This window comes from Phalacrocorax aristotelis, chromosome 2, assembly GCF_949628215.1.
Source record: "Phalacrocorax aristotelis chromosome 2, bGulAri2.1, whole genome shotgun sequence".
Lineage (NCBI taxonomy): Eukaryota > Metazoa > Chordata > Aves > Suliformes > Phalacrocoracidae > Phalacrocorax > Phalacrocorax aristotelis.
Window position 1 is genome coordinate 135,433,793 of NC_134277.1, and position 72,089 is coordinate 135,505,881.

At 39.5% G+C, this 72,089-nt stretch overlaps 1 protein-coding gene across 3 annotated transcripts; it reads left to right on the forward strand.

The window, feature by feature from the left end:
- The first annotated feature begins 1,350 nt into the window (after window positions 1–1,350).
- Window positions 1,351–46,379, forward strand: PKIA (cAMP-dependent protein kinase inhibitor alpha). Of its 3 annotated transcripts, none has more exons than XM_075085283.1 (3): window positions 1,351–1,512; window positions 38,504–38,681; window positions 43,825–46,379. In XM_075085283.1, the coding sequence occupies exons 2-3, from the start codon at window positions 38,531–38,533 to the stop codon at window positions 43,902–43,904; spliced, it is 231 nt and encodes a 76-aa protein (XP_074941384.1). In that variant the 5' UTR covers window positions 1,351–1,512; window positions 38,504–38,530; the 3' UTR covers window positions 43,905–46,379. The 3 variants fall into 3 exon arrangements, with proteins under 3 accessions (XP_074941384.1, XP_074941386.1, XP_074941385.1); XM_075085285.1 differs by lacking the exon at window positions 1,351–1,512 and adding an exon at window positions 1,630–1,742; XM_075085284.1 differs by lacking the exon at window positions 1,351–1,512 and adding an exon at window positions 1,811–2,105.
- Window positions 46,380–72,089: the final 25,710 nt, after the last annotated feature.

A 72,089-nucleotide genomic window follows, 5' to 3' on the forward strand; every position in this document is an offset into this window, starting at 1 on the left:
CAGACAAGCGTACTGACCAGCAGCCTAAACACAGGGCTTGACCTATTTACCTCCTCATCCCACTATTTTCCCACACTTGCCCATTCCCATACCACCTTAATCCCTTCCTTTCCCCTAAATGTCCCATAATAAGCTTTGTACAATCCCAAAATGCTCTTCCTATTATGCGTCCCATAATGTGTCCTGTACCCCCAGGCAGTAACTCCCTCAATTCATGAGGTGACACACTTAGCTTTTTGGTTGACTCTGGGGTGCCCCTGTCAGCCCCGTGGGGCTGAGGCTCTCCTGGGACGGTTTTTGGGGCTCCCCCACCTGCCCACGCACCCCTGAGTTCCTCTGTGCACGTGGAGGTGAGCCACCTAACCTAACACACTGTAAACAGAGATTAAATATCACTGCTGAAAGGGTGCCAGTGCTGCACATTCAGGCCTGCAGTGCCAACGCCAATCCATAGAAGAGGTTCAAGGAGGGGAGCAAACAGGAGCAGCCCAGTTAGGGCAACTGCAGAACTGCACAGGCACGGGAAATCAAACCAAAGACATGGACACCGTTAAAAGCCTTACCATAACCACTATAAAAATAAGCACGATGAATTTCCAAACGGGAACTTCGGCTCAAAGTTTTTGTATGTCATCTGAAAGGCAGAGATCCAGATCCTTACCTTATTGAGATTAATCTCCCCTTTTCTGCTTTCCTCTACCACTACAGCCAGCCTTCCCAGGCCGCTGAAGCAGCCCTTCTCCCATTTCAGACCTCGCCACCATGGAAAACATCGATGTTTCCAACTCAGGTCTACTCCAAAACCTTGCTGAGGCACCGCTTGGCTACCAGGTCAACAGAGCAGGCACAGTGCCATGGAAACACCCGTGCTCACAACATTGCTGTTTGCCTGGGAGCTCGTCCAGCGGGACTTTTCCTGACCAGACACAACCCTGCCTTGCTCGTGAAATACAGAGAGCTCTCAGACTATGATTTGGCACCAGGCGTATCCACCTGAACCGCTGTTATTTATGCGGCAACACAGCCGTGCTCGTCCTGCGCATGGGACGGGTATGCGAGATTGTAACCTGTGACAGGAATCCAGCCTTCTTTATGAGCCTGCCGGTTACTCAGTACATGCACAGCGCTCTGTAACAAAAATAGACATGCTGCCTACTGGTGGATCTTAAAAATATCAGGACACCCTTGGCGAGGGAGAAGTGTGTCCTGATGACCTTGAACGCAGTGCTCTCCCCTCCCAGGCACGGACCAACAGCCACCGGCAAAGAAACTCCCCTCCACCCCAGAAACAGCTGCATTTTTAGGGGCACAGGCTGCGGAGCGCTTGCGCGCCCTCAGGCCGGGCGGGGAGGGGGAGAGCTGGGCGCCCACACACGAGCACGAGGGATTACAGCGGATCTTCCTTCAAAACAGAGGCACGCACAACGCTCTCCCGGGGGGAGGCTGTCCCTCGGCTCCGGCCTTGCAGCGCTGCGGGAGCCTGCCGTCCCCCGCTCCTCAAGGCGTGGCCCGGTACGGCCGGTTGGGCAGGGCGGCGAGGCCTCAGCGCCGGGGCTGGGCCGGCGGGCGGGCGGGAGCGCCGCGCTCCCCGCGGCCCGCGGAGGGGACTCTCGGGACGGGAAGGCCGGCGCGGCGGGGGGCGGAGCGGCCCATCCTGCCGCCGAGCCCGGGGAGGGACCCCCGGCCCGCAGCCGCGCCGCCGGCGGACGGCGACCACCCTCGCAGCTTCCCGGGCAGCCAGGGTGGGTGTAGGACGGCGGGAGCGCCGGCCCCCGGGTGGAGGCGGAGCGCCAGGGCCCCGCAGGGACCGGGCGGAGGGGCCGTCTCCCCCTCCGCGGCGGGAGCGGAGTGCGGTGGCCCGGGGAGGGGGCGGGGAGGATGACTTCATGCCGCCGGAGCGCCGTGAATTTAGGAGCAGCAGCTGCCGCCGGCAGCGGCGGCGGGATGTGGGGGTGAAGCCGCAGCGGGAGCTGCCGCCGGCTGAGGGAGGGGCAGCGCCGAGCACCCCGTCCGCCGAGCCCAGCGGCTCCGGGCCAACGCTGCGGGAGGAACAGAAGGAAGGAGGGAGGGAGGAAGGAAGATGCGCTGAGCCGGTCGCTGGAAAGGTGAGCGGGGGCGGGCGGCGGGTTCTGCGGCGTTGCCCGCCCGCCCGCCCGCCCGCCCGGGGAGCGCGGGAAAGGCCGGGCCGGCGTCCCGGGAAACAGCCGCCGTGCCGCCTGCGCGCAGGCACGGTCTGGAGGGGCGCTCAGGCGCGTAGCTTGCTTTTCCTCCCGCGGTTCCCTCCAAAAGCAGCAAGGCGTCCCCCTCCGAAGTGCCACAGGGTTGCATTTTAGCTGTTGCTGCCGGGATGTGCGGCGGCTCCGCGCTCTGCTGAGCCGCCCGGGCTGCTTGCTTTCCCCTCGTCGGAAGAGATCCGCTGGCGTGGAGGGGGCATGCCGGCGGCGGCGCGGGGCGGGCGCGGAAGCGGGAAGGGCCGTGGGGCGCTGCGACAGGTGCAGCGCCGCGGTCCCCAGCCCGGCGGGCGCTCCTCGGGTGCCGGGGAAGACATCTTAGGGCAGAAGGGCTTCAGGGGAACAGAAGCAAAAGAGGATGTAATCTCGTTTACATGCCTGGATTTGGAAGTCGCCTCACAGGAAACTAAAGGGAGTGTAGAAGTTGGGAGTACTAGCCCTTGTACCAAAATGGATTCTCTTGACTTTTTCGGGGATTTCTGTTTGTCGAGGGTTTGTTTTTTTTTTTCCCCTTTTCCATTTTTTATCATTTAGCACAAGGTTTGGGACAAACAAAATAGCAGCAAAATTCAAATGCCTTTGTATGCTAAATGGAAGAATTAGTGAGTTGCTCTTCCACCACATCACTTTCAGAAGTGGGAGAACAAGAGTACGTGTAGCACTGTAGCTTGGCCATTGACACTGCACGTTGCTTTTGGTACGTGCACAGGTCTTCACATTATATATATGTGGCTTTTTGGAATTGAGTAGGAAGGGGAAATCTACCCAGCCTATGTCTCTGTCTGATACATTGGTGATTTTTGTTTTTCTTCGTTCTGCTCTAAAAAAGGTTGCTCTAAAGCAGGCATATCAATACAGGAGGCTAGGGTTGGCGTGCAGAGGCAGATCATTAAAATAGCACTATCTGTGTGTAGTAACGGTTAATGGCTCTATGTGGTTTGGTTTGGAAGCGAAAACAATGATTATGCCTCTGGGAAGGAAAGGAGAGGGTATTAATTGTCCTTAATGAAAAAAGGAAGCAGGTTATTGGAAGCTGAAGGTTATTTTATTCAATGTCTATTTACTTGTATGCTTATCTTAAAGGATCCTGTTATCCTATGCGTTTGCAGAGCAGCTCATGCGGTTGTGGGATCTCCAGTTGTGGTTGAAGCCTCTGGTCATGGTGCTAGAGTGATAAAAGTACTACTTAGGGAGGTAACAGGTAGTTGCTTGGTCTATTGTCATTATTTCTGGGAAGGTGTTTAAATATGTGTATCTGCCTCAGTACTGTTGCTGGATACAGAGAAGGCAAGTGATGGCTACAGAGACAAGAAATGGTTATAAAAGACAACTGAGGCATCACAAGGTTGAAACAGAGAGCGATGGGTGAATTGCAATGTCAGAAATTGGTTCAACAGCTAAATTTTTGCTCTGGAAAACAGTCATTAACTGTGGCCCCGTATAAACTTGTTCCTTTTAAGCATTTCGTGACACATTCAATGTATGCATTTCAAGCTAGAAAAAAATTCTTATGCCATCAAACCTGTATCTTTCATCTACCAAACATTTAGTTTGTTCCTGTAAAACACTTGGGACTCTTGAGTTAGGACATCTCTACTGTCTTTCCTTTCCTAGAAAAGAGCATGGCTGGCTGTGTTAGAGGCTGCAATGTTGTAGTTATTTGCTGATTTCTCTTCTAATTACCTTTGGCTGGAAAAAGAACCATGTAGCTGAATTCAGATACTTCTGGTGTTAGTCCACCCATTCTATATAAAGTCAACCTCCTCACTGAAGAGCGCAGCAAGTAATGGTTCCCCATTGTGGTGTTGTAAATACAGGGTAGTGTGAGTACTCGCTAATGCCGGCACAACATTATCACTGTAAATTTAGCTGCTTGTGCTTCCTGGCAAACCTAAATGTTTCAAAAGGCTGTTAGTTAACACTTCTTAAAGCTATGTGGTGGTGGGGATGAAGAGTAGTTGACCAAGAGCCGTACGTTATCATAGACATGAATGTACGTCTGATGGGTTTGACACTGAAAACTTGAATTGCTTTTGGCTTTATCTTGCATGTACTCCAAAGACAGGTGGTGTAATCATGTAAAATGCAAGTGTACATGTGTCCATAGAAAAAATGTGTATATATCAGTGTGAATTTAGTTCAGTGAATTTTAGTTCCAGAACTCCTTTTCCTCGTTCCCCTTACAGTAGCTTCCATACCTCTGCCAAGCAAAGGAAAGTATCTTTCTTGTGGCTGATCTGGGGCAATAGCTCCTCTGACTGGAAGAACAGTGTAGTTGGCCAGCTGGTTGGTGCCAGGCAGACTGGGTAGCAGCTGAGAGTTAGCTGCCTTTTCCTCAGAGAGTCTGCTATTTTGGAACTCTTCATCTGGGTTAGTTCTTCAAATTTGTAATAGCTTAATTATCTTTGAGATTTCTAGGCCACAGTCAGCCTTTGAACCAGCAGGTTTGTTTGACCAAATTTATGAGTAGGGGCCAGATGGGTGTGTTTGCATAAGGCTTATTTCCTTGGGAGAATAAACTGGAAAAGCCGGTGACCTTGAATGCACTTGAAGTTGCAGAGGTTTGATTTTACTTGTGGCCCTTTCCAAGGGCTGAAATGAAACAGTTCATTTAAACATTCTCATAATAAGAGAAAGTTATGTTAAAGCTGATGTTTCTAAGTGCTGTTTGAACTAACTGAAATAACCACATTCCAGAGCAAGCATGTAATTTTCCGGTTATGTTGTTGCTAGGCTTTGAGTTGGTTTATCTTCCCCAAATTAAGAATTCCTTAAAGGAAATCTCAAGCAGGGTGTGAGTGGACAGATATTATACAGTGAACTTAAGACCATGTACTGTAGCGTGTGCAAATAGTCAAAAGTATTCTACAAGTAATACCATCTTTTCTTTGGAAGAACAAAAGTATTGACACTTTCCAAATGCATGCCCTTGATGTGCAGTAGCTAACATTTCTAGGTGAGAGAAAATATCCATCTGAGAAACAAATGCCAGGCATAAACTTAAACTTTGCCTCCTACTATGCAGATGGATTTCATGTTGGACTCTTTAATTATTACCAATAGAAGGTCTTTACGTGAGTGGTCAGTAATTGCAAAGGTAGCAACTGTTAAGGAGAACTAAGAGTTTTATCTAATTACAATTTAATAGTGGTGGGAACAAGACAGATACTTGATTAGTAAGTCTTGAATACCAGATATGAAGGTAAGTCAGCACTTCACAACTCAGGTAGTGGGCCCCTAAGTTTATTATCTGAAGTAAGGAGGTAGAATTGCAGGCTTCATGTATGCTTCTTGCACAAACAAGCTGATTCAAGCCTTTCTTCTGATGAGGACTGCATGTGATGGCAACACAAACATGAATCCGTTTATATGTATTAATTTCATGATGCATTGAGAGACTAGTTTCAAGAAAGTCTTCATGTTGTATATTCTTACAAACTGACTCTATTAAAACAACATGATAAAAGAAAGGATCTCATTGTACAAGAACTCTATGCTTGTGGCATATATCCCTGTCTTTAAATTTAAACATGTTGGAGGAGAAAGTAACACAAAGTGGACTCTTTTGTAGGAAAGTTGGTGCAAATGTCCTGGCCAAATGCCAGATCAAATAATTTCATTTTTCTTCCTCTAATTCATACCATAGAACCAATAAGATATGAGAGTGTCCTTTGTCCTCCCTAACATACTGAAGATACGCTGCATTTCTGAGCTGGTTGAATTTCTGTGGTGGTAAAATGATTCCAGGGTATCTGTGCCCTTCTTCCTGAGTAAACCATGTATAAAACAGGAACTCTGCAGAAGAGCTGCAGTAGAAGAATTTCCATGTCAGCCAGGGTGTAGTTCTTCTAGTAGAATTTGTTTTACACTCTAAATTTTATTAAAGTGAATTTTAAAATTGGCTACATTGCTGTTCTTTGGCTTTACAGGATTTACGGGCAATTTAACCTGCCCTGTGTTCAGAAGTACTTTACAGCAACTGGCTGGTCTCTGCACAGTTATGCATCCCTTTCTGCACAGTGTCCCAGTGATTCATCAGACGTGATAGGCAAATGGTTCTAACTCCAACGTACAGTTTGTTTCTGTGACTTTTTTTTCCATCGTATCTTTGTTCTAGCAACTTTTCCAAAAGACACAAAAGTACATCAAAGTTATCTTGGCAGCTGTTAGCTAGCCTGTTAAATGTGCTGCAACTTTAATGAGATCATATACATCTTAATATATCTATATAATTATGTATATTATATAATATATATATATTTGCTAACTATTCACTCATTTGCCTTCTACCTCCTACAGAATTTCTACTTACACATATGGTGAGCACATAACTGTGGTGAAACGATCTCACCACCTGTTGTTTTAAAATAGCACAGATGCTTATTAATGGTCCTTCCATGACACTATTTATAGTACATGTTAAACCTCACTTAAAATACTGTGGATCATATTGGTAAAGGATATTATTACTTCAGCAGCAGTCTTAAATGGGTTCCTCTTCAGCATCTCTACTTGTTGATTGTTCATAGGTAGGACAGAGGCAAACGTCACAGAAGAGTCAAAGCTAGGATGCTTAATGAGAAACCTGTCAGTGAGTCCTGTACAAGGTGTTCTGTGAAGATGAGTGCTGCTATTTGGATAGCTGATCAACCCAAAGAACTGCAAAAAGTACGAATGCACTGATTCTCTACACTCAGTCTTGAGCTCAGCTGATGTGAACTCCTTCAGGCCAGCGCTCCAAAGCAGAGTAGGACAAGCAAATAATAGTAGAACTTGAGCCTTGATCAAAAGTGTCTCCTAATATTTTTTTTTTCATGGAAAAGTCTGTTCTAAACTAAATTTATGTAAACAAATATTTTATTTGTTCCCTGTTTTCTTTGTCCAATCTAATGAGTGATTTGGATTCTGAACTTTGCTTTTAGAAGAATTTCTAGAGTTCCACCTAAGATTTCTGGTCTTTACCAGAGATTAGAAGAGATAAGTGTCTAGATTTGTCTTTGATTTTTTTTTTTTTTTTGTCTAACCGAGTCACAGTAGAAATGAAAAATCCATTTCTACCTTGAAATCATATCCACAAGTGGACCAAGAAAAAATCTTGTGCTTAAGTAGCAGTTCACTATCATTCTCACTTCACTGAGGTGTAAATTTAAAAGGATGGTCTGGATAATCAGACTCTGCTACTTTCAAACTTCCCAAGGTGCTCGCTTTGAGGCACAAAAAGTTCTTGATATCTGCATGTTGTTAGTGAATTCCAAGAAGACAGTATTATACACTGCAAAGAATATATATTTTTTTTAAAAAAATAATTAATATTGTATCTTATTTAAGTTTAGCAAAAGGTCTTAGGAACTATTAGGATAAGTGTCTTTTTTTAAGTGACTTTTTAAAATGAGATACATATGGAGACATTTTTGTTTTCATGTGATGCATGACATTTGGCAATAATAGATTGAGTTTTGTGTAGCTAGTAAATTAAATAGTTGTTCACACTAGAATGGTGAGTGTCAGATGCTTGTTCAAACTATATAGATGGACAAAAACCTCTTATTCAGAAAAGCTGTGTGGCATATCTTTTATAGATCTAGCCTGTAAGAATATAAATCCGCTATTGAAATAAGACCACGGGCAAAATTTCAGTAAAGGATGTTTAGAGAAGAAATGCATAAATTAAATGGGGTAATGATCTTTGGATAGTCTCCCAGAGTTCAGTGCTCATCATTGATTACGAGTTCTGTGAGCTCAAAGAAACGCTTGCACTATTACGTGTAATCACAGGGGGTATCGTGTTCTCGCTGAATGTGTTCGGTTGATCTGATTTATATTCTCAGCCTCCACAGTATCCTTTAGCAGTTATATGATTCAGTGCATGTGGAGTGTAAGGAAGTCTCTTTGTTTTGCCTTAAAATTTGTTGCCTAATGATTTAATTGGGGACCCTTTTAATTGTCATGATGTGAGAAATGTTAAACAACTGTTTCCTTTTCAGTTTCTCACTAGTCATGATTTCACATATCATGTTTTCTTTTCCCTCAAGAACAGAGTCTTAGTCTATTTACTCTTTCTCCATATGTAGACTCTTCTATATCTGATTGATTCCTTCTCTTTTTTATATACTTCTGCAAATTTATTTCTCATGTGCAATGGTCAGAACTTAGGAACTCTGCTTAGTGGCATGATAACTTCTGTTTCTGTTCCATTCCTTTCCTAGTTTTTTTACTGTGCATATTTTTCCCAGTTATTAATTACATGTTTCATTTGGGCTGATCTCTTGTGTTCCTGTTAGGTTCATTTTCACTGTAGGATCAGTACAATAATGTGCTTGCAGTGAGACTGGAAAGAATTGGTGCCATTAGCAGGAGACGTAAAAGTTGATAGCTGGATATCAAAAATGTGCATTTTAAATGTAAGAAAGGACAAACTGTAGTGTGTAGCCTTATAGACCAAGAGAGCTTCAGTCATAAACCCTTCCTTTGTTTTGTGTTATTCTTGTTTTTAAAATAGTGGGATGATGGCAGCTTTACTGATCTGGGCTAATGTTTGTGAGCTCAGACATGGCAAGCAGAAAATAAAAGAGAATAGGATTTGTTAATGCATATAAGAATTGGAGCATATGAAAAAATTTCAGACTAAAAGGCAGGCACAACGTGAAGCACTTTTTTTTTTTTTTAATAGAAGCCTAAAAATAGACTGCTGCATTTTAAGTAACTGTTATTTGTAAGGTCTCATGGAGTTAAAGCGTGATAGCAGATGTGAATGGAGTATGCATGAATGTAGAAGCTGTATGACTTGAGAAAGACAGAGCTTATCAAAAGTGATTACAGCATGCCTTAAAAGCTGAAGGACACTGCAGCTTTTTGTCAATGAAGTAAGTCTATTTTATCATATATTTGTTCATACACAGGCTACTAAAGTTTACGTTCAGTTCTTAGACAAACACCAAAACCTTTTCCAAGCAGAATATTTACCCTGAATAGGGAGCGCTCTAAATTATTCTGGATAGCTAGAGGCCTTGTTGAACATTGCTTTGATGTGTTTATTTGCCTGCAGGGAGTTCAGGTGTTGATCTTCTGAATGGCAGCTACAATATTCTAAGGTAGTAAAGAATTGTTTAATGCCAGTGTCATTCACTCTGAGTGACAATGTGCAAAAATAATGCCACCACTGCTACAGTGTCCTTATAGAGTGTGATCGTTGTATCGATACCTAATGTGGTACTACTCGGACCTGACTGGGGCAATGGCAATATCATATTGAATTTTACAAAAGCAAACCCACCGATAAATGGAGAAAAACAGGTGCACAGCCTTCACCCATCCCCAACACACGCACAGAGCATCTCCAGAGCAAATGAAGTTTGAATGGGTATTTATAGAAGATGAACATGATAGCTATGCACCCGGAGGAATACAGATACTGTATAAGAAATCTAAGCATGTAACATCACTTCCTCACTGATCCTTTAGTATTCATTATATGTTCATGTAACAATAGGCTTTTAATATACAGAAAGCTAATAGTGGGGAATGATTTCATTAGCACATAAGGAAGGAACTGCACGAAGATATTTTGCATGGTATGGTGCATTAGCTAATTGTCACTCTAGAAGAAGATACTTTTCAGTTGTACCCCGCACGTTTAAGCAACTGCTGTACAGACCGAAGAGCAAGAAGAAACATTTCTGTTATCCTTTTTTTCTCAGATACTGGGGAAATATATTATTTATGTAGCACCTTTCATCATGGAAGACCTCAAAACACTTTACAGCGCTTCCGCTTTCATTGACAACATTTGCAAGTCAGAGATGAAAGCTGTTATTTCAACATTGTTTTCCCACAGTTGTAGAGCTGATAAGACTGCAGATCAGGGTGTTATTTATGCTAATCTCCAGAAAGGGGTACTGATTTCTGATGACTGCTGCAGCACACTAAACCATGCTATTTCCTTCCAGGCAGAAAATTCTTTCCTATCACTTTTGTGCCTTATAGAAGCAATTTTTGAAGGCCATTGATCCGTTACAGACTGCAGCTCTCCTTCTTAAGCAGTGTTTCTGGTGGGACAACACACTACGCAAATGTATTTTATGTAGGTTTACTAGGTTCTCCAAGTCCAGCCTTCGTTAGCATTTCTGTTCTTCCATCCTCTTCTAGCCTTTGTGGCCTGTCTAAGCCAGGCACTGCTACTCCTTTTGCAAGCTTTGCAAGTTGCTTTTTTTTTTTTCTTTTACTGAATTTTGTCAGTAAGTAAAATTTTTGAGCTTATAGTTGAGTCTCTCTTGGTAGCACAGTATTTTATAAATATGTATTCTTAACTATTCTCATACATTTGTTTGGAGACCAACAGATTGCATGCTTTAAACAAGTGCATATGATTTCTTTAAGCAAACTACAAGGCAGAATTCTAGAAAGAAGAAAATTTTAGCACTGTTCTAGCATCAGCAACCAAATGACTGTATCTTCCTGTGGTGGTATGTTGCATTAATTTCCTCCTGCAGTGGGAAGAAAAAGAGCCAAAAGCGTTCCAAGTTGCCCCTGCTTTCCAGCCTGTGTGATCTGAGCCAATTACTGAATGTTGTCTGTTCTTTGAGCCTTGAGCAGCACCTGAGCACCTCGTTTTGGTGTCTAGGCATGCTTTTGGCAAGTAAGCTCTTCTGTCCAGCTCCTCCTGAGAGGAGCAGTTGTCCATGTCTCCGCACTTAGTAGCAACTCATTACACTCTCAGGGCTGCTCCTTCAGCATCTTCTTTCTTAATTCTATTGTATGAACTTTGATGACAAGTATGGAGTTTTTGAGGGTGTTTTGTTTGTATGGAACAGGTATCAGCAGGATCATAGTTGCAGTCTTTGCTTAAGTTAAACAGTGTCTGGGAATACTGATGAGCACTGGAACAGTTTCATATATGACTATTGTACCAAAATCCTTGGCAACCGTTTTTGGCTTGTGTCAGCTTGTTATCCCAAACAAGTCCAAAACTTGGTCTGGGAATTGGTGTGGGTTAGGTGGCACTTCCACTAGGTAATCTGAATGTTGTTTAGAAAATAAATTCTCTTGCTAGAAGCCTTTTTACTTTACCTGACTTTCCTTTGGTGTGGTTGCTGCTGAGGCAGGCCTGGTTTTCAGCTAATTTGTCTGGCTTTTCTCTGAACTGATGAAAACAGTGGAAGCTTTCTGTGCATCCTATGAGGTCTGTCTTTCAACTGATGTTCCTTCTGTGACACTATTCTTGAACACTTACTTATCCAATTCTGCCATTTGTCCTGTTGAAGAGATTTCAACTTCCCACCCCCCTTTCTGAAGTATTTCTGTTCTGCTCAGAGAGCAGTAATTCCAGTGGAGTGTTCTAATTTTATTACTCTCTGAGCATATATGAAGGCCTTGTCAAGAAAGGCAGATACAAAGAAATAATTTGGAGTATCATGGCTTTCATAGTAACAGTAGTAGAGGCTTTCAATAGTTTTACTCTCTAGTGTGTTTATTCTGTGTTACAGTGTGATGTGAAATTCAAGAAAAGTTGTGGTTTAGCACCTCAGTTTTGTTGATTCTTGCTATATAATGGTAATTTATAAAAGTAATTAACGTTCTGATAACAGTGGCCAAAATACTAGGCTTTTATTATAAGGGTTGTCTCCCTTAAGAGGTTCTTGTGTTAAGTAAGGACATAGGTGCGGACAGGTTGGAAATGATAAAATAAATAGGAGTTAACTGTCAGCAGAAGAATGGGAGGGTGGATCTAGTGGGGTCTTTTAGTGTAAGTCAAATAAATATAGGACTTTAAAACTTCTTATTTGTATGTGCATACTGATGTTGATATATCAGTTGTTTGTGCAGTAGGTGGTTTTTTCCGTCCTCTTTCACACAAAGTGCCTTCTCCGTGGAACTAGTGAGTGTGAGACCAGTATAAGGGAAGTAGTTCCTTTTGTAAAGAGTAGTAATGGTGAAATTTGAGTAATCAAAAGGAAAGGTAGCTGTGATCTCTACTCTGAACTTTCCCTCTCCTTTCTCTTTTCTGCATGTGTATGTATGTGGGTGGTAGTCAGGTGCTCCTGTCTTATAGTTTGGGCATAAAGACTTCTTACAAACTAAGGAGCAAAGGCATCTATGGGTTTTTTGTTTTGTTTTTCTTTTAGGTTCCTACTTTTATACCCAACTAACCAGCTCATTTAAAGCTAAAATCCTACACTTGGCATGGAGGCTGTTTATATTCAACCCAGCTGATATATCACTAAATGAAAAAGTATTCAGGGAAGCATGAAAAGATTCAGTAGGATTAAATAGCAAAACATAAGGGTTTATTCCATGCCAGAGCAGCCTTTGAAAGTTAAAAGCAAGCTAAAGAAAGAGGCATTGATTATGGGAAGTTAACATGTAAAATGGGAATCCGAAGAGAAGATTCTTCAAATCCTTTCAGCTACTGAAAGCATTGAATCAGAGGTCTTCAGTTTACAAGTGGTCAAGTATAAAAAGAGAGAGAAAAGAAGCCTATTAAGGATGGAGTAAAGAAAAATTGTTGAAGTGGCTGTTATGTACCTTCCCATAATCAGATGTCTGTGAAAGGGGTCTCTTCTCTCCTACCCTTGAGTGTGGTGTTAGACATATTTGATTAGAATTGTTGGTTATTTAAGGTGGCATGGATGACATCTGAGAGTGAGACATAGACGAAGTCAGTATCCATGTGCTTCTATAAATAAAGAAGACTGCATGCAAGGCCTTGCTGAATGCTGGCTTGTCTGTTAACTGAAAGGGCTAACTATTCACAAGTTTAATCCAAGTCTTCTTCCTTCAAGCCCTTTATTGTTCAAAACCTAACCAAAGCAGAACACAGGCTACGTTCTCTTTGTGTCTCTCCTTCCTTATTTACTGACTGATCAAGAGCTTCATATAGAACTTAATGAAAACACATTCTGGCGTTTGTAGTCACTTGCATGGTTTCACCTGTGAAATCAGCACACGACTGTACCCGACAATAACCAGATACTCCTGAAGGACCCTTTGTTGTCCTCTGAAAATCCTTTTGTCTCTGAACACAAGAGGAATAAACCAAGACTGGAGAAGCTCTGAAATGCCAAGCCAAGTGCCTCACCATCTGCACTTGGATCATCCACAGTGCACCTACTTGGACTGTGCACAAGTACACGTCCTTTCCATGGAAACTGGAATGGTGATGCAGAGAATGGGAATGCCTAGGTCTTATCCTGACATTTAATCATGACAAGTCTGCAAAGTACTCGTGAAACATGCGACTTCAATGCAACCAGGGTCTCCTTTTTGGTCTCACTGACTGGCATGTTTCCCTGCTTTTTTTGGAGTTTCTTCTCATCTCAAAATGACAGAAGCTACTCTACTACCTGCACTGAGCAATATTCCAGCCCCTTTATTTGCTGGAGCAGCTCCAGCAGGATCTATCAGACAGTGTGGCTTAGCCCTAGTCTTCTGAGGAAAATATCTATTTTGGCAAGTAATTTCTATTTCCACAATTGGTTGGAAGAGAATGTGCTTTGTTCTTTCGCGTATATCTGAAGCAGAAGGAAAAGTACATTATTAACACATGAGCCTTGTCTCAACATGCAAACGTTCTGCCAGGTGCTTTGAGGGAGCTAAAATGGCTTTACTTCAAGTAACCCATTTCAGAAAGTAAGTTGTTTACCAACTTAACATTTGTAGTCTTCACTATTTGAAGTGCCTTTGTGACAAGATACTTCATATAATAACAAATAATTTTGACTCCTTCCTCAAGCTTCTTAAGACTTAAGCAAGAAAGAATTTTTGTCTTCACAGGAAACTTTTCTGCAAGCCTTTGAGTAAGTCCATTTATTTCTGAGGAACTTGTATGGCATCCTTCTCATCTTCTAATGACATCTGTGATCAATTTACTAGTCTGTTTCTGTAACTATGCTTATATAAGCTACCAAAAAGAGTGTTATTTGTTTGTCCCACATTGTTGGGTACAACTTGCTCAAAAAAACCCAATAGTGCCACCCAAATTTAAATTAAACTGTCTACCATTCCTTCTTCCACGCTCCTGTGCTCTTCACTTGAATATTTTGGAATAGCAAGGAAATTACAGCAGTCAAAAGAAAGCTAATATGTCTTTTATCAAAAAGGATAAATATAATGACTTAGTTACCAAGGTCTATTGATCTGATATGAATCCTGGGCAAAACAGTAGAAAAAGCGATATACTTTTCACTTACAGATTTGAAGGACAGGATTATAATTAGTGCAGATCACTGATGGTTAATGAAAAAAGATCCTGTCAAAGAGACCTTGACGTGCTGGCTTTATATATTTCGGAGGTTACACACTCGGCTTAATAGTATATTTTATTCTGTAAAAAATGAAGTTAATGCTATTTTGTGCCTGCCAACTCAAACCTCTTGTATGTTACCTGTAGGTTTCCTAGTTAGTTCTAGATGCCAGGCAGCATGGTGGTAGATAGTTACAGCAGAACTGATGATGTATTAAGTTCACACCTATGTCTTACCCATTGGAACTAATTTGTACCTGTCTCACAGGTGTGATGAATGTCTTCCCAGCAAGATCATGGTGGTGTTTAGATCAGTACTGGCCCAGACTGTAAGCAGCTGCTTCTGGATTCACTGTGATAAGATTTCTAAAAGATGGAGTAGTTAAGAGTTTTACCTGCTCAGAAAATACTGATGAGTATCTCGGTCTGTCATCAGATAGATACCTGTTGTCAAATATCTGGTTTTTCCTTTCTTGGTCAGTTTCTGTAATGATCTGCAATATTTGTGGGCGTTGCCTTATCTTTCTCCTCCCTGACCTCCCCCCACACCAGGAAAGAAAAGCAAGGGGAAAGTTTTTCTGAAAGTAGAAACAGAATTTAGAAGCGATCTAACAAGTTGTGAATATCTGGAGAGCTACATGATTTCATACAGCTTCCGTATTTTACCAATAGAAAAATTTGTTTTCCTATTGATACCTTACGTTGACACACAAACGTTCAATCTTTCTCTTAAAATAAAACTTTGAAACCGAAGAAATGCAAATTAAGTTTACTTGTTCAGAAGTGTTGGTAGTCAGAATGTTTAAATATAGCAACTTTGTCTACAGTACCCTAAAATACCCCTTCATAAGGCTAAGCGTGTTTGTTAGATGAATTCAAAGACAGCACGAAGAGGAATAAGAGTTCTTGCAGGTCATCTTAAAAACCTGTATAACTAGTGCTGTTTTGGCTGTTTGTAGATAATGCATCTGTCTTTATTCATTGCAAATTTATGTATTAAATCCACCAGAATAATCACCTTCGTGCTGGAAAACTATGAAACTGTTGAAACACTGGAACTGGGCATTTCTGTTTCTTTCCACATGACTCATCACTTTGTTTGCCTCGTTTAAATGTTTTACACTTCATTAATTCCTTGTGATTACATTGTGTTGTCTTGGTTCTTTCTACTTTGTTTGTACTGGACAATACAAACTTTGTTTTGTCTTGTCTTTTTACATTTTGAATTTTGCCACAGAATCTTCTCCATTACAGCTCCTTGTTCCATCTGCAGCAGGGTAAGATTCTTCCAGACATCAGCATGTTGCCTAAAAATCAAGAGGGGGGCTTAATGTCACATTATCTTCCTACTTCTCTTGTAGTAGATATAATGAAGACTTGACTGCTGTGAAAACAGAAGACTGCCAGCTGTGCCATACACATGTTATCTAGTAGGATGAAAAGAACCTCTTGTATAAGTTGCTGCCAGAGGATGCTGTCTGGATCATCCAAATTAATTATTGAAAATGGCATGTGAAGCACAAGATGAAGAAATGTGAAAAAAGGTCACCAATTATAATGAATAAGGTCTTCTGAGGAGTCTCTGAGAACCAGCTTTTAAAAAATACAAAACAACAACAAAAAAAACACCCTAATTTCTAAACTACTTGTTTTTCAGTGCTGTGGTCAGAACTCCATATGACAGTTGCCTTTGTTAGAACCCTTTGTCTTCAGCCTCTAGCAGTTCCAGCTCCCTCTGTTCTTCTACCACTCCCCTTTCTTTTTGTTTTCACTCAAAGGACAGATGAAGGTCAGCTCTGTGCTCTGGACCATATGTCTGAGTGATTGCTTCATACTATACATCTATTGCTTTTTTCCCAGCTTCTTTTACAAATTCATAGTTCAAAAACAACTCAAAGGCTTTAAAAGTTCATAAATGCAATATATTAATGAGGAAACCTCACTGCAAAAATGCATTATGATGTCATTTTTTCCAGATGCTAACAGATGAAATGTCTTACTACTTCTTTATTTTACTCCTTCAAAAACTGATTTTTAAATATGATCCTATTTCAATGCCTGCTTGCTGTGGGTATTCCTAAGGCTTTCTCTTGTGTGCCATTTTATAACAGAAATCATCATCCTGCCTTCTGTACCATGCTACCCGGCCTGTAGATAAGATGTACCTGTAAGACTTTATTAGATAGAATATGTGTATGTGTTAGTAGGAAAATAGATAGCAGTGCTTCGCTTTCAGCTATCACCAAGCTCAAGGCCAAAGAATGTGTGTTCTTGCAAATTTAGGAGTTAAATATGCAAATCTTTATCTTCTCTTGAGAAATTAAATATTTTGAACTGTATGGGTAGAATCTGATGAGAATTCAACCAGTGAAATTCTCCAGTAAAGTTAATTAAAGCTGGTATCCTGAGAATGCTTTGCATTAATTTTGTATCAGATTATAATTCTACTTTCTCTAACCTTAATTAATAAAATTTTTAATGGTTACTAAATCTGTAGCACTGTCTTGGGCTTAAAGAATATCAAGAGGAATGTTTCTAATTGAATACTGGGATCTGGGGAGGGGAGGAGTAGATATCGGTCCCTTTTTCCAAAGGGGAAATAGACTCTGAAGTCTGAGCAGGGGGAAGAGAAAGAGGTAAAGGGCAGGTTGTCCTTCAGGACAAGAAACGGCAGCAGACGGCAAACAGCTAAGTAATTAACAGGTCTCTCCAGAAGAGAAGGTGGCCTTTACTGTGCCTAATTACACAGACTGTAATTTAAAACACCGTCTTGATCTCACAGTTGGATCTTTCAGTGCCTGGTTCATTCAGGCAGTCTGCTTAAGTTTTAGGCCTGTGAGCAGATATCTAGGTAGTTTTTGCCTGAGGCCACAAGCTGAGAGGACAGATTGTGTTATGAAGAGTTAGCACTCTCATCCTTTGTGGATTAGTGTTGTAGATTAATCCTTTGTAGATTAATGGCTTTGGCCCGTAATGTTAACATTTTGAATTGTACCACGATACAAAGGAGTATCAACTTTAGACTAAACCTGGGCTGTTATCCTCCAGAAAATAGAGACCTAAAATCTGATTTTATAAACTCCATGCAGATGTGTGATTAAAAAGAAAATAGTTAATTGTGTTATATATCGGGAACAAGCAGGTCTAGAATAAGCCAAACTAATGTCAGGGAATCATCTTGCCAAGACTCAGTTGTGTGTCTGAAGTTGAGGGCTATATTTCACCTATGATATGGTGATAGTGACAACTTTTTAAACTCATTAATCATGGATTAAACAATGTCTCTGTCAACCAGTACCCTTTGCTTCTACAGTGCTTTTAATGAGACTGGGCTCTTGAGCCAAGAAAATAACTGGGAACTACATGTACCTTTTAGGAGACTGAATTCAAGACTGTAATCTTTCCTATTTTACTTAAAAACTGTGAGCATCTAGAATGGCTGGCCAGACTTTTTCTGCATGTGTACCATCTTGTCTCTCACCTAAGACTGTTTATGATCTGGTAACTAGGATTTGTAGTGAGTTTAGGATCAGAGAGTGAGGCAGCAGTGTGCTATTGCAGTCATTTGGACCCCTGGGTGCAAAATGGATACTGACGTACCAACTCAAGTTCAGTGGAGGCTACCAAAACCATTATGAGGCTGGAGCATATGATGTGGTATGATATGATGAACTCTGTTCTACACAGAGAAGACACTGCAGGAGGTTTCACTGCACTACCCAAGGAAGGGTTATGGAGATGACGTAGGCTTTTCTTAGAATCATAGAATGGTTTAGGTTGGAAGGGACCTTTACAGGTCATCTAGCCCAGCCTGTCTGCAGTAAGCAGGGACAGCTTCAACTAGATCAGGTTGCTCAGAGCCCTGTCCAACCTGACCTTGAAAGTTTCCAGGGATGGGGCATCCACAACCTCTCCGGTGAAACAGTGGAACAGGTTGCCCACCCTCATCATAAAAATTTTTTTCCTTATATCCAGTCTAAATCTACCCTCCTTTAGTTTAAAACTATTATCCCTTGTCCTGTCACAATAGACTTGCTAAAGAGACTGCCCCCATCCTTCCTGTAGTCCCCTTTTAAGTACTGGAAGGCTGCAGTAAGGTCTCCCCGTAGCCTTCTCTTATCCAGGCTGAACAACCCCAATGCTCTCAGCCTGTCCTCATTGGAGAGGTGCTCCATTCCTTGGATCATTTTTATGGGCCTCTTTTGGACCCACTCCAACAGGTCCATGTCCTTCCTGTACTGATGGCTCCAGAGCTGGACGCAGCACTCCAGATGGGGCCTCACCAGAGCGGAGTAGAGGGGCAGAATCACCTCCCTCGACCTGCTGGCCACACGTCTTTTGATGCAGCCCAGGATATGGTTGACCTGGGCTGCAAGTGCACATTGTTGGCTCATGTCCAGCTTTTCATTCACCAGTACCCCGCAGTCCTCCTCTGCAGGGCTGCTCTCAATCCCTTCATTCCCAAGCCTGTATTGATACCAGGGATTGCCCTGACCCAGGTGCAAGACCTTGCACTTGGAGGTGTAAAACAGAAGAGTAGGAAGCAATGGTCACAAGTTGCAATGAGAGAAATTCCAACTGCGTGAAAGAGAAATCTTTCACTGCAACAATGGTTTAGCACTGGTACGGGTTGTCAAAAGTGCCTGGGGGATCTCCATCCTCAGAGATACTCAGTATTTCTTTGAAGTCCCTGAGCAACCAGGCTGAAGTTGAAGATGGCCTAGCTTTGAGCAAGCGGTTATTGGACTTGATGGCCTCCAGGTGTCCCTTTCAGCCAAAGTTTTTTCTGTGATTCAAAGAGATCTGTTGATTAAGTAGGCATGCCTGTACAGACCTAACAGTCCTGACACAGGGTCTGAGTTTAACTTAATATCTCTGTGTGGAGGTAGGGAAGAAGAGACTCTTGTTGCTCATCTTCCATATAATGGTCTCATGTCAAGGAAGGAGGAGACCTGGACTCAGCCTCAAGGAACCTGAAGTTATGTCCAAGCAGAGGACAGAATCACCAGTGTAATGGGTAGGTTGAAACTGGTTTATTGTGTACAAGCATAATTGCTTTCCTTCTTGTCCTGTGCCTTTTCACAGACAAATGATGCCTGACTCTGTAAACTTATGATTTGTACGCTGAAAAACAGGAAGCTTCCACTTCTGGATTGTGCTCCTTAGATTATTTTTTGTTGTTTTTAATTGGCTCTGGAGTAAAATATATGAACAGTTCTGGAATTCCTTCTAGCTCTAGCTATTATGCACGAGACTAGCTTTTCTGTCATTCAACGCTTATTTCACAGGAATAAGCTGATCTAAGATCATGCAAAAGACAGCTTCAGTTAGACCTGCCTCACAGAAAGTGTGCAGATGCAGCAGAACAGTACTGAAGTGCCAAGACGATATGGTTCTCAAACTTCCAGATGAGGAGCAGAGCTATGGCAAGCTGGTATTCAGAACCTGTAAGACATGACCACAGTGTTCTTTGTAAAGAGATTGCTTCTCTTATGCTGCCACGCGAACTGAAATCTCACTAAGACAATGAGAAGCAAACCAAATAAGCAGTTCCATATTTAGTTGTTGAGTTTGTCATTGTTTAATGTACCTTAATCTGGTGCAGAAGAACACAGATATGTGACAACAGGCATTGCAAACTAAACTTATCCTTCTATCAAACCCACCCACATAGAAGATATTCAAGAAAAGCTCCATCACATGCTGAAATCTGTGAAATCTCAGGCAGCCCTGGGAAGTAAATGAATTTAAATTAGTAAATGTATATCATTCAGACTGTATTTGTGTGGGACAAGAAACAACAGCAATGAAGCAAAGAGTGTAGAAGTTCATGACTCTTGGTTTTTTTTTTTGTGGTGGGTTATTTTTTTATTGTGAATGTTGCTAACACTGTTCTAGGAGGCTTTGTAGCTTTGTCTCCTGATGTGTATTCACTTCCAACAACTGCCAAAGTCTTTTTGCACGGGCTTGTTAAGGAAAGCTAGTGAATAAATACGTGTTCTGGATAGAAAAAGCACCTCCCCCTCCCCCCCCTTCAGAATCAGAAGAGATAGTATCTTTTCCAGCATTGTTCCTAGTGGCTTAACAGAAAGTAATCACTTTACACAGAGTACTGTTTTTTTGTCTAATCATCCTGCACTGTTATAGTTTATACTTCACTTTTACCTATTTATAATTCATGCTTTCTTATAACACAACTAGCATAGGATTATAGCTACTAAATTCTGTACTGGGCTATTAGGTGTTAACCATGATCAACACACTATTTTTGAGACTTCTTCACAGTAAATAGAAATAGCCTTGCAACATAGCATGTTTTTGCCTCTGTTTTAAGGAAAAAGATATTTAGCCTTATAATAGTATACTGAGAGTAATTTTTCTTAATGAAGCACATGAGCTGACTTAAAGCTATTTATTCTTCTAGATGTACCTAATCAGCCCTTTGTTTCTAAGAATGAACCTTCTTTTTATCTAATATCAGGCATGGCTCTGTCTCTGGAGCTCTTCTACCCTGTTATTGTTGTTTTAGCGTGACCAAGATTAATAGGAAGAATGCAGAAGAACGAACTCAATATGAAGCTGAAAGAGCAAAAATTTTCTGAGTCGTAAGGTTTAGCTCTGAAATACTTGATGATTACTGTTGTAGTATCTGAAAGACATAATGCTGCTTCGTAAAAACTTTATGTGGTAACATTAGAGCTCACTGGAGTATTTGATTACGTGCTTAATAATCAGACTAAAACAGTTTGCCTTTGGCAATGTAATCACCATCTCTATTTAATCAAATTAGAAGTGGTGGTGTGGTTTGTTTTGTCTAGCTTATCTGGGGGCTTTTTGTGTGGTGGTATTTTTGGTTTTGTTTCTTTTTTCTTCAAGTTACCATTTAACTGGAAAGCTGACTGAAAAAATGTTTCAAATAAGCTTCACTGGGTAAGAAGCATTTGTTTGGTGTTGTGTGTGATGAGTGGGAGAGGTGCAGTTGTGTTTTCCCTGGGAGTGTGGGCATTTTGTTTGTTTGTTTTTTAAAAATTAACAAACCCCTCCTCTTTCTGCTTATATTACTAAGGTGAATATGATGTCTGCTTTTCTCTGTGCTACTGTTGCTGTCACGAGGATGGCATAGCCCTTCATTTTAATCCTGTCTTCAAATAATATCCTCTTTCAGTTGTCAGGCGTGGAGAATCTGAACACCTTTACATACTTTCTGCAGTCCAGTTGCATGTTTTTTAAGAAAAAGTTGTTTGGGTTTTTTTAATCCTTTTGTGTTTATTTTTTGTGGGGCAAATTTGATAAAGTTTCTTTTTACTTTCTGTTGAGCCCATTAGCTTTGGTAGTCCCTTCAGCAGTATACCAAGGTATGGCAAACAGGAGAATAACTCACTTAAAAATAGCTTTAATGGACCTAAGAATCATCATGTTATATAATGCAATGTATGTGGGGTTTCAGGCAAATAGCCAAATTCTCTTTGACTTTACAGATAAGTTTGGCATACAAGTCAAATGGCTAAAAGATTTGTAGTGATTCCCAAAAAGTACCTTGGCACATATAGATCACTGCTGTCTGGATACAAGTGTGTTATTCCAGTAATGACATCATGCAAAATAGCTCTGTGGAAAGGAGGGGACACGTGTCAAGACATGTGGATTCAGCAGTGCTTCACACAGAAGTGAAGTGCCTAGAGTGTGTGAGTCTTCATCCAAAGGTCAGCTCTGGGGAAATAGTTTTCTGTTTCAATTAGCCTTCCAGATTATTGATTTTCATTTTTCTTTCAGTGTTTCGCATGTTTAAACTTTTAAAAAAGGTTTCTAATTAATAATAGAATTGAGTTAAAATTTTCATTTATTTTAATATTTGAGTAATATTTCAATAATATTTGAATAATCCCTGTAGGTGGCTGAGCAAGAAGAGTGGCAAGATACAAAAGGGGGAGAATATTGCTTGATTCTGAAAGCAATACTTAAAGATATTTCTGACAAAGGGTTAACAAGCAAATTGCTTAAGGGGAGGACGAACATTTTGGAAAGAAAGATTTAACATAGAAAGACACCAAGGCTGAGCAGGGTATAGTTAAGATCTTTCTCACCTGAATGTTATTTCACCCAGACTGTGCTGAAAAGCTTTTCTGAAATTAAGATACATCTTGTCTTTCCATTTTTAGTTCAGCTCTGATTTCATTGGAGTCTGTGTTGAAAACAAGTATGGAATATTATCTGTTTTGCAAATATCAGTACTATTTGTTTGAAAACAATGGTGCTGTTTCTGTTTGATCATGAAGAGGCTGTAGGTATAAGCTATGTAGTAGCATTGGAAAATTTTGTTCAAGGTAAGGTTAGAAAAGATCTTTTTTGGTGGTTGGGATGACAACTTTCAAAGACATTGCAGTAGAAGTTAAAATCTACTTACCAAAAGGTTGCCTATGAAGCACATGTTCAGTGAAGCTTTTAATCCAGTGTAAATAGTCATGTTAGAAAATGTGGGCATTAATTGCCTCGTAATAGAAAGAAAAACATCTTTGTCTCCTCCTCCCTCCCTTTCTTCCCTTAATGTTTTTTACAGTGTGGGTGAATTTCTGACTCAGCTGAAATCAGTGGGGTTTTGTCATCAATTCCAGGTCTTGAAGCTTGCGCTATATTTTCAAGTTTCTCGGGTGTTATCCTACATTTCAACATTACATTAAGTCAAATTTTCAGAAAATAAGAGGCCTGGGCTTGCTAGGTTTTTTTCACTACTTATCCCAAGATACTTTTTAAAAATGTTGGCTCTTTACTAATTTCTGGAGCATTATGTCCTCGTATCTCATACGGGTCACATGAAACTGAAAATATCTTTCTCTACATACAGAGTTCCTTCACCCAGACTTGCCATGTTACTTGCATGTGGGCAAATGTCATCTTTTTACCTATTATTCTTGGATTATTTACTCAAACAAGCTAATCAATGCTTAGAGTTAACCCACAAGCAAACGTGTCACCTCTTGCAACATGCTTGCATCATTGGCACTTCTTGCTCTTCTAAGAGGCATTAATTCAACTGAATAATGTGGTGTGATCTTGAAAAAACTTGTCATTTTGTTTCTACAGTGAACGCTTTCATGGAAGTAGCCTATAGGCTTGAAAAGCTGGTATATACTCCTCCTCTACCTTTCTTAGTACAGAAACCTAAAAATGTCAAAGCTAATCCCATGTTTAAGTTATTTAAAATAACAGAGAAAAGATTCCTTGGCGTCCCATGTAAAACAAGGGCTTCAGTCTTGGGGAAAAACACACTGCTTCTGGTGTCCATAAAAGTCATGGCTACAATGATCATGATCTTTGAGAGCACTGAGATTTTCTTGGTCTGTGATGGTAAAGACTGGCAAGTAGAGAATAGGGCCTATTATCTATCTCTCATGGTATCAACATACTGGCCACGCAGCAGCCTTCCTTCGAGACTGCTTCATATCAGCTGTGAGTTATCGGGGACGTGTAAGGGATGAGATCATCATGTGCCTGTGACTTCCCAGTCTGAAGTGAAAGAAACTGACAGAAGAGCAGTCTCAGCAATTAGTGAAGTTTAAGGAAGACACTGGAAAGCATAGTAAGTGCTTCTCATGGCCATTTATATCCACTTAGTATCTTGTGACGAATCTCAATCATATTGATGGGTATACTGGATGTTGGTGTCCAGGTGTTGGCAGTGAGGTGTCGGCAGGGGTGGCCTCTGTGAGGGAAGGCCAGGGCTGCCCCATGATGGACACAGCTGGTTCCAGTCAGCTGCATGGACCCACTGCAGGGCCCAGCTCAGCCCAGCAGCCAAGACAGTGGTGCCTCTGGGAAAACATATTTAAGAAAGGGCAAAAATACTGCCACACGGGTAGAGGAGGAAGAAACAAAAAGAGTGAGAAACAGCAGAGGGAACACAAAGGTTGAAGAAGAACAAGGAGGAGGAAGAGGAGGTGGTGTTCCAGGCACTAGAACAGGAATTCCTGTGTGGTCTGTGGAGGACACCACAGTGGAGCAGGTATTTTCCTGCCAGTATGTGCCACACTAGAGCTGCCTGATATTTTATGAAAGGACTGCACCCTGAGGGGAGTCCACGCTGGAGCCCATGGGAAGGACCCATGCTGCAGCAGGGGAGAAGTGTGAGGAGGGAGAAGCAGGAGACAGGAACTGGTATGGACTGACCTGACTGCACCCTCCCATTCCCCATCCCCCTGGGCTGCTGGGTGGTGGGGAGGAGGTAGAGCAGTGAGGAGTAAAGCTGAGCCTGGGGAAAAGTGGGGAGTGGAGGGAAGGTGTTGTTTTGTGTTTGTTTCCCACTATCCAAACCTAACTTAATTGGCAGTAAATTAATTTTCCCCAAGTAGAGCGTGTTTTGCCAGTGCTCGTAATTGGTAACAGATTTCCCTGTCTTTATCTCAACCCACTGGCTCTTTCATCTTATTTTCTCCCCCAGTCATGTTGAGGAGGGGGAGTGAGCGAGCAGCTGTCTGGGCATCTGGTGGGCAGCCAAGGTCAACCCACAGGTGATTCTTTAAAGCTAATAGTTTTAGCTTTTATTAAAGCTAAATTATTTTATTTATGAAAGAAAACTTTTTAAAATAGACAAATATTTGGAATATGAGGCAGTTCTTATACAGCTTATAGAAAATCTACTAAACTCACGGACTGTACTGGTAAGTATGTCTAGATAGAAGCACTTATGCAGATGGAGTGAATATTTAACGGTACCCATCTCAGCAGGTATGTCTACGTATATTTACACGGATGGATGAGGCAATTTTTGAAGTTCCCTGACCCTGAACGCTCAAACTGTTGTGTAAGAAACTTTCCTGGTATCTACTAATTTTCTCTGGTATTATGGTCCTTCCCATGTTCATCAAGGTTCAAAGGTGGACAGTTTATTTGGGATGGGGTAGAGGCTTACAGCTAGCTGTCAGCATCCCAAAATCTTTGCCAGGAGGAGTAACGGCTATAAAGGAGGTTTCTTTCTCTTCTTTGCTGGGAGGCACTTGGTGTTGATTGTTTCTTCCTGCTCAGCTTTAGAGTCTACTTGGGTTTATTTTTACACACTTTCTTACCAGGGTCTACCTGTATGTCTCTCCTCTTCACTGGTCCTCAATTGCTTAATTCTTTTATTATCTTTATTTCTAAAGTTTTTACTTGAACAAGGAAATTCTGCAGTGACTGTAAGAGATGCATGTGTGGTTTTCTATTGCTTTAGATTTGGAGCAACCTCTTTTATATAGTTATCTTCTTCCTCTTTGAGGTTATACCTGTAGCTTGCCTTTTATGGAAAAAATGGTATCCAGAAACTCATATCCATGGGTGATTCTTGTTCTTAAGAGGTTTTTTCCCCTTTGCCAGGGTTTCAGAATTGGAAGTCTTAGGAAATATTCTGCCTACATATACATTCTTACTGTAAGCAGACAGCTGGTATTTCCTTTCACTATCCGTAATACACCAGCAGGTAGATAAAAGGAGAGGTTCTATGCTTTGCACGGCCTCTGAATGGTCAGGTAAGATATTCAGGTCAAATATGGAAGTACTCATGTGGTCTGACAACATGAATTTCTCTCAGGAACTTTGTATAGTAGTAAGGGTTTCTGTAAGTTCTTTTGTTTCTGCTCATACCTGTGTGTTTATGCTCATATCCAGAAAATATGGCTTGCACTTTATTGCATTTTGTTGTTTTTATGCATGTAGGAAGAACTCTATGTTCAGATTCTTCCTAGGCTCTTAACATTTCTTAGTACTCAGCAACTGCTGTGAAAGGGAGAGTTGTGAGCTAGAATTAAGAGCTTGAGCTGCAGCAATAATGTGTTAGTTTGGTTGGATAACTTTTCTTGGCATGAGTATAAAATGTCTACTGTATGCTTTTTTAATAGGCCATCTCTTAAAGTGATTGACCAATTTGTTATGGCTGGCTGAAATCAATGAGCTCTGTGAGAGTCAAGGAAATTCTGCTTTGTTTATATGCCTCCACCGCCCCCTCTTGTAAGTTGCCCACCGTTATCTTCCTCATTTGGCCCTTTCTTCTTTTAGATGGGGAATTGGGACATTAGAGAGACAAGAATTAAATATTTGAGCTTTAGTTTGGCTTGAAATTGGGGACAAAAGCAATATTTGATTCAAAGCTGTAACTAGCACTGATTTTAAGTAGCTGTGGTTTTCAGAGCCTGTATTTTCCTCACTTGCTGTTGGGTATCATATTTGTCAGAGCACCTGGATTTGCATCTAGAAATGCATCTTATATCTGAATGTCATGGACAGATTGTGTAATGCAGCACAATTGCTAATTAAATATTAGCATATGCAAGCCACTTTTTAGTTTCCATCTGGTACCAGCACATGGAACTGTGTCAGCATTGTTAAGGACAGCTCTCTAAAGTGCAGATTTTTCAATCCCGAGTGTTCAAAATGATCCCGGGTCACAAAGGGTTATTCAGGAAGAAAGGTTGTTTGTTTAACATTTTTTCCTCTTTGCTTAATTAGATACTTTTTTGAATGTGGACATGCAAAAGAGGTCAGTAAGGTTCCGTCTTCAAACTTATCATGGCAAATGTGAGGGCTTTCTTTTTGTCTTTTTATGTTAGAAATTATTTAACCTGTCTTTTTAAATGTTCATAAATACTGCAAAGTTTAAAGTGCAGACTGAGCATACTAAAGGGTTTCCCTGTTATAAAAGATTTCCTTATTAACGTTTTTCTCTCCTCCAGCTGATCAGGCATCATTTTCATGTCTCAGGCTGTTTGCTGACCATAAAGGAGATCCTTGTAAATGTTGCTGCTCTTCAGGTCTTGACCTCTTTGCTTTCAAAACAGTATTGATAGCAATTTGAGTCTGAGCTGTACTTTTTATGTGGTTTTAAAGAATAGAGACTTGAAATTTATCACTTGGAGAGAGTCACACTCACTAAACCTTGCTGAATCATATACTTGGATAGCTTGCCTACTATGCATGCGTGTGGCTACGCATATGGATATGGAAAGTTACCTCTTTACACTACCTCATGTATTTGTTTGAGAAGCCTGTTCCTGTGCCTACCACAGTCTACTCTTTTTAAGAAAGTCATCTTTGACTTAGGATCTTGCAAACAAGACAAAATTGCTGGTCTCTTCCCCTTCTTCCTTTAAAAGACTGCAGGTGGACTCGCCTCTGCAACAGCCATAATTTAAACCTTGTTCCTATTTCCTCTGGGTCTGGGAAACATGCTTACCCTCTCTAACTGAGATCTGGGATAACACACAGCTATCCATAGACGTAACTGCTGCTGAGCATGCTAAGGTTGACAAGGAAAAGAAAAGAATATGAGGTAAAATATTTCCTTTCATTAAAATCTCTTTTGTACTATTAGGCCTCCTTCCTTTGATCCCCCAGCCTGGTGCATGGCCCAGTTGATTGATGCTTTAAAGATCCCTGTGTTTATATTGCTCAACATATTGTTATAGAAATAAATTAACTTAAGATTCCCAAATAAGCCAGTAATAAGAAACAAATCACATCGGTTCACTCTTGCAGCAGCAGCACTAGAAGGCTGTAACAAGAAAAGCGCTGTTTGAGGCTGGAAAGACTGAATGTTTTACAGGACAGTTTCTCAAGGGCTGTTAAAAGGTACCTCAAAAAGCAAATGCGGCCCCAGTTCACGGCATCTTTAATGTGATTTTTAAAATGTGGAATCTTGTCCTAAAGGATTCTGAAATCAACTTACTGTGTAATGAATTGCAACATAGAATATTTTCATGTATGTTCCTTCTGTTGAGCCGATCACATTTGTAAGAGGCTTCATGTGAAAGAGGGCTTTTTTTTTTTCTGACTGGTGGCTTATTCTACGTTAAATAGAGAATGCTTTTTTCCCCCTTGAATGAAATAAAGTAAGACAAACAACAATTAAGGTTTTTTTCTTTCTCCTTATAAATATATGGCTGTCATATACTGGAGAACATGTGGCAAACATATAGCACTACTGGAGATATTTACATCCCTGTGCTAATGCAGGAGGTATGTCCTGAATTTTGCAAGCGATAACATTGGTTTTTGTCCTCTTAGGTAGCTACCAAAACTTCCCAGGTGACCAGTGTCTAATATTGTGGTAATAATATCAGTGGTCCATTATAAAGAAGCAGTATTCCTGCTGGAAACAAGTCTAAAAAAAGCATATTTGAGACGATTATTTCAGGAAGCCCTAAGTAGGCTATGCTGTTGCATAGCAACAGAGCCAGGCAGTGCTTAGACTCTAAAGTAGTCGGTGTACACATGGGAACAGAATATAAAAATGATGCAAACCTTGAAAAATGTAAGGCTGAGACTAAAAGGAAACTGAAGTGAAATGATATGTGATATAAAATGTGAATGTATCATGTGAGATATAATAAATTCAAGTGCTTTTAAGTTACAAAGCCTGAAATGCTGTCAGCCAAATTGTGCTTTTTTCGTAGCTTCTAGATAAGTAACTAAAAGAAAGGCAGAATGTCTGGTGGCTGGGAAAACTAATTCAAATGTAAAGAGGACGTTAAATGCCTGCCACAGGAAAAAAATTTGCACGGAGAAGTTAATTTATTATTGGCAAGCCAAAAAGTTGGCCAAATATGCCATGAATGAAATACTGATTAATGTATTGTGGCACAAAGAGGTTCAAATACCTGTGTTAAAAAGCTGTTTGTCTGCTGGCCCAGTGGTATTTATCTTTGCAAATACTGAAAAGTATGGTGTCATTGGGGGTATTCTTGGCAAACTCCAAGCTTACATGTGAAATATAAGATTTTAGCAGAAGCATATTATACTATAGCAGCTTTGTTTTTGCAAGAGGTAATCTGATTTTATTAAAAGCAAATGTAGGAACCAATATTTAATATTTGGCAACATACAGTTGTGGATGATCTGCTATTAAAAAAGGCAAATCCCCTCCTTCCAGTGCTGTTTTTGCCACCACCCAAAAAGAAACAGTAATAAACTCAAGCTCTTCTGTTCTGGATGCTGCAACACATACTTTCATGATGAGTCATTACTGCATGACTTTAAAAGGTAGTCACATGCAGACAGTTGAGCTATTCCACCAGAACCTGCTGAAAAGATATGTGATACAACAAATGTTGCATCTGTCTACTGGCTTACAATGTCTTCAAGATTTGAGGCAAGTGACTTTGAGGGGGACAGTTGTTTTTTAAATGCTAAGGAAGAGTTTAAGGATATCTTGAATACTTGATAGCTAGACTACACATTGTACTGAAACATTGAAGAATCCTAGCTAATAGGTCTGGAAGAAACCTTATGAAAATGCTGGTCCACCTTCCTGCCCACACAGGAAAATGTACAGCCTAAGATTTAAATGGTGTCATGATACTGTTATCTAGACAATTTCTTTTTGCTGTTCTAACGCTATGCTTTTCCTTTGAAATGCTTTTGTTACCTACAAACGGCTGTTGTAGATGCTGTAAACATATCAAATTGTCAGAATGCAGAACATCACAAAATACAAACTTTAGTTAACTTGGGAATGGGAGCAGTGTAATAGGAAAGATAACTCTCTTGCCAAATCTCTTGCAGTGAGATAAAAAGGTCTTCTAAGATAACCTCATGTACTGCAATTTCAGGGGAAAACGGGTATTGTAATGATATGAGTATTGCCTGGAAACAAAGTATGCACTGTAATTGTGTTAGATCTTGGTTCAGCAGAAAGCAGTGGAAATACTCTGTGTTCCAAGGTTGTAAAATTAAAATATTTAAGATGGTATCCTCCAGAAGGAGGAAACTGATATCTGTTTTCTTAGTAAATAAGCTCCACAATGTTAAAATCAGTCTTTTTAGTGACTATTAAATACAAAGATGCCATACAAAGAATTAGTATAAAATATTGTTAGCATCTGACTAGGTTATCTTCCTGCTATAAGATGTCTGAGGCTTTCCCCCCACTCCCATAAAATGTCTTTTCAGTGAGCCAAACCCGTCGTTTAAATCAGTGGCCCTGTGTGAGTTCCTTGAGTCAAGTTAGCCCACTGGGTACCTCTTGATAGCTTTGACTGTGGTGGACCCCTCCAGCTGTTTTATCTTTCTGGTTGTACAGGCTTAACTGTATGGAGAACTACTGGAGTGGGTCCAGTGGAGATCTACGAAGATGATTGGGGAAAGGCTGAGAGACTTGGGTTTGTTTAGCCTGGAGAAGGGAAGACCGAGGGGGGATCTCATCAATACTTACAAGTATCTGAAGGGTGGGTGTGAAGAAGATGGGACCAGACTCTTTTTAGAGGTGCCCAACAACAGGACAAGGGGCAATGGGCACAAGTTGGAACACAGGGACTTCCAGCTAAACATGAGAAAATAATTATTTCTGTGAGGGTGACAGAGCAGTGGAACAGGCTGCCCAGGGAGGCTGTGGAGTCTCCTTCCCTGGGGACGTTCAAAACCCACCTGGACGCATTCCTGTGCCCCCTGCTCTGGGTGTGCCTGCTCAAGCAGGGGGGTTGGACGAGATGATCTCCAGAGGTTCCTTCCAACCCCTTCCATTCTGTGATTCTGTGAACTGGTTTCTCTAACTGAACTCTCAGTTCTCTAAGGCAATTGCTGCTTGCTCCCCATCTCCATCTGCTTTTTTTTCTTCCTGGTCTTATCCTCCTGAGTACCTTTTTTCAATGATATCTCCCATACTGAAATCTGATTCTTCATGCCCACATTGTGGTTTTGTAATTCCATCATATTACCCCAACCCAGCACATGCATAGATAAGTCTTGGCAATGCTAGGTAACACCTTCTTGCTAACCATTACCTTTAGTGACATTTTAAAACAATGATGAGCAAGGCTCATGTTAGTTCTTACCCTAGCATTTTATCAGATTGGGCACATCTTAACATGGAAGAGATGGTCTATGTTTCTTGGCTTGTAACCAGCTAAAGATCATGCATCTTTATGTTGGTTTCATGGTTTGCTGTTAGGAATTGCAGTAACTATAAAAAATTACTTAGGGATGTTTAGCCGTTCAAATGTATAGTTCAGCTGAGTATTTCAGCCCTTATAAATGAATGGAGGTTGCCTTGCACTATGGAGCTATTTCTTAAAAAACACAGCTGGTTCCCATTTAACTGGAGAAGTACACAACAATGTACTGCATAATGTCTTTGTGCCATTTCTTGTTTGATTTTTTTTTTTAAGAGAATGAAGTCGTGATTTGCTTTGACCTCAAAAGCATTACTACTAGTAAAGTAATATCTAGCAAGTTGTATATCTGCAGAGAAAAAAAAAAGATATTGAGGGGAATAGGTCTTATGTGAATAAGCATTTTACATATGCTGAATTTAAAAATCCAATGGACCAGAATCCTTTTAGGTCACCTAGAGTAGTCACCTAACTTAATGCATGTATACTAAAGACCTCTGCTCACCTTCTAGACTTTTTTTCTCTTCAGTAGGAAGAGATAAGCACATTGAAGGTACTAATTGCATTCATTCTAAAACAAATGCCTAATATGGATCAGATGAATCACCTCATAGGTACTAACCTACATATGTGTACACAGGCATTTAAAATTAGTCCAGTGAATCTCATTCTTAGGCCATTCCATAGCTCCTGCCAAAAATTGGAAATCTGTTTGATAGAAAACCCTTTATCTGAGTAGGTTCCCCATTATTGCCTTTGTACCACTGATTGTTTAGAAGGCTCTGCAGGTAATTCACAGAGCTATTTTGCTATCAGACCTTCAGTTATAAGTTGGCTAAACCTATAAGTTTTTTCAGTTGAAAAGTTGCCTGTAAGGATTACAGTGGTTCACAGCAGTTTGGCCCAAAACCTTTGCAGACTACTGATCATGACTGTTCAGTGTTTTGTTCTTCTTTTACCCCATAAAGCCTTATACATGCTGTTGTATGTAGCAGTGAATGGAGGAGATATGGGTGTTACAAAAATAGTCACTAGAGTGTGCTTGACAAATTCTCTAAAGAATAGACATCAGAGATGTGTTTTCTAATGAGAAGCGCATTGATCAATACCTTTAAAGCACTGGCTGTGCAGGCTGGCACTTGTTGACGGAAGCATCTGAGAGAACAAACTTGCTTATAGCAAGAATCCTGACTTGAGGGCAAGGTTCGGAAGATAGAGATGCTTCATGAGGAAAGCCCACACAACTTCTGCCCTCCCCTCCACTAAATGTCCTGATGCTAAGCAGACATCTACTCTACGTTTCTGCAGAAAGTCCTTTTTTTTTTTCTTTTTTTTTTCTTTTTTTTTTTTTTTTTTTGCACAAAGCATTTCCAAGCTGCCAGTCTGTTGTCAATCCTCAACAGACTGAGCTTTTCCAGTAATCCAGCAGTTGAGGAAGAGCTCCTTTTCCCTGTTGAGGGGTGTATTTTGCATTCATACTCTTCTGTGGGCTTGCCTCTTGTGTCATGTCTCTGTTCCAAGAGGAGTGCTGCTAGATTGCCATATAGAGGCCCCAGTGGACAGGCTTTCCCCAAAGGCTGAAACCATTCCTTTTGAACAAAACATTGTATTTGTTCAGTATTGTGTTAATCCTGCTCCTTGTTTTGGAGCACCACACCATTCTAAACAAATAAACTGTAGTGCTGCATATCTGTTCTCATCCTGCCAGAACCCTGTAACATCAACCTTCCCACAGCTCAGCTGGATGTGGGAACGCTCCGCAGGGCTGCCAGATGTGTGTCACGTGAGGAGCTTGACAGCTCCCATCCTGCTTGAAGCCCTTATCCATCTTTATGGTTATGAGGTGCTATAACAATGGATTTAGTTGTTCATAGGGAGTATCAGAGCATCAGAAACCAAGAGGTGCATCCACCAACTGCAAGTAAAAAAGTCGCACAGCAATAGATGCCTCTCTTCTCAAACACATTTTGTTTGTCATTCAGTATTCTCTTTAGGTTAAGCAGTGACTAATGATGGTAGATGGGAACTCACCCTCTTCCATTCCCTAACATAGAGTCATCGTGTGGATCCTCGAATGTTGTGATTTGTTTCCTTCATAGGGTGTTAATTTAAAAATATCAAAACATTTGTTATTTATAATTACTTCCAATAACATCAATAGTTGTCTGTGGGAATGGCAACTTCCGTACTATATCTTTGCAAAGAACCAAGGTCTTTGTAGTTTTGCTTCATTGATTACATTTGCCTTTTTTTTAATTTGCTGCTGTTATTTCACTGCCCTTTTTTATGGAATAGTGGAAGACAAAACTGAATTTGTGAACTGAAATTAAGTGGTAGATGAAAGACCAAATCCTTACACTCATGGGCATAATGAAATTTGCCTGGGCAAGGTCATAGTGGGAATTTAACTATATAGCTTTTAGTTCTATAGATTTCTTTAGGTAAAATGTAACCTAGATAACGCAGAAGGAAAACCTATTAACTGTCTCAGTGAACGATCTCTTTGCATAGGTTATGGGCTAAAGGATATCCAACCGCATAGCACTTTTCTTATGCAGGTTTAAAACAGCTTCTTAATTTTTTTTCTGGTTAAAAAAAACCTCTAGTGGTCATTTTCTTTGTTCTGTTTCACTGTTTAACCATTTGAATTGCCCACTAATTTCCATTAAGATCATCTTAGCACTAGGAGTACTACATATACTATGTTCACAGTAAAAATATGTTAACTGTCAAAAAAGTGACTTGTTCTACATTACTGTTTTATAGAGGTGTTCACTTCAGAAACATGAAACAGACAAAACTACGTAAAGCATTTCCAAAGTGCAGATTAAAATACTGTCCAGCTGGGTAACTGGCATGGGCATTTATATTTCCTTTAACTGGTTTTCAGGAGTAAGTGCCATTTTCTTGTTCGTCTTGTATATAAGCATTACTATTGTATAGCAGAACAGGTGTAATTTCTTGTGGAAGTAGTACACTTGTTAAATTGTTGCTCTGTTTCAGCTTTCAGCATAGCAGACCATGCATGAGATGAGAATCTAGGTACAGGTTGCCGTGGAATAGAGCTATCTCCTCAGTGGAAAGAGCCCTGTCTCTAAGCTAAGGCTAGATTTGGAACCAAAATTTATTTTAAAAGCATAATTATACATCTTCTCTAAAGCAGACATGCTATTAAATGACAAGTTCTCTCTCTCTTTTTTTTTGTTCCCTTATGAAAGCTGAATATAGATAATTATATTTAAATAATGTGCTGATCGTGATACAACATTTAGCAGCCAAAGCCTGGGAGAGATTTATTTGAAAATCCCTTATTCAATGCCATCATTAAGCATGTGTGGAGAAGGAGGGGGAGTAAACATTGAAGGATCTTAGTCTTACCCTGCAGGTTTGCCAAGAAAATGGCAGCTCTCCTGTGCTAGCCAGCGTCGTATGCCAAAACCCATAGACAAGCCATGTGTCAACTGCCCGTTCTTACTCTGTCTTCCTTTTAAAATAATAATAAATACCCATTAGTGGAGGTACTTTAAATGTGTCTGGTGTTCTTTTAGGTAGCTAGTCCTTTAAATAGGCTAAATTGAACATACCTAGGTACTTCTAGCCCATAAACTGTATAGTAACTGATTTCTAATTCATGCTGGTGTGCTACATAATTCCCGTACTTTCACTTCCAAATTCTTGAGAAGAATGGCGCAGTGTAGCACCTTGTTTCACTGAATGATTACAGCATGCAGTCAAATTGGGATTTCGTCTGTGAAGCCATCATTAACTTTTTAGGTTTTTTTAAGAGTTCTTTCAATAAAACCAAAGTACGCAGAAGAAAGAAAACAATTGTAGAAATTTGACAGTTAGCTTCAGAAACTTGGGGGATAAGATTTGTTATATATAGCATAGGAATGGAAAGTTTAACACTGAAATTGGATTGTGGAGACCAAGGAGTATTTGGGGAACTTTTGTGAGAACACAAATACTGATTATTTCTGTACCTATTAAATTATACTGTTCTTGTCACCTTTTTCTCCTCTTGCATTCTCTGGATACTAATTGTACTCCTTATGAGGCTCACTTGATTTGCATACGATATAGAAGTAGGCCTTTTGCAGGTGTAGTTATATGTTAGCCAGAATATTAATGAGTGATACAGAGATATCTTTTAATACTAGCTAAAATCCAAGATAGCAACCATGCCTATCTACTTTCCTCATACTCATTATTCTTTAAGTGCTTTCAACTAATTTTCAGTACAACTTTTGGAGGAAGGAGTTGGGAGGGGAAAGAGAAGTCTGATACCCACATTTCTAGGAGTTTTACGAAACTAAGAAGCTGAGGAAAGGAAAGATGCCATATGAAAATCCCTAGGGCTGTATTGCAGACTAACCCCTTGTCAAAGTGACTCTGCATGGGGGGAAAGACGAAGCACAGCTGAGGGAGACTTCAGGTGGGATAGTATCTTATCAGTTACCAAGGAATCCAACCCTGCAACAGAAGGTTTCATTAGTCTTTATGCTCACAGAACTGCTTTCTTGAGTTTGCTGGTTCAGTTGGCAGAAGTGCGGTTTGCAGCCTCCTTGTTTCAGTTCAATCCCATGTAGCAGAGTATTTTTTTTTGCCACCTAAAAAAACAAAATTAAATTACTAGACCCAGTGGGACTGTGACCACAATATTTAATGTAGGAACATCTGTTAATGCAATAGTTAAGAAATTCAAATAATGTTTCACAGAATTATTAGCAAGTTCCACTCCTTCTACAGAGGCTGAAGGAAAAAAGGTTTTTTGAAGTGAATGGTAATTCTTTAATGACTGGTTCAGTGAATAATTACAGACTGCTGGGCATTGAGCCATTCATTGGAAGGGGAGCTCTCGGTTGATGTCAGTGGAGTTCCATATCTATGCAGTAATGTCTCAAGATAGTGCCAATACAAAACAGAATGGTGCTTGACATTTAGGAGAAGACGCAGACAGAAAAACTTGGAAGTGTTAATAAATGTATGTTTGGTAACATTCTTTTTTGATCAGAATGTTGTTAGCAATACCATATTGAGCCTATAGAAAATGAACCTTTAAAAGTTCTCCACAAGCATATTTTCCTATGGCTTTGTAGCTTGTTTCATAGCTAAAATTAAATAAGCTTGAGATTTCCCTCAGTGCTCTCCGTGTTTGATGGAATATTTCAAGAAGAATATAATCTTACAGAAGAGTATTCTGTAGAGTGCAGTTTGTACAGCCCAGGGAATTGCTTATAGAGTACAACACTGCTCATTTTGCCAGCCTTACAGCCCTCAAGCTTGTTCCACCTCAGTCACGGTCTTCTCCAAAACTTGTGCTGTGTTCTTACCTCGGCGCAACTGTCCTCACAGTTTCCCTTCACCTTTGCAAGTTACATGTTTCGTTACTACATGGTTGATACATCTGGCATTGAGACGTCTGCACCATGGGCAAAGAACAAATGGTAGACTTCTCGTTTGCTTCAATATTCTTGCTGTGTTTCAGGAAGAGGGCGCTTCATGGGAAGAAATGCACATGGCCTCATGCTGTGAAAGCATTTGTTAATTGAGAGACTACATTATTTTATGTGTGTCAGGCAGGCTTTCAGTTAATGCTGATCTCTTTCCATTCCCTAGGTTTATTGTAGAGATTTTGTGGGTTGAGTTTGGTGTTTGTTTTTTTGTTTGTTTTGGGGTTTTTTGTTTTGTTTTGTTTTGTTTTTAACCAGTTTCCTGTTTCATAGTGGTTGTTCATAGGAGTAAAACTATCTTGTCAGCCATTCAGTATTTGGCATGGGACGCCAAAGCTTGATAGCAATGAATATCTTTTTAAGTCAGTCTTGGAATGATACTTGATATAGTTATATTTAGACTAAATAAAATATGGTGTGGAACCCTTTTCTTGGCTTCTCGGACACATCATAGGTACACCATCACACACCTGACTGAAGCTGGGGCGATGAGGACTAGAATGAAGACAAAGACCGGACAGGAGTTTTGAAGTTATTCAGATGAGGGTGGGGAAGGGTTGGCTGTCACCTCTTATGCATCTATTTTTAAAATAAAAATGTTTATAAAGAATTAGGTTTTTCTTTTTATTTAAAGAGAGAAAGCTGAATCTTTTGCTGCTCTGAAGTGTTTGTGATGACTTTAGGGGCTTCATCAGTGTCCAGCAACTGCAGTAGGAACGGATTAAAAAGATTTGTACACTATGCAAATGTGACATTTCAGCTACTTTAGCAATAATAGCTAAAGCTTCTCACTGCATGCAGCTGTGCAGTGTTGCCCTTATGCCCCCAGTCTCTGGTTACAATTCTATAAATTAAGAAAAAAAATCCGAACAAGTTAGATGTAGAGCAGAGACAGCACATACTCTAGCAGGGGTGAAAATCTTTCCCTTACTGAGGTTTTAATAGGAATTTCTGTATATCTTTGCAGATCTTACATTAATGCACATCATCACAGTATTCCATAATAACATAAGAAATAGAACTTCTTTTCATTAGAAGATAATTGAGTTTATAACTAGCTTATAGAGCATTGCATTCTAACCTCTGTATTACAGTTTAGCTATTCTGCTTGCTCTGTTAGCGTGTCTCTGCTTGTTTCAGTCATTTTATGGTAATGCGTTCACTTTGCAACGATGACACCAAAATAAATCAGTTCAGTCTGAAGAGGTCTATATACAATGCCAAAGCTAATAATACTAACAGAAAGGAAAATACACAAAACATAGGTGTGCCTGTGTATGAGCGCGGTGTTCTGCACACAGAAGTGTTATCGATTTGTACTTTCTTACTCCTTACACTATGCATTTTATGCAGAAAAGAACTTTCTTCCACCCCCTATCTACCTCCTACTTCCCAGCTAATATTAAAAGCAGAGACAGCTTTATAAAGAAATTATGTTGCTGAGGTCATTGCTTTTATAAAGTACTCACCAGCACTCTATGAAGTATGAAAAATGAAATTGTTTAAAGTACTGTTGAATACGGTTTGTATAAAATCCACACACCTTTTTTGCTTTCTACTCTGTTTCTTCTCTAATTTCTCCAAATTTTGAGATTGAGGCATCTTCTTTTGCTGCTTACTGCACAGCCAATCTACTCCACAATGAGAATCCTCTAGTTCTTCTATTCCTGTTCCATAATGGCATCTGTTTTGCTGGTGTTCTAAGTGTTGTTCTTTTTTTCTCCCATCCAGGTACTGCTATGTGGATATTTGTTAGCAATGACTGATGTGGAATCTACATATGCAGACTTTATTGCTTCAGGAAGAACAGGTAGAAGAAATGCGTTACATGACATACTTGTGTCCTCTCCGGGTGGGAACTCTAGTGAACTGGCCTTAAAGTTATCAGAACTTGATATAAACAAAGCAGGTGAGTACATTTTGGGCTTTTATTATATCTATTTAAAATTAATATGAGAAGAGTAGTACACAAGATGTGGTTTATGTGCACACATTATTCCCTTGTCCGTCAGCAACAAAAATATTTTTTTCTGATAATGGAAGATCAGCAGGGTTTGCCTGCAGTGAGAAGCCCAGATTTCATAAACGGGGAGGGTGATTATTTGCAGGTACAACATATTGCTGAAAAAACAAAAGTCATTCTGTAGTGAGTGCCTAGTGGCAGGGTCCATGTCAGGATGAACTTTATGGAAAATTTAGTATAAGGAAGAAAATACGGAAGTCTGTATTAAAACCCAACTTGTCATAATATCCTTTAATGGAAGTTCTTTCATTTGAAGCCTGCAGGAGAAGCCATGTGTCTGCTTGAAAGCTTGTTGTGGAAATTAATTTTGTTTTCAGCTGCCAGAGGGCAGAGCAATAGCAATGTATTGTTGTTTGTTTTACTTGGCTCTTTGTTCCTGGGTAAATTGTCTCTTTCCCCTTTCTGCTGATACTTTGTCCTTCTTTTAAGGTGATTAGCACTAATGCAATCCTAAATCTTACTTCACCTCTAATATTACCAGAATTTTTAGCTGGTTGTGCGCCTTCAGTTAAGAGGAAGGAGGAAGAGTATATGGTGAAGGGCCTTACATTAAATAAAAACAGTAATATGGCTGTATAATTATCTTTATGTTACATGGGTGGGCGTTAGCGAATGGATCTTACAGATGTTTGAAAGCCCTTTTCAGATCTTATGGAAAAAGGTCTTATGCTTATTTTAATAACAGCAGAAGAAAACAAACACATGAAGAACAAAACTGTTGATAAGCAGCTGCCCTGCTTGTGCATGTATTTTTCTCAGAGACAATGGCAAGAGTTCTGAGAGCCAGTCTCATCACTGAACAATCAGATGTGGGCAGCGTGACATTTGGGTGGTTGTAGTGCTGTTTGGAGGGGGAGGATCCTTTTTCTGGCTTTCAGACTGAAGTACATCCTAAGTCATTCCTTCTGCAGTTGTCAGTTTGGGGCCTTATAGCTTCTAGATGCATGCAGTTCTAGCTGGGCAGGGCCTTTAATTTTTTCTATGTAAAAAAAAAAGCTGCTTTAGTATGTGTGTAGGTGTATATGTTTATTTTAATGTGGGGATACATGTAAAACGTGGGAAAAATATACAGTAGGTGGCATTTGAAATGCATAATGCCAGCCTTCCTTCTTGCTTTCATTTTCTTCAGTCTCAAATTTACACTTATCAAAACTGTCTTTGGTCTTGTCCATTTAGAAGATATAAACAATCCCTGTTTTTTAGGTTAAGCTGTTGGAGTGATTGTAAACCAGAACTGTGTTCTTTTGTGAGCTGTAAAAAGAATGTGACTTTGTGCCTGTAATATATGTTGTTATGCATTTTGTACATGCGGTTAACTCTGTAGTGATGAGAATGGTTTAAATAACTGTTAGCATAATCTTTAACACATAATTCAGGAATCTGATTTTTCTTGGAGACCTCTTTTGCAGCTTGGGTAATTTAATCATTGCAGTAAAGTGTACAGAATGCTCATAAAATTACCTTAGGTAATAGATACACAAAAAACCCCTGCATGCTTCTTCATGAGGTTATGCAGTTTGAATTGGATGCAATGAAAATATAGTTAAATTTTGTATTATTAGTACACCTAGGTGCCGGATAAAAGCCTCCAAACCACAAATATTGGAAAATGCATTATATTATCATTCATATGAGTATTAGTGTATTATCCCATCATGTCTTTCCAAACCAAAGAGAGGCTAAAAAATATTTTGCATCCCAAATTCCAGTTTATAATATACTAGTGCTTGAGGGATGCATTTATTCATCACACCTGACAGGATTAAGAGGAAAACAGATGTTTGGGGGTTATATTTTATTTCTTTCAAGCTGGATGTCAAACAATTTATGCTAAATACTACCTTATTACACAAATATTAGACATCATGTCTGATTCTCTTTTTTTCTTTATTCTTATTACAGCTATATGCATTTTCTTGCAAAACTGCAAGTACATTTGCTTTCAGCTGCGTGGAGGAATGGCAGAGTAGGATAATGCAGATTTTAAAAAAATATTATTATGAAACATATGTAAATTAAGCCACCCAAGCATATTTAGTGCATTCACTTTGAAAATCCTGCAGATACATTTCCTGTGAAGAACAGGAACAGCTTTGAACAGCACTAGCCAATGAGGCCTTGTTCAAAGACCACATATTTTCTGTCATGCAATATTTGATACCTGAAACGAGTGCTGGGTAATCCACTCATTCATGAGCCAACAACAGAGACTCAAGAGTTCATTGCATGATTATGTATAATACATATAATTCCTGTATAATACTCTCCCTTCAAAACAACTGTTCCAGTGTTCTTTGTCCATAATAAGCTAACAACCTGCTAATATCTATGGAATGGACATATTTACCAAACTTCAAAATACAGGTTCCAAGTACTCTGTGGCAATGCATTATATCTAAATTTAGTAAAAGCAACACTGGGTACATCTGATAAGTAGAAAACTGCAACAGAAATCATTAGACAAAAGGGAAAAGAAAGATTTTAGTAGGGCAATCAGCAGGTAGCTCACCTGCCTAACTCTCTCTCAAGGTAACGAATGGAATTCCAAGAAACTTTATATTTGGTTCATCTTACAGGTGATCGTAGCTCAATAAAGTAATAAGGAAAAAACACAATGAAGAACGAGGACCAGTTTCTGCAAGTCAAATCTCTAAAACTGCTGGTTTTCTAGGTGTCTGCAAATATGCCACAGAACACAGATTCAGTGGAGAAGTGCAAAGCAGACTTCCTTGTAAAAGTTGTAATGGTCCAACCATCTACAAAAAAACGGGGATAGTAGAGGTGTTAGTCATACAGAACTGGAATGAACAACTGATTATAGAAATCTGTGATTAAAAGATTTTAGTTCATGGTAGAAATGTGTTAGGTGTAAGCACAAGGAACACAGACACTGAAGAGTCAGTAATATTACAGGAAGAAAATTAAAAGCAGCACGTTAGCGTAAGGAATAACTATTGCTAGCTTACCAACTCACGCAACTTACGATATTATATTATTTGGTTTGGGTTTTTTTAATACTGCCTGTCGCCTTCAAAATGCTTTGTAAGAATGGCAACTCTTACTCTTAAGAGCTTATAGCCATCATGTTTTTAAGGAAGAATAGTTCAAGAGTGTGCTTAGGCAATTTTGCAATTCTCAGAATCTACAAGCAAAATTATTTCCATAAATGTATTTTAAGGCCTTTGGTAGGACAGCAGAAAGATGAAGTCTGTAGTACCAAGGCAGTGTATTATAGATTAAATGGATTTAGACAGTGAGTTTTTTCAGTGAGTTGAGAAAATCTTTTAAGAAGTGGTATATTAGAACCTTAGTGCTCTTTCTCTGAATCTTTGTGCCCTATGTTTAACATTTAGGTAGTGAAATATTTAGGCTTCGCGTCCAGGATGATTTTTCTTTTAAACACAAATACCTTGCAAGGCTTTTTTTTCCCCCTCAGTTTTGTCTGTATTTTTTTTTTTTTAAATAAGAATTCTTTCAGGAAAGCTTGACTTGCACAGACAGTATGAGGGATATTAATGACTTCCTAGTAGTCAGAATAAATGGAGTAAAGAGCAGGCAAAAAAGGAACTAAAAAATCAGATTCCACTCACATGGACTTCTGCAGTATCAGAACAAATGTAGGAGGCTTTGTAGAAAGTGTTTGGACAAATTGGGCTAAAAGGTTTTCTGTCCAGTAGGAAATAATTGCATGTAGATCCATCCTGATGGAATCCTTTGTAATGTGGGAGATAAAACTGAGACATAAAGAGTTTTCTGAGAAAGTGCCTTGCAAAAGAAATTTTTATTCATTACTCAACCCCTAATGAACCGAACAAACATCACTGTTTGATAGGTTAACCAACCTTCCATAAAACTTTTCATCAGGCTTAACCTGATAATTGCCAATACCCTCTGAGGCATTTTGCTGGCTAAATACTCAGCGCAGGCACAAAACACAGCTATCGCATCTGAGCTTTTTGCAATGTTCTTTGCAATGCAAAGAATCTTTTTTTTTTTTCCATTAGCAATATGCCATTTCTTTTATATAGAACAGAGAAGGTGTGTGTTGTGCTTATTTCTATACACAGAAATAAAGCTGCAGATGTACAGTGTGATTTGAAATGGGGAAACAATAAAAATCTGTATTGAGAATCTACCTTTATTCTAAAGATCTATAAAGTTAAGAGGCACTACTACCTCTGCTTAGACCTCTTTACAACTTAGTCCATGGAACATTCTTAACTACTGTATCAAGCCAGTTTGATAGAAATTACTCATCCTCACAAGATACAAGAGACAACTTGTGTCTTAACATTATTCCTTACCTAACCTTATTCCTTAATACATACCTATAGCTGATTAGTCCAGTGTTCAGGGACTTCTGTCTTACTTGCACTTAGCTTCCAGCTGTTTGAACTTGTTAGGTCTTTAATCGTAAGGTGAAATACAATACTTTGCATATAGGTGCTAACAGACCATTGCAGTGCACTACTTGGCCTTCTTCATACAGATAGCTTTATGAGCTATCAGCTCACTGTGCCGCTGTAAGATGTTTTCTGTTCCTCAGATCATTCTGTGGTTTGCAGTGAAACAGCTGAACTGAACACCGTGGAGCATGGTACTGAAAAGGGATGCACAGAACAAACACAGCTTTAACAAGCTATTGCTTGCATTGAAGTTGCATCTCCTTAGAATAAACTCTGTTCAGACCTGGTGTAGTGAGCTTTTTGTCTTATATTGTTGTAGTATCATAGTGAATAAATTGTCAAAAAATACCGTTATTTTTTAAAAATTCCTTCATTCCTAACTACTTTAGGTCTGTACTTAAAATTATAGTGGTGGTTGCAGCTAGGAATTTGTTTCTGAAGGTGCCTCTTGAGGGGCAAAGTATGGCTATCTTAGTAGTAACAGGTTTCGTATTTAATGCAAGATTTCAGTTTCGATTTCTTTTTACTTTGTTTTTGAGACTGGTGGATGAACAGCTGGGGTTCTGGCAGCAAGACCGCTTTGTTTTAGGGTGGATCACTCATCCTTTTCTTGTATGTTATAGAAGGAGAAGGAGATGCACAACGAAATCCAAGTGAGCAAACCGGGGAGGCCCAAGGGGAGGCAGCAAAGCAAGAAAGCTGACATCCGACTTTGACCGACTGGAGCAGCTGCTGGATGTTTTCAGACTACAGGAGCATGCTGGAACAAATTTGTTTCCATGAGCAAGCTGGTGGAAAAGAAAGTGCATGTGTCTTCACTGCTGGAACCCACTCAACACAATGCTAAAAATGGGGGTACAAGCTGTGGCAGAAGACAGAATTTTCTCTACCTCTGTCATTAGCAATGGTTGAACATGTATTGATTTTTTGGGATAGTGTCATCAGATGGATCCCTTCATAACGACTACTTGATGGGAACACTTTTAGAAAGTAGAACAGGTAAATCTCGTAGCAAATGGCCTTTGAAACATCAGAGGATCTATTTGTGTATCTTAAGAAAAGGCTTGTGTGATCCTCAGAGTTTAAAATTCTTTGGCCAAAGTGTTCACCCATTAAAAGAACTGTAAAGAAAGCACTGTTTTTAGAACTTTGCGTCTGTTTTACAGCTCTGTTATTTACAATGGTTTTTGTATTGTATGACTTAGATGCTCCACACTGCCCCTTCTCAACTGCTTATGAAGAATATTTCTGTTACTGTGAATTTTTCTACCACGCGTTTTGAAAGGGCTGGTTTTTTGCATAATGTGGTGATGTGCACATGATAGATTTAAAACGTCAACCGTTACATTGATTATGCCTAAACCTAAATGACTCAGCAACACTCTAATTTGTTACAGATGAGCCTTCAAAACGATTTGTTAATGTGAATACTTCAGTGTGTTTTGTGTCCTTGGTACAGTTTTGCCACTTGCCTGTAGTTAGTTGCATATCAGAGACGCAAATTGAATCTTTTATGTTATTCTTCCCCATTTTTCTAATTTTACTCCCAATTTCTTAATCTTTCTCCAAGATATTTTTTTAAACTGTTAGTCCAAGTACTTTATTGTTATGGTAGTTTTAAGAATACATTTACAACCTTATATGGGTTAAAATTCAAACAAATTCCACGGTGCTAGAGATTTTCCTGGTTCACGTTGTTAAAGATGGGCCTTTGTTTACACACGGGAGAAAAACTGGCATAGGTTATTGTCACTTATGTATTCTGGAATGAGTTTTAGATTGCAGGATAGTCCAACTAGTGGATCGTGGGCTGGATCCAGCCAGGGGGACTATTTTTTTCTATTCCTTGCCTTTGCCTCAGTTGATCAGGCTGTTGAGTTTGCACAGCCAGTAGCCTGTTACTGATGCACCAGGTACAGCCAAGTGCTAGAAGCTGCTACAGCAGCCTTTCAGCGAGGATGTGGAGAGGGAAGTGAGAGACTTTGCATCTAGCACCCAAAAGACTGTATTTTTCCCATTTCAGCTATTCCAAAATAACAGTCCAAACTGGACCTTCATTGATATACCAGCATAGCTTGTCCACCCAGAGGATTTCTTAAAATATCCACAAATTAATAACCTATCCTGCAGTAGCTATGCTGATTGATTTCTTTCCCCCCATCCCGCCTCAACAGACAAGGCCGTACATGAGGCTGAATACTGCAAAATGGGGCAGCCCCCGCCTCTGTGACTAAGGTGAGTAAAGAGAGTGACTGACTAGTAAACCATGGCAATCACATAAACACCAACCACAAAGTCAGAAGATTTGTTTTCTTTTATTAACAGGAGGTGATGTCACTTTCTTTATATATATTATATATATTATATATATTTTTGTGTTGTTGTTGGTTTCAAATGTTATGCACTTTTTAATGTTTGTAAACTTTTACTAATGAATAGTGTGATTGCTTCCTGAATATATTAATCATCAGTTAACAAAACATCTTTGTGGCCACAGCTGTTTGTTTCTACCATATGTATCATAGTACTTGTCACCTGAAATTCTTTTGTGAGATGCGTGGAGAAAAAAAAAAACACTTCTGATCAGTATTATGAGCTCAATTATTAGTGTTAATAAAAAACAAGCCAGCAGTATGCTTGTGGCTCATTAGTGTAATATTAACTCTCACCTTTTATGGTTTGGAAGCTGAATGCCTTGCTGTCTTATTAGCTGTCAAATGCCCTATCTTCTTGGTAACAGAAGTAGTCCATTTGCTTTGAAATTACTGTTTCTCTTAAACTAATTATTTATTCATTTGTTTCACTTGGTGTTCCTTTCAAAGTTAACACCTTATTATTGATTTTGGTTTTTTAACTTTTTTTCCCCCACCCTTGCTCTTGCATCGGGTCTTCAAGCTGAACTGGTTGCCCCTTTGTCATGGAGTAATTACTGTCAATCTAGCACAAGCACCAGAAGGAAATAAGATTCTAGGGCTTTTTATAGTGTTACTTTATTGACGATACATGAAACACCATCAATAAAATGTCATGGAAAAAGGTAATAGTGGAATAAGTAATTACAGTACATTAAAGTGTTGGTTTTCCGTATTTTCCTTCAGTGCTTTTCTTTATTTCAGTACCCTTTCCTTCTTAATTCTTCTGTGTTGTGGAAATAAAATTCATTTCAGCTTTTCCTCTCTATTTTGTACCTGTTTCTTCTATTTCTCCTCTTGTTTTCTTTTGTTTTTAAAACAATTATGGAGGCATTTGCTGGTTTCTGAAACACATCTCTCTTTGATGGAAAATAGCGTTGTTAATTTTAGTAGAGTAAAAGGATGTTTATGTTCCTCATCCCCCAAAAGTGTGTGAATGCTTGCTTTATCACTTGAACTCTGCTCGCTGTCTTTATTTGGGGTGTTTCTGTAGCATCTATAAGCAGGCCTCGCTTTATGTAAACATGTGGTTAGTCTGTGCCAAATCACAGCACTGTGTCTTGAGTGCTACTACTACCCAAGCAATTACAAAAGACAGAGTTGTAGTATAGTCACACCTTTATTTCTGTGTAATTGTGTCACATAACAGGGACACTGATGGCAGAATCGGACTTTGACTAGGTTATTTTTGCCTTTTCCTGGTTATCTTTTTCAGTAAGCCTGCCACTCTGGCTTCTGTTCCAGTATCTTCTTTATATTTTGTTGTTCTCATGATAGGTAAAATGCTTAAATGTTGGTTTAATCCAGGATTATCTTACAAAAATCTCTCCAAAAGCTATATAAACTCAACAAAGCTAGGTATGGACTATCAGCTTAATAGAATACTCCTTAAAAGTTTGGTTTCGGTGGGGTTTCTTTGATGGTGGTGGGTTTTTGTTTGGTTTACTGTTTCTTTGGTTTTATGTTTTTAGGTGTTTCCTTCACCCTGGCAGTCCCATCACTTCAAAAAATAGTCCCTGTACTCATATTCTTGTTACCCCTAATAAAATCTATTACTGTGTTCGCAAGAATTGCACCTGCAGAGTTTAGATTCTCCATCCACCTGAAACACAAAGAATATAGAACTGGAATTGAACAGAGATATTGGCATTTTTCTTCTGCTTATTTCCATTAATGTTGTCCATGTGCTTCAAAAAGCTATTAAAAGACAGCAGCAAGCACGCACATACTGTTATTTCATCAAACTATCGTTTTAAGCCAAGAGTTCGCTATGACCTTCCATACATAGAATCATAGAATCATTAAGGTTGGAAAAGACCTCTAGGATCATCAAGTACAACAACAATTATTAAATAAATATGAAAACAAAGTCAGTATACCTGCTACTCGTCCCTGCTATTTCCCTTGCCATGTGTTTTCCACAATTTTAAAGTGGGGAGAAGTATATCCTGGTGGCAGGTCCTGAGGAGTTAGGATTGATGCAAGTGGATAATTAAATTATCTGGTGTCCAGAAGGAGGGAGCGACTACCAAAGTGGTTAAGCTGGAACTTCTACCTTATGAATGCCTTCTTCAGCTAAACAGTCAAGAATTCCAGGTGTGCTTAATGTTTATACTTTATGTTTCAGAAACATCAATGAATTTTTTACAAAGGAAAGACTGAGAGCTGCTGTTGAGACTGAGCGCAGTACTGTAACCTCAACTTTGACAATGTTTGCCTTACCTCAGCACTTATCCCTACGTTAATTTGTTTCTTTGTTTTGCTCTGCCTCTCTTCCTGGGTGGTTTATTTTCTGTCCCGTGCTTCCCTCATGTAAAATATTACCCTAGAAATATACAGATATGGAGTGCTGTACTGGATTTTCTATATATTTCACTGACTGAAGTCTTGTCGTGGAAAGGTTGTTTCTCTTCATTTTTTTGATCAGTGCACAAAGGGGGATCTCCTTCAAAGTTCTCAGCATGAGAGAAGCAACAGAGCCAGGAAGGAAGTGAGAATTCAAGAAGATAGACCAGCAATATAAGGAGGATATCTTTTCTTAATAGGAAAGCATGTGGAGCCCAATGTAGAAAATAGCTTCCTCCATCAAATGATGAACAGTCAGGATGTGTTGGTCTTTGCTAAAAAGATGATAAATTTTTCAACTTAGGTGATATTTTGATTTCAGAACCAATTTGAAATTTTCAGCAGTGCTCTGGAATAGAAGCATACATAAATCTGTGGCCCTTACCCTTGAGACAAATGAGAATCACCAGGTTCTAATGAAAGAGAATGAGAGATTTCTTATCTAAGTAGAATACAGGATCCCCTCTGAAAAGCAGCAACTTTTAACAGCTAGGAAAATGATAGAAATCAAGGTAGTAGCAGGAATGTTCTCACTCTTCTCTGCAGGCTCAGGCCAAACTCTAGTCTTTCCTGCTTTTTTGATAATGATTAGGGATATGAATGCAAGAGAATAAGGACAGAGATGCTCAAGATGGATGTTTGATACATTTCCACAATTATTTTATTTATGTAACATACTGCCAATATCTGTCTGAGAAAATAATGGTCAACAATGGTCTGGAAAAATAAGATAACAGGGTACTGAATCAGTTCCTACTGTTGTGTGTGACTAATAAATCTAATTGTAAGTTAACAAAATACGAACACATCTTATAAAAGCAAATAGTAAAGCTAAACACAAATACAGTGCACTTGTACTGACAAGAAGCATCCCTTTCTTCTGAAAGCAGCAGGGCTTCACACTCTACCCTTTTACACTGGCTCTTTATGGCTTAGAGCTGCTCATGGTTTAGGATGGAGGGCAGGACAGATTTGTCACCTTGTGACGTGTGTGTACAAATGATCTCTCTTTTTTTCAGGCAACACATCGTGCTTCAGTACCCTGAAACCAAATGTTTCTATAAAGACCAATGCTAGTGATGACTTGTTTATGAGTCCTTAAGTAAGCTTTTAGCAAATTAGCCATCAATATACTTTTTCAATCCCATTTGCCTTTAAGAAATTCTCTGTTGCTGATCCATGCGTGGTGTAACAGGTGACAGCCTGATACAGGCTTGACCAAGGCCGATTCCCTTGAGTGCTCTCAAAATGTCAAGACAAAAATATTTGCAAAATATCCACACTTCCTTCTGGCACTAGCAAAGACAGATAATAACAGAGTTTTGTATTTGTTAAATAATAAACCTGTTCTATGAATGGTTAATTAGTTAATGCCTAAATCTATTTCCATTTAAAAAAAAAAATCTTTTCATCCTGAAAAATTAATCAGTCTTTAACATACGAATGGGTGAGAGATGAAATTTTAGAAGAAGTAACTTTGCAGTAATTTATAGGAAATAATGACATATCATCTGAGAGCTGGATGGGAGATATTTGTAGGAGCAGCTCTGCAAGCCACTATCAGGGATTAAAGTTACCTGTCATTCAATCCATACCAGTGTGGCCCAAATAATCCATTTGTTAGCAGGTGAGTTGATCTATTCTGCATCTGTTTTGTTGTATTAGCATGTAAATTAAGTCTCATTGTGTTCATCAAACATGGATATTGCAAACGTACACAGAAGCAGTTTTTAAGAATGAACACATAAATAGTGGCTTCCAGGACAGCAAAGGAGAAAACAAGATTTTTTTTTTTACCATGTAGCATGCTGACAGATCCATTTAATTACTAGTATGCTTCCATATGTAGGCACCTTTTCTCACTAAAACAAGAACACAGGTGTGATTGTGCAAAGAAATTCAGTATTGCAATATGCACATCAGCAGAACCATCCATTTGTCGTAACAGAACTCTGTTATCACTCGGGACCTCAAATGGAAAGTACCTAGCCAATGTATTAGCCACATCTTTGATGTGAAAATGTTTTAGCATTCATTTTCAGTGGTGGTTCACTGTGGTTTCTACTAGTTCAGTGAACTTACTTGCCTGAAAAATTATTTCCACTGTCCATGTTCATTTCAGTTCAGTGATTTAGCTGGCTATTGATGTTAGAACGTGTATTGTGAAAGTTAAACACTCATGTACATTAATGATATCTATCTGCCGCTTTAATATTTCTCTATCAATAGAACAGGACATATGTGAGTCATTGGGGTCAGGAGCTACTGGGAAACATTCCAGAGCTGCTGTCACAGGTGGCAATGCAGTAACTACTTCTGGAAGAGGCTATGCTAGGTTTTTGGTGGAATGGTGTTATGTTTACAGATTAATATAAAAGACCAATACTACAGGTAAATTTGGGGGCGGGGGGTGGGGGAAGTTAAGTTTGCAGTTTTACAGAGGTAGCCTGAAAACCATATCTTCAGTGAAATGTGACTACTAAATTAGATTTGGCAAACTTATAAATCTCTTACTATTTTAAGAAATCTGGCCATAACCCATAAAAGCATTGCATTTGGAAATCTTTTTCAGGCTAATGATTTCTCCTCAACAAGGATGGCATGCACTTCATCAAAACACACGTTGATCACAGGATGCAACAGAAAACAGAAATAGTCAATGTGACTACAGATACGAAAAAGCGTCACTCCTGCACGCTGCCCTCCCTCTCACACAGCATCTGCAGGTAGTGCTTGTGACTGTTGCAACACACTGAATATTCATTTGATTGGAACAGGATTTTCAAGAGACCCTGTGGAATACATATGAACCATACGTTATATCACTAGGCAGGGCTGATCATATTTTATCAACTAATTATTTTCTCCTATCTGATGTTCAAATGAAATCAGATTTACTATTCACTCTAATGAATGCTTCTAAATATCCATGTGGTAATAAATACGGCACTACTTTAGGCTGTAGTGTAAATGCATGTCTTGTAGCCATTCATAATGTCCTATGGATCGCTATGGATCTGTACATAGTTCATGCCTATATTTACACTGAAAATACACTTATATATTTTTCAAATAAATATCACAGACCAAATGGGAATGTACAACATATAAATACTGTATGATATTTAGCTTGTTGCAGTATACGCTCATCATTTTTTACTAATCCTGGAAGTTATACACAAGTGCAAATAGGACACAATTTATGTGTTTTAGTAAAAGATCTTCATTTCCACAGCCTCATCTTTGATCCTGCGATGCAGTCAAAATGTAGACTCTGTAACATCTCATTACAGTCATCATTTCCCTAGCAACAGACTGATATCCTCAATACATTATACAGTATACTTCAGAGAACAGGGCATGCTCTAAGGGGAGAAGATGGATGACTTAACAGGTCCTTTTCATCTATAATTCTTTTCATCCAGAGAAAAAAATTAAGAACTCTCTCCAGACACAAATACAACATCCTGGGTGTTTGTTAAGCACAAGCACCAATGCCGTATAATAATAATGATTCCATAGAAACTGCTACCACTGTGGCATTGTTATGAAGCCCTCCCCACAAAAAAAAATTAAAAAGATGCAAGCACCTCAGAAAGGAACCGATAAATAGCACACGGACACCTCCTGGTGGCACTGGGTAGTATCTTAAGTAAAGCGATGAGAAACTAGACCGACCTATAGAAACAAAGGTCCAAACAGCCACGGTGGACCTGGGATGATTAAGGTGTTGGGAAAATTCTTTGGAAATCGTGAGAGCAAAGTATTGTAAATGCATCTTTTATATGATTGAATTACAGGCTTGGCTTTTGTCCTTAATCTCTTAAAACACCTGTTAATTTTCAGAGTTTCCCCAGGATCTGCATCCATACCCCACAAATAAGATCTCCATAACTACTGGAAATAAAAAGGGTTTTAAAGTAGGCCTTGCAACTGATTCCAGCAGATTAACTGGAATCAGAAGTGCATTATTCCCTTGTCTTCATGCAAACTCTGATTGCTAAGAGGACAGCCCACAGAATCCCAGCCTGGATGCACCAGTCTGACAGCACAGTCAAAACAGTGTACCTCCCTGGTGACCTGTGCTATCAGGAAATTAAGAACTTGAGTATATCAAATAGGCTTCAAATTAAAAGAAGTCATCATAGCAAAACCAAAGAATATTCTTCTGACATTTGTGGGAAATTTGTGTTTACTGGAATACCTGGGGGGGGGGGGGGGGGGGGGGGGGGCGGGGCGGGAGTCCAACCCAGGAATGTCCTCAGGAAAATTCAGAAGAGAGATATTCCAAAGGTTGCATTACAGGGTGCTTATGATAGAACTCTCTTTCCTGGTGCTAATCTCATGATCAGGGCCAAGCAACTAGACGTTAGAGACTAATAATGAAGGGATTTGGTGGCTTTTACAATAAGTAGCCCAAAATGTTTCAAAGAGAGAAGGAGCCTTTTAGTGCAGAAGAGATCATATGGAAAGGTGGATGAGAGGCCACTTAATTTTAGTATTCTTTAAACAAGCCTGCCTGCCATTTCCTCACAGAGAGGAGGATATGAAGTTGGAGGATGTGAAAGGACACAATGTGCTACTAATCTATATCACAAATCCCAGGCATGACACCAGGAAAGGCCGGTAAAACACACTTAGGTGTTACTATGCTATACAAGTGCAGAAGTCTCAGAAAGCTGCTTTTCTGAAGATGAACACAGAGTCCTACCACCTCTTCCACCTCACCTGCCAAACTGTGTTCTGTTGCTGACAGTCGCACATCTAGGGTTTATTTTTTTCTTTCTTCAAAGAAATACAAGTTTTCAACATGTTTTTTACAAAAGATCTGAAGAGTCCTGAGATAGCTTGTCAATCTCAAATGCCTAATGTAGACAAGGCACTTAAGAAACTCAGAAACTTCTTCACTCCACCAACGTTAGTGCATGTTTATATATATATAGCTAAGAAGATGGAAGCTTCCTACTGTCTCCAGTCCAAAATTGCTCTCTCGGGGATCATTCTTAATCCATGATGTTATGTTATTGCTTCCCTCTTTGTTTCAGTGTTAATTCCACCACATTTCAAAGTTTGGCAGGTCTTAGAAGCTCTGGGGAAGTCCACAATCTAAAATACTTGTCTTTCTAAAGGCAATACTTGCCATGCTAAAATTTGCCAGTGAAAGGATTGTCCATTCCCCTCAACCATGTACTGTTTGCTTATGATAACATGTAATCAATATTGCCACAACTCTGGTGAGGAAACCTAGTTTCTGGCATCTTTTCTGATGTCTGAAAAGGGATGTAGTGCTGCAGTGGGTCCCATGTTAGGCAACGTTAGTGTAGAAATTCCATTTTATTTCAACAAGCTTCTCATTACGCTGTCTATACCATGTTCCTTCTTCAAAACCAAGTCTTTAGACCAATCATTTTTAGGATTATGAAACAGCTCTGCATGAGACAAAGGCACACAGAGGAATTAGACTTGCTTCAAAGTAGCCTATCTATGCTTTCACAAATTCAGGATCCACATAATATTGTAATATTATGATTCATTGCAGCGTTGGTAAGATCTTGTACGTTGATACTCCCAAGCATCGCAAAAATATTATGCTTGTATCACTCAAGAAGTAGAAAATGCTATTTAACTATTCCAAACGCAGTGCTGCCACATGCGCAGCTTTCTCCAGTGGAGTTCCCCGTATACCTAAATGTATCTAGCCAGCTGTGAACCTGTGGATTCTGTTTCTTTTGTTTGGGAACACATTCTTCCCTAAAACATGCTTGGTTTTGAAAGCTGAAAACGATAAAATTCCCTGATGAAAACTAGGTACATTCCTGATAGATATATATGCACACACACACACACACACACGTAAAGGAATATTTTTATCCCCCATATTAAAATTGATTGTTATTTTTCTCTACTGTTTTTATTTCTCTAGGGCAAGTGAGACTATTCAGTAGATATTCCAGTTTCCTAAACATTTTCATAGTAAGACTGAATGTAAGTGACTGAAAAGAACTGAGCAGTTAATTTCAAGCTAGAAAAGAAGCAAGTAACTACTTTGAGGTTTACAACACACTACAAATACACAAGTAATAAGTAGACTGTGCTCAGTTCATTCAGCAAAAATAACAATTTTTTTGAAAGGGAGGATCTGATTTATACAGATTATAGAGCAATCTCATAAAAACTCCCTTCACTGAAGACATTAGACTTGGACTAGTATAAAACTCATATCGAGGAACACCGACTATCAGAAGCAGATTCAGTTGATAAATTTTTGGTGACGGTTTGAATCACAACGAGAATTAATAGAGTATTTTTTGCCCTGAGGTTTCATTAAACAAATTGCCCCAATTTAAAACCAATGATTCTTATCCCCCATCTAACCAAGTGTACTGGTTTTGGCTGGGATAAAGTTAATTTTCTAGGTGCATAGTCAATAGAGAGAGAAGTTTCTCCACGGGATGATTGAGAAACACAATCTAGTTTAGGTTCTCTGAGTTTCCCCCTACAAAAATAATTCCTGGCTTAGTTAAACAGACAATTCCCTTCAGTTTCTAGCATGAATTTCTCCTTACACCTATACACTGGAGTATCAGGATGCATAAGCCTGTCTTTTCATCTTAATTCTCTACACATTTTGTCCTTTCTCAAGAAATGAGATAGCAAGGGCCCATATCCAAAGTGGATCAGCTATTCCAAAAATACGCTCCAGTTTCACTATAATTCACCATTATGTTTTAGAAACCACTTGAATTTGTAAAATATTTAAAGTGGGGCTATGGTACTTGCTCTCTGGGTGAATGAGGCTTTGCAAATTTAGACACAAGATGATTTACAATGAATTTGCAGTTGATAAACACTGATACTACTACTCAACATATAACAATCTATTGAGCTGAAAAAAACCTTGGAAATGGCAGTCAAAGCAGTACCCCAAAAGAGACTAATTTGACCAGCTTTGCAAGGTTCTAAAGAGAGGATGTTAATAACTCTGGTAACAGGCATTTGGAGTTTGTTGACTTTAGCAGCTGTATCGCCCATGAAAGCGCATGACTGAGCTGACAAGTGCCTTCAGTGGTCACAGCTACAAGTCGCCACTTTTAATCCTGCAGTGGTATTTGATATGAATTTGAAAATTGTTCCTACATGAAAACTTTAAAGTTGTTTTGATATATGAAAAAGCTGTTTATTGGGTTGTGCCAATGATTTTATTTTAAAGGGACACGACGAGAATACTATATTTCATATTATCATATTTCTCTGCACTTACGTGGTAGAAGGAGGAGGGAGATATATGTCACCTTGAAACATATTTTCTTTCCATTTACTACCATGTTCTTTTCTATTTTAAGATTTTAATAGTGCTGCAAAATGAATATAACATAGGAACTCTCATAACAAATTAGACCAGTGGTGATGTCTGGAACTAAATATCATATTTAGTATGAAGTTTCAATATAATTATATATAATCTATTGTAATTTTTACCACTACATGTTTCATACATATTAGTAAACTGATTTTCTTTTTTACCGGTTATGTACCATATACTGACATTTCTCGCTGTACTTTGTTTTGCCACTTTCTGAAGACTGAATACATTGATTGTTTGAGCCTGAGACATCTACTTTTAATACTTTAAAAATTAGTCCATTTTGGCCTCTCAAACATATGTAAAAACATAGAAAACATGCAGCTTCAGAGAAGCATGTGCACTACGTAGCTAACAGCTTTGAGGTGACAATTCAGGTTTTATTATTTTGCTGTTTTGTCTACAGCACAAAGAACAATTAGGAAGGGCTGTAGAAAGATCCTGATGAGGTGGGGTTTTTTTTCATAATATGGAGGCATACCAACTACGAATATCAACCTATTCCACTCCTCAGCCAGGAGCAGTAAGTTTTGCCCACTTAAGATCTGAATGAGTTCAGACCAGTGAAAGGCTTCTTTTCTTACTACTTGTGTCTTGAACCATGTGGTTCATCAATAAAATATCCGTATCTATATACCTATATATTTTTATTTATATCTGTATCTACACTTATATCTCCATCTAATCGTATGGATTAGATATAGCCATACGGAGATATACTAACTACATTTATACAGATATAATCCTATATGGATAGATATTATAGATATATATTACAGATATAATCATATATAGATAGATATTAGAGATATATATTACATACCTCTGTAATCTATAATGAGTAGAACAGTACAATTTCCCCAAACAGAAAAATTTCTTGACTCACCAACCTCAATCACATGGCCATTCTGTCATTATTTTTTCGGTTTCAGCAATAGGAAAAGCAGAGCCCATTTTCCACGAGCGTTATAACACCTAACTAGTCCAGGCAGGCTGAGATTATTTTTGTCTTTGTTCAAATAGATGAACTACTTAATTCAAAGCTGTATGCTTGATCACATGCACATTATGGAGATGTAATGGTACGTTAGCGTTTATATTCCAGTAAAGATAATACACCAAGCCTTTTGCAGATACATTACAGGAAAAGTAAGCAATTTTATCTTAAAAGATTTCATGCTGTAGTTTGACAGCTTGGGCTTTGAAATCTGATTTCTATGAACCAGTCTGTCAGGCTGCATCGCAAGGAAGTGGAAATGCACTGTACAAGAATTGAAGAGGCAGCGCATAACCTTGAAGCTTCACACATTAAAATGGTTAGTCTTTTCTTTCAGTTATCATTTTTTAGCCGTAAACTGATATGCTCACTCATCCTTACCGGAAATCTGAAATAAATGTTGGAGGGAAGGGTTCACCCAGAGAGATTGTTTTTGACTAAGCTTATTTAGTGGCTCTGAGTATGACAGACACTGAGTATGAGACTACCGAGGCAGAACTGCCTCCTAAAACCTTCATTCTTCCTGAAAGTTGGGTTCCTTCTCTTTTAGACAGCTATTCATCGCTTTTGCCAGCTGATCTTTTAAAGTCAAAACTCAAAACCTTAAATAAGGGACCTTAATATAGTTCAAGGTCTAGATGCTGTGTCGCTTTGTGGTTGAAGGTGAGATCTCTTCCCCTTTCCTGTTGAAAGCCATAGAAACTTTGGGAAATTTTATTCTTTAAAGAAAGTACCTCAAGCATATGTGAAACAAAACAAGGGCCAGATGATTGTGACAGTATATTGTGTCTTAGTGTAATGTTCATTCTCCCTATAACACCACTTTGTCAAAAGATGTAGCAACAGTGACTGTTTACCCAAAGGTTTGAAGATTAAATCTTTGATCCATGACATCAAAGGTACAGAAAAAAATCCCATCGTTTGTCTGAGGCTTTGAATCTTCATCATCTCCCTTCTAGGCAAGAAAGTACTCTGGTATGGAGACTCTCAAGCCTTCCTTTTAAAGCGTTTCCCCACTGTGTAAAAGGAAATTAAAGGCCTTACCTTCTCCCAGGTCAATGCCCTAACCACTAGACTACCTGACAATGGGTCCAAAACTATGCTGATTGTTTTCTTTAAGGAAAAAGAGAAAGACTGATAAGCTCATCTTCAAAGGAAACTACTCAAAGATATTTACATGCTTAAGAGCAGTCAAGCCAAAGAAGAGAAAGGCACCCCAAGCCCAAAGGAAGAGATTTACATCCTTGACAAGCAGGTCTTAAACACCACCTTGTGCTATTCTTTACAGGCTTACGTAGAGGCATATGACTTCTGTAGATCCCATTTCTATGCCCATAATCCAGACTCAGTCTCGGCATCCTCAAAGGACAGAGAATTGCGATACTTGCATCCTCCTCACGAACACAGTCCAACATTTTTTAACTGTCTTCATCTCTCACAGGAGAGATCACAAAGCATGACTGATGAAATCTAGATATAATCAACATTTTCTCTCCAACAACAAGAATAGTAAAAACTCCTTAAACTATAGATATGCAACCAATCAGTGGCATCTAGGATCAGATTTCATTTTGGCATTAATACTCCAGGCTAATTTAGGGAGAGGCTAGTGACAAACAGCTGCTTTTGAAGCTGTCAGTTAACTGCTGCTTCCCCATGCTAGGGTCTTTGCCTTTATAACACGACCTGCCTTTTTCGTGTATGGTGTTGGTAGTTCACAAAAAGTCCAAAACACCCTTTAGCAAGAGAATCATACAACTGGATGAATAAAATTTTGGAGTGGAGGAAGAAAAAAAAAATCTACAAAATCATTGTACTTAGTCCTACCCTGACTTGGGGAGTTGCTTTTACAGTACTCTGAACAAATATTTTTACAAGACTTATATAAATAAAGACTTATTCTTCACTAAGAAAACATACTTCAAACAAATAGAAAAAAACAATAGAGTTTATATGGCTGTGTTTAACAGAAAAGTATATCTGTATGCAGGAAAATATGTGACAGAAAAGTATACCGTAAATCTATAATTATGACTAGAGAAACTAATGAAATCAGACACTGAAACTGAGTAGTCACCTGAAAATAGAAAATTACAAGTGGGAGTTTTCCCTTGACTCCATCTCTCCATAATACATTGACCCTTAGTAGATGCGAGACTGCTAAGGCAAATTCAGTTCCTATGATGTAAATCTAGATCAAAAGTGTTGAAGTGAATATTAAACTTATTTATAGGCTTTGAGAGCAGGAATCAACTGTACCCTATAATTTCTGCATCAAGCCCATGCTGTAAATCAGCCTCATATTTTAGCAGGATTTAAATCTCTGTATAGATGTATTTATTTCTACGGTGTGTTTGCTGCATAATTGCTACTTCAGGTCCACGGAAGTGGGTTCAAACATTGGACTGGAGTTCCTTTTATGCAAAATGTCTTTATCCTAAAAAATTATCTGTAGCAGAATCCAGCAAAGGTATTTCAGAGCTCAGTTCTTTCTTTGAGCATGTGAATACAGTACTGTTACTACTTACATACAGCATTAGAGCCGTATGGCAGCATCTGAGAATAGCATATTGTTTTGAAAGTTCAGAAGACCAAACGATAAATGGGAAAGGCAAACAAAAAACCAACCCTTCAGACAAAACCTTGATTATTTTTATTCCTCTCATGCAAGTGAGCTAATCAGTAATGTCAAGACTGGAGGCAGCCTGGGATGCAGGAGTCATTCACTGATGGAGTTCTCTGTCTGGAGGGATATGGGTCACGTGAAGAGTAAAGTCAGGACCTTGAATTTTAGGAAAGAAAAATTCCAGCTCTTCAAGGATTTAGTCAATAGGTCCCCCTGGGAAACTGCCCTCAGGGGCAAGAGAGCAGAACAGAGCTGGCAGATCTTTAAGGATGCTTTCCATAGAGTGCAAAAGCTCTCGATACCCAGATGTAAGAAATCAGACAAAGAAGGCAAGAGACCTGCATGGCGGAGTCAAGACCTACTGGTCAAACTAAAGGGCAAGAAGGAACTGCAGACAGCGGAAGCAGGGACAGGTATCCTGGGAAGGGTATAGGTACCACTGCCCGGTTGTGTAGGGATGGGGACAGGAAGGCCAAGGAGCAGCTTAAGCTGAATTTGGCAAGCGATGCAAAGAATAAAAGGGCTTCCGCAGGTATGTCATCCAGAAAAGGAAGACCAAAGAAAGCATACTCCCCTGTGATGAGCAAGACTGGCAAACTGGTAACAATGGACAAAGAGAAGGCTGAGTCCTTCTCTCCATCTGAGCCAGCAACTTCGCTGCCTCAGTCTTCAATGGCAACCTCTCTTCCCACACCTCTTGAATGGATGGACTGCAGGGCAGGGACTGGGGGAGCAAAATCACTCCCACTCTAAGAGATCAGGTTTGTGACCACCTGAGGAACCTGAACATACACAAGTCTATGGGAGCTGACAAGATGCATCCCAGAGTCCTGAGGGAATTGGCTGATGTAGTTGCCAAGTTACCCTCCATGACATTTGAAAAGTCGTGGCAGTCAGGTGAGGTCCCTGGAGACTGGAAAATGGAAAACATTGCACCCATTTTTAAAAAAGGTAAAAAGGAGGGCCCTGGGAACTACCAACCTGTCAGCCTCACCTTTGTGCCTGGGAAGATTATGGAACAGATCCTCCTAGAAGCTATGCTAGGGCACATGGAGGACAGGGAGGTGATTCAAGGCAGCCAGCATGGCTTCATCAAGGGCAAGTCCTGCCTGACCAACCTAGTGGCCTTCTATGATGGAATGACTACATCAGTGGACAAGGGAAGACTTATGGATGTCATCTCTCTGGACTTCTGTAAGGCCTTTGACACGGTCTCCCACAGCATCCTTCTCTCTAAACTGGAGAGATATGGATTTGATGGGTGGACTGTTCGGTGGATGAGGAATTGGATGGATGGTCACATCCAGAGGGTAGTGGTCAATGGCGTAGTGTCCAGATGGAGATTGATGACAAATGATGTCCCTCAGGGGTCTGTACTGGGACCAGTACCATTTAATATCTTCATCAATGACACAGACAGTGGGGTTGAGTGCAACCTCAGCAAGTTTGCAGACGACACGAAGCTGAGTGGTGTGGTTGATAGGCCTGAGGGATGGGATGCCATCCAGAGGGACCTGGACAAGCTCAAGAAGTGCGCCAATGTGAACCTCATGAGATTCAACACGGCCAAGTGCAAGGTCTTGCACCTGGGTCAGGGCAACCCCCAGTATCAATACAGGCTGGGGCATGAAGAGATTGAGAGCAGCCCTGTGGAGAAGGACTTGGGGGTATTGGTGAATGAAAAGCTGGACATGAGCTGATGATGTGCTCTCTCGCAGCCCAGAAGGTGAACCATACCCTGGGCTGCATCAAAAGAAGCATGGCCAGCAGGTCGAGGGAGGTGATTCTGCCCCTCTACTCAGCTCTGATGAGACCCCACCTGGAGTGCTGCGTCCAGCTCTGGAGCCCTCAGCACAGGAAAGACATGGACCTCTTGGAGCGGGTCCAGAGGAGGGCCACAAAAATGATCCAAGGGATGGAACACCTCTCCTATTAAGAAAGGCTGAGAGCTGGGGTAGTTCAGCCTGGAGAAGACTCCAGGGAAACCTTACTGCAGCTTTTCAATACTTAAAGGGGGCTTATAAGAAAGACAGGGACAAACTTTTTAGCAGGGCCTGTTGTGAAAGGACAAGGGGTAACGGTGTTAAAGTAAAAGAGGGTAGATTTAGACTAGATATAAGGAAGCAATTTTTTACAATGAGGGTGGTGAAACACTGGAACAGGTTGCCCAGAGAGGTTGTGGAGGCCCCACCCCTGGAAACATTCACAGTCAGGTTGGATGGGGCTCTAGGCAATCTGATCTAGTTGAAGATCTCCCTGCTCATTGCAGGGGGGTGGACTAGATGATCTTTAAAGGTCCCTTCCAACCCAAACCATTCTATGATTCTGTACTATTTATTTGCCATTCAGCTTTGCAACTTTATTTGAGAAGTCATGAGGAGGGAATATTAATAATAATGTATAAAAATAAAATCCTGAGTTCAATTTTTTCTTCATAGCTTGACTCTGCAAGACTTTCTCACAAAATAGTCACCCAAATAGAAGCATGGTATCATCCGTATAAGGGTAAGAAATAAAATAACTGCATGCATATATTTAATACATGGCAAGTAATTCATTTAATTTATTGGTACGTATCAGCAATAGATGACACCTACATGCCTACAAGTTTTATCCTTAGGACATATCCACCCTGGTGACTGACATACCTGTGAACATGGGTGATGCCACCTCTCTACTTCACCCTCACCTTTTTTTACTGGGAGGGGAAAAGGGGAAGGTCTCATACATTGGATCATCTTTACCTGAGACATGGTGCTTGTTGAAACTTATTAACTGTATTTGCTGGAGTCAAGTGCTGTCTTCAGTACACCTGGCTTTCTCATTGTCCAAAACAGAGGCTTTTTAGGCTAGCGGCTGCAATTTCCTTCTAAGGAAACCATTAGAGTGAGTGGGAATGGTGAGCTGTTACACACAAAATCTTTTACTTCGCTGTGGGGCTGAGGGGCACACAGGCACAAGCCTAGGTCTTCTAATTTAGACATTCAGTGCTGTATTCTAGGAGCATTCACCCATGCTTGCTAGACCCTACAAACCAGATCCTTACTAAGATACTACGTCTGGTACATTGTGGAACATTTTTTCTTCAAAGTATGTAAAGAGGAAGGTAACTTTGTCAAGACCATACACTGTCCAATTAAACATAATTATAGTAATACATGTGAGATCTGTTGGAGGAATTCTTCATGGTTTGGATGCTTTCAGGGGGATTGCAGAGGACGTTTGGTAATTTATAAGGCCAGAGAACACAGTAGACAGCCAGACAGTGTGCACAAAGACTGAAAATCTGATGCACACCATGCTTCTCGTTCAATTTCTGGTTTACAGCAGTATTTTTAAGAGGGTAGGACGGTTAGATTTCATCTGCAAGGACATGTCTTATTCACCACTTCTGTGAATATCTTTCCTCAGACTTTCCCAGACTGGTTCTTCTTTTTGAAGTGTGTCATTAGCAACTCCTGTTCTAGAAATGCTGATCTTTATTCCCAGTCCTGCTGGTCACAGAATGCATTACCTTTCTGCTCCAGCTGGGAGCACACAGGCTTTAGGCTTTCTGTTGCAGCGCCTTGGTAGGTGTGAAGCAGCCAGACATCCCAGACTGAGGCATCTTCCAAGAACTGTACAGTCAAGTTGGAATTTTGTTTTCCTGAATAATTGTAGATGAATTTTCCCTCTTTTATACTCCACCTTGTCCCATTTCATGTTTTAAGTCCTGCAAGACTGAGTTGTGGAGGGAGGTACTTCTCTTTAGCAGTTTCAGAAAGCCATCTGTAGTCATCTTTTATGTAGTCATAGCAGATGGATGCCTATTAAGACAATCACAGATCACGACAGTCTCCTCTTCTTCCTCCTTTTTAAGAAAAACATTTATTTTCAAGGTTTTTAGGCATTTTGCTTGACTGTATTGCACTAAGGAAAGAACACTTAGAAAGCTTCTCCTGTGAGCCAGTGCTCTGTACCCAAAACAATCGCAACTTACACCCCTGGGGACCTGAATAGACAGGAGAGGTAGCACTGCCGGTCAGGGAGAATGCCCCCTCAGAGCGGAGGCTGTCAGACACCAGAGATCTGGACCATCAATGTGGCAGCACAGGCTTTACTGTTATCACTTTTGTAAAGTTTTGTTCGGAAGAGGATACCGCAGAGAGAGATCTGTTCTCCTCACACGTCCTGACAGAACAAATTTGGAAGGACTGGCTAATGAAAAAAGCTATGATAAATTATTACAGTTATTATAATTGCAATTGGTGATATATGCCTTTCAGCAACCCTTAGTGAGATTTTGATAGAGAATGATAAACCTTACTAAGTAATTGAGTCTTACTGGTTAATTAAACAATGTAGAAATAGAAGACTATGTAGCAATCTGTTCATGCAGTACTAAAAAGCTCGAGTGAATGCCTTTGTTGTTTAATGTAATATTATAATAGCTTGCATAAGAAGCAAAAGGAGTACTGTGTCAGGACCTGCCTAGAATTTTAAGAGGGTTGTTAGGTAAACAGCATTACTATTTTCAAAATGGCATTTGACCACATCACTGTGTTTCACTCTCTACTCCTAAGTTTCCTAACTGAGCTGAACTTTCACAATTTTAGGAATTAATCTTTGAATAAAGCATAGGGGCATTTTTGCACAACTCCTTCAGGCAAAATCCTCTTTGAAATGAAGGTGAGGTTTGCATAGCAACTATAAGAAGGAAGAATAATGTAAGAAATTATAAGAATGTGAGGTCAGATCTTAGGCTGATGGTTTTGGAAGTACATACTGAACACACGAAAGGATAAAAGAGAGCTGTAGCAGGTACTAATGACAAAGGCTCACATTTTATCTACACCAATTATATGGGTGTAACCTCCTTTAGCCAGAAAGTCAAGCACTGAGGTCAACACCTTTTAAAAACCAATACCACTCTTTCAGTTATTAATAAGTAAGGGGAAAAAAAAATCACGTCTTGCAAAATGAAAGGCAGAGCCAAATAATAGATCAATATTCTCATTCACCTCTTTAGAAAGCAAAATAATAATAAAAAAACTTTAACATATTTACCAAACTCCACAGCATTTCTGTATTAGTCACAATATGCATACAAACGCATTCGATTCTTTTTTACAGAGCTAACATAATGTCATTTTAAAAAAGAGCTACCTTATGAAAAAAAAAAAGACTTCTCAGTCTGTTTTTCTGCCTTGTAGCAGGTAGATGAATAGCCATAAATAGAATGATCAAAACAAATAAAACTGATATTTCTCACCTACTCTCAAGCACGGAAAAAAAATCTATACCCTCTTATTATTAATATTCCTGGAATTATGGAGTTGCTGTGAGGAAAAAGCAGAATAAGCTTGGTTTATTGTTCTGATGTTCAATGACAGTGCATGCCCATATTGAGCCACCTAGTGTTGTTTCATGGCTGGACAGTACTTTTGTCTGTATTATTTGGCATCCAGCTGGACCAGGAAGTGCTTCCATTCACCAAAAAAAGCTTTCTACTGGCCATTTAAAAGAACTGTAGCTAAAAATGAGTCCTGGCAAAGGAAGAATCTGTCTTTCTGAAAATGAAGCCAGAATACTTTCCTTGCCAATGCCTACAATCAGATCCTCTTGCACGGTTTCCTACACCTCTAGAAAATCTTGTTTCTGTCAATATTAACCCCCAAAGAATTACTGAGAGCAGGATAAGGACCTCAGTCATCTGTACCACAGCAGCATGCAAATTCAGCCTTTCTGCTGTTTTCATAGTGTTTTAATGATCTGTAGGAGTAATGGGGATGTTTCACAACTAAATAATGTTTTATATTAAAATAGTGTTTTATCAACTGGGAATGGCTGGAACTGCAAACACAAACTTTGTGACAGGACCTGGAAAGAAATACATTCTCTCAAGCAAACAAAAAAGAGGAGAATTTGCCTTGCAGAGCGTGCATATGCTATTTTGATAGCAAGTACAGGTATCTGAATTCACAGTGCAAATAGGAACAACGCAGAGATTCCGTAAATTACTGTAACAAGTAGGAGTCTGGATGCTGATCCATATCTCCATAGATATGAAACAGGGACCTCAGCCCTTCTACTAGAACTGAGAAATCTGTTATATATAAAAATAGCTACACAGTAATTGTACATCATTGGCAAGAAAAACCCAATTACCTCAAAGAATGTCAGTGGCAGCATTTGCTTCTAATTTTTGTTTCCATTATGGCAAAAAATAATTATTATTTTGTCAGCAATTACCAGATGTTTACGCATCAAGCATATTAACTGAACTGGCATATAAACAACCATAGGATAAAATACACAAAAGATGACTGATTAAGATAATGGATGATTAAACACATCAGCTGCTGGAAATGACATTTAGGATTTCTGTGGAGGACTTATAGCAAGCACAGAACTGGGAAGAGCTAAAATGGTAGTTCAAATCCAAGGCCCAAGGTGCAAAAAGTCTGGGGTCTTAATGTAGGGGAACTGAAAGGCCTAAGAGAAGTCTACTCATCCATTGTAGTTCTAACATGGAAATACTAGTGTAAGGGGACATTCAGACTGCCAGGAGCTCTGTTGAACTTGTATGTTGGACTGAATTACAGAATCACAGAATGGTTGAGGTGGGAAGGGACCTCTGGAGGTCATCTGGTCCAACCCCCCAGCTCAAGCAGGGCCACCTACAGCCGGTTGCCCAGGACCATGGCCAGGTGGCTCTTGAATATTTCCAGGGATACAGACTCCACAACCTCCCTGGGCAACCTGTACCAGTGCTCCGTCACCCTCACAGTGAAAAAGCATTTCCTCATGTTCAGAGGGAACCTCCTGTGTTCCAGCATGCGCCCATTGGCTCCGGTCCTGTCACCAGGCACCACTGGCAAGAGCCTGGTACCCTCCCTTCAGGTATTTATAGACATTAATACAATCCCCTTCAAAAATGTGAATTTGGGTTTAAAGCTCAGTTTGATTTCCTTGTTTCTCCTTTTCAGTTTTAACCAGACCTTTCAAAGAATCAGTTCTCCAAAAGTATTTAAAGAAAAATCAAAGGAAGGAATCAATAAGGAGGGGAAAACCCAGCAGTCCCTGACAGCAAAACATCCATTTTTTCCTCTCATTACTGCCTATGGCTGACTTCTGAGTAACTCCTTTCCATTTCAGTTGACAACACTTGGCACCATCTGATACATTTAAGACCTAAATGGCCTTCCCAAATGTACATAAAAATCTATGAAACAGAGCACTTAAAACATGTTCATTGGTTAAAGACTAAGAAGAGGCACATATGAGATATGGATGTACACACACACAAAACAAAAAATATTTATGTGAGGAGTTTTGCCCTGCCTGTTTTACCTTATTTTATGTATTATCTGTTGAGAAAATAAAATTAAATCCCAGTTAAAATCAACAAATTCCTCAAGAATAACATGGAAGTGATATGAGGGAAAAAAACCCCAAATCCCCACCGTACTGCAATCAATGTGGAATACTGTCTTCACAAAATCTCCTTTGGTATCCAGTATTAAATGAAAGACAAACTCATGTATTTAATTTCTTATTTTGCACACATTTTGTATTTATATGATTGTGAGTAAGAGCCAGAGGACATATTTTCAACTCTTAATTCTGTGTGTGATTTTTTGTGTGATTTCACTTCCCCTTTCCATGTCTTACACTGCCAGCTTGAGATCAGAAGACTCCCTTAGTTGCTAACCATTATTTTCTTATCCAAATAGGGTTTTTTAGACTGAGTATCTTAGAGCAAAGATCAGCTTAAGTTCAAAGTGTGTCTCATTGGATAAAAGCAGAAACCTTCATTCAATTTCAGTTTTGAGACCAATGTATATAAATCTTATAAATCAATATGAAATTTCACAGTTAACCAAAGAAGAGGTCAAAACATTAAGCTATGCCTAATCAAATAATCTCCAGTGAATCAAATAATCAAAGATTTTTGCACATCTAAATTCTACAGTTTGGTCAAATAACATGAAGTATTTAAGAATATATTGTGAGAATTATTCTGAGCTAGCATGTGTCCCCTCCAGTTCTGATTTCTATGATTAGAAGTATGCCACAGCCCAGTTGTTGAATTTGTTCAGTATGATGCCATCAATGTGACAGGCCCATTGCTCAAAGTGAAAGCATTGCCTAATATTTCTGTGTTTCTTATAGGCCATGTATATTTGGTGACTTTTTATAAAGATGCAGAAAAGAAAACTTCACACCAGATGGTAAATCCAAGTCAAAAAAATAAAACACAACATTGTATGAGTTCTTTATATTAGAATTTGTGGTAATTATTAAAGCCACTTAGGAACAACTATTCATCACTATGAATAATGTTTTGCAATCTAGTCTGTGCCAAATGTGTGAAGACTCTTCCTTAAGTATTCACAGGAATCTTGAATCTGGAAGTATCAGTGGAGTGGGATCACATGGTGAAATTAATTTTTTATCCAAATGTCTAACTACATTGCAAAGCCAACTTGTACACAGTTGCTCAGACTGAAAGCCACCACATTTACCAGAATAACTTTCAGTTTGTTGATAATGTTCAGTATACTGATCTATGCCTAAGAAGCCATTTATTGCAATACCCTGTTGAGCTGGGTGTTAGAGAGGCTGAAGAGTCAGTTTTCACCCCACACCTATGTACATAAGTAGATGTAATCACTGGTATTTCTTAATACTGGAAAACAACATGGGGCATGCAAATATCTGGCATTTGGGGAAAAAAAAATCACAAATCATTATGATACAGAGCGAGTTCTCACCATGGCCATGCATTGCTACTGGTAAGAGGAGATAGAGGGAGAAAGGGCAAAGACACATGGAGTGAGGCTTTGGCTTTGGAAGGAAAAATGCTAAGAGACCATCACTGGGAGATCAGCTACAACTGGAACAGGCCTGGCGAATTCGTTGATGGGGCTTTTTTTGTTTAGCTTAAGGAAAGCACATCCAATTTAATCACACTTGGATTAGACGAAACTAAATGTTCATCTAAAAGTAGATGAAACTTTAATGTTTTCCTTCTTTGCTATGTAAAATATGCACTGTACTATGTAAAAATGCATTGCTTTAAGCAGGATTTTTACCACCATATCCAAGACTACGTATTCCCAAAGAGAACTGCAAAAGTGCAAATTTAGTCACTTATCGCAAGGTGATAAGGGATGATATGCACTGCATAATCTGTCTAGTTTTTTGTCTAAGAATAGAAGAATCACAAGATCACATTCTGGGAGAGAAAATAGCAAGAAGCTGAGTATTTTAAGTGGTAAATAAAAAATGAAACCAAAATGTCAAAATATTTTATTCTGAAACAAAACCTAAGTTCAGTCAATAAATCCCACACTTACTACAATTTAATATAGACTTTTCCTCTGCATATTGAAGAAAAACACTAAAATAACAAGTTATTATAAATATAGATTAGGTTGTAATGCCATTTTAATTTATCAATTAAGGAAAAAATCTAAAAGGGTGAAACCACCTCATCCCACCCACAGGACCATTGTACATATGTATAATTTTAATTTTAATTGCCATACAAAGCATTTGGCGAATTCCAGAAAAGTAGAATATTTCACCAGCAGTGTGATCAATTTGTTTGTACAATACATAGATGCAATCAATTTTCACATGCCTACCCAGCAAAGTCCATCTTCTAAGCAAGCACTTAGGGAAGAGAAGCAAATAAAGTGCTCTGTGGAGCTCCCTCATATAAAACGGCTTTGCAAAATCAGCTTTGTAGCATTGCTTTGTTTCTCAGTAATCTCTCAGCGCTGGTTTATGCCGTGCCTTAGAAAACAAGATTGTGTCCTAAACCAACAATCTGAAGAGTGGAAGTGTGTTGGAAATTAAACACAAACATTGCAGGGGATTTACTAAAAGTCAATCTGTTTGGCTTACATATTCTGCACTCTGATTTTCCCACATATTTTTAAGAACTACCCTGCTAGTAGAACTGCGAAAACTAATACCCCTACATTTGAAGACTGTTTTATAGATTGCAGATGCCAATATATGGAAATAAGAAAGCAGCAGAGGTACTACATGACGTAAAACTTTAACTATGTCTCTGATCAGGTCTTGGGAGCAGCTTATATAGAAAAACTAAGTTTATTGTGTAATTTAAAAGTTCAGCATAAAAATGCAGAGTCATAGAAGACCAGAATTTCATATTCAGTGAGTAAATGTAGAATTACCGAATTGGTCTTGCAAAGTAAATAAAGCTTCTTCAGCTAGAAAGGTGCAGCTGGGGCAGTGAGGGGGTGATACATAGGCAATCCTGTTTTAAAAGAGAAAATGTAAGCAAATATGTAAAACGTAAGAAATATGTAAGCAAAGAATGTAATAATCCTCCTGTTTCTTCAATACTGAAATTTGAGCTTCTCAGTACCAACTTTACAGATACCACAAGCAAATCTTAGTTTGCAGAAGAAACCTGTTATCCTAACCAGAGGAGACTGACACCGTACCCTGAACAAGATGGATTTGGTCTTGCTCTCTCCTGGAGGTCTGGTTTCTCCCCTATGCTCTGGGCAGGGCAGGGTAGATACTTTGAGGAGTGGAAAAAGGCTGATGGGAGAACATGTCTGGCAGAAGCAGAAACAATTTGGGAAAGCAACTTGTCCAGAAGTTCCTACGGTTCCAACAGTTTAGCATTTTCCACAGCTGCTATTTTGGTCCAGTCTCTAAATATTCATCTATTTGGGGAGCACAATGTCAGGATTTCTTGAAAACGCAACAAAGAACAAAGGGTAATATGCAACAATTCATATTTCAGCCAGACCAAAAAGAACAAACAGGAATGCCTGCTTTCCTCATTTTGTTTTTGAAATGGCTGCTACAAAAGCATGAAAGGATTTGAGCTCATTTAAATAATAAAAAAATTTGCTCTGTGAGACTTGTATGATAGACCCATTAAGGTCTCATGTAGCATCTTAGAGACAGCACAACCCAATCCTACACAAGGGCTGTATTTTGAGTGCTGGGGTTTTGTGTTTTTAGATCAGAAAAAGACAAGACATTTTAGTGGGCATGAGATGTTTAAAAAAAGCCTAACAAACCCAAACAAACAAAAACACCCAATCCAAATCAGAGATCAGGAAGGATATTTAATATCAGAGGTGGGAGATTATAAATTTGCAGTCTTTTTGCAGATCTTCAGGCTAAAGAAAAACCTCCACATTTTGTCATTGTGTCCAACAAGCTGAGCTAAAGTGACGCTCAATTTTATCTGCTCTTTAAACCAATGTAATCTATGGAAGTGTCCGTTCCGTCTCCCACAAAGACCCTGGCTACCCATTCTGATTTTGATGCAGACATCCTTCACTGTGCCAGCACAGGTGTTCACGTAGCCAGAAAGTTGCATAGATCAGTGAGGGGGGTACTGGAACTGGGTAAGTCCCCAAGCCACATGAGCACATGAACATCTGGGCCAGCACAATGAGGAGAAGAAGGATGTCAGAGTGAAGAGCTGAGAAACCACGGTTGTCAGAGAAGGACAACCAGTTTTGGTGGCAATGATGGTTTAGTGATCAAGAAGGTATGGCATTACCCCAGCAGTAGAGTGTCTGATGGAAAAAATAGTCTTTCCTTTGTTGTTTGCTATCCCACTGAAGAATTACAGCCTTGGATAAAGTCACAGTCCCTGACCTCCCCATATTACTGGCTACTGGGCTTGAGAAAATATATCTAACAGCATGGTATCCTAGAATTTAAACTATTATTTTATCTGTGTTTGGGCATTATTACATCCCATTTGCTCTAATAAGTCTAGTTAAGACTCAGCTTTATAAACTGAGCGATTCAAATTTGGAGACAACAAAAACTCTTCACTCCAGCACTGCTCACTGATTTTCATTGTGGCCTCTGGTCTTGTTCTGTCTAATTTGGGAGTCCCACAGCAAACAAAACTGTAAAAGTGTACAGAAAAAAACCTGAGTTGCTAAAAAGATTGATAGCAAAATCACAATACTCCAGTCCTGAATATAAACTGGGACTATAACCCACAAAAGAACAAAAGGCACTCTTGTAGTAATCCAGTTGAGGAATTATTTTAGTAGGAGAGCCATCATTCTTGTCTGTAGTCCTCAATTAGTGTTAATTGTAAGAAAAAGCTTATTAGGAATATTTAAATTTTAAAGTCCCCCTGTGCAAGCGTATCTGAATTCCCAGAAGGTCGTTATAGTGCAAAGCATATTAATTAAAATGCCGCTTTGGGAAATCCTTCTTTATCCAATGTTCATTATTAACATGAAAGATAGTGAACAGGTTTTGATTTTTTATAAAGATTTTAGTCATTGTGACAGGGATTCAAATGGTGAAGAGTGTTTGAAATGTTAACGAAATTCTGATCATTTTGCGGGACTTAGTCCTTTCATGACACTTCTGCCCCAAATGAAGGATTTGCACAGCTTTGCAAAGATCCAGGGCAATGTATTGTCAAATTCCAGACCCCAGAGACACTTTCTAAAGAGACTAATGATTTTGAATGCTTCAGTTTAGGAGTCTTTCTATATTGATCTATAGAGGAAGCCATATTTATTCCACAGCTCCTATTGGCCTGTCTGAACTGTATATAAGACTCATAGTCCATTTCCCGCAGCAGCCCTCCTTCCTGGGGGTGACTGCTGGCCATATTAATATTTCTAAATGGCACAATACTCTCCCCATTGCATTTTACTGAAAATATCCTGTGATCAATATGTGCCTTTCACGTTATGCAAATCCAGGTATCTCTATCACACAAGGAGCTGCATGACAAACAGGGCTTACACATAGGAGATGGCTCGAGTTCGTTGTGTGACCTGTCATGCTCTGCCAGTCATGAGCATCACGGCCAGGGAAAGAGACAACCTTACATATCAGTAATACATCTGGGACCTGTAAGTACAGTCCTCTAGTTCTTCTGCAAGAGGCCTTGACAGATTCGGGCAGAAAGATTTGGTATCACTGCTTCCCTGTGTTTTGAAATTCAGGACCTCTCAAAACTTAGACCATGATTCCACATCTCTAGGCACTTTTGAAAATATTGACTTATGCAACGAAAGATCCAGACAAAGCTGTAACTTTTAGCCATGCCCACAAACCATACGGAAAACAGTTCTTTGTAATTTATCAAAAACTCATAACTTATCACTCTCAACTTAACCCTG

Excerpts from the sequence above, each read along its gene's own strand:
- PKIA (XM_075085284.1), top strand. The coding sequence starts at position 1,887 with ATGCCGCCGGAGCGCCGTGAATTTAGGAGCAGCAGCTGCCGCCGGCAG. Across the intron at positions 2,106-38,503 it reads CTGAGCCGGTCGCTGGAAAG|GTACTGCTATGTGGATATTT; the intron begins GTGAGCGGGGGC and ends TCTCCCATCCAG. Across the intron at positions 38,682-43,824 it reads ACTTGATATAAACAAAGCAG|AAGGAGAAGGAGATGCACAA; the intron begins GTGAGTACATTT and ends TGTATGTTATAG.